Below are 57,147 nucleotides of genomic sequence, written 5' to 3'. Positions count from 1 at the left end.
ACTATTAAGAAATAAAAAATATTAAATGACGTCAGAAATCTGGTACAGATGTTAATCTCTGTGGAGTTTCTGCATCGGGATGCTTGGAATGATTGTGATTAAAATGATCTGTCGTCACCACTGATCAATAAAGTGCGTTAAGCTCTGGAGGACCTTTAGTCTGACTGTAACTGAAGCTCTGCTTTACGGTAAATCACTCAGTCAGATTTCCCTCCTCGTTTCAATCCAGCAATAAATCAGGTCCAAAGATCACCTCGACCCGACTGCAGACAAAAACCTGAGAGAGGAGAGAGATCAGTCATTCAGTCACACACACCTGCTCACACACACACTCTCACACACACCTGCTCGCGCTGGGTAAGTCCTGCTGGGGTTTATTTCACTTCACAGCATCTTTATTTATTGTGAAATTAAATATTCACTGTATTTTTCATAACTTACTATTTAAATTATACAAAAACATTTTGAGTTAAATAAAATACATTAATTTTCACACAGTTAAAGAAGGATGGGCTATTGGTTGCTTTTTTTTAAATAAATTTTTATTTGATTGTTGAGATTGATTAATGTGCTATTCCTGATTACTTTAAAAGCAATCAAACAAAACATTAAATAACAAAAAGTAAAAATAAATCATAATAAAAATAAATGATAAATGATAATGAATTGAGACATTAGTTAAAACATGTTAAAAATATATATATATATATTTTTAATTAATTAGTTTAAATACAGTTACTTAACTGATTTTTAAAAAAAAAGGGTTTTAGCTTATATTATATTATATTTTAAATTTACACTGATTTATTAAAGTCATTCAGTTTCACTCATCACTTTAACACACACATCTGCTCACGCTGGGTATATTTCACTGTACAGCATCTGTATTGATTGTGAAATTAAATATGTACTGTATTTATTGTAACTTACTTTAAATTGTAATTATTTTATTGTTCAATTCAGATAGAAAGTGTCTATTAACAAGTAAATCTTGCTGATTTAAGTCATTTTTGACATAACATTGGACAATATTAATTTAATTATACATTTATTTTCTATTGCTTGCACTATTAATTTACTTTATTTTATAAAAAAAAGTATTTGTGTATGAACAAATTCATTCATTGTAATTTTTCATGATTTGTTTAAAATTAGTAGGTCATCTGTTGTTGTAAATTAGTAAACTATACTTTAACACAGAGTTTAAACAAGTAAATCATTTACAAATAATGCTTTTTATTTTTATATGTATATATTTACCTGTCATCTCTGCATTATGCATTGCATTCATTTCTTATTCGCACAGTTAATGCATTAATTGATGTGAATTGATTGAATATGCTCAAGAATCCTATAATGCATTAATGCAACATGCATTTAATCTGTTTTACAGATGAACAGACAAATATGCACACAATGAAGAGCATTCTTAAACATAAAACGCTGAGTATGTCTTCTACTTTTACTTTTACTTAGTTGCTTTTACTTAAACTTAACGTTTGTGAATTTTGTGTATTTTGTATTTTGTATTTGTGTAATGCACGAATAACACTTTACAATAAGGGGCACAAAAACAGAACTTAAAACAGACGTAATAAGAATTCTTAAATGGTTCAGTAATGTCTTAAATACGTATTTATTAAACTAGTTAAGACATTATTAAAAAATACTTAATTTTCATTATAAGGAATGTTGTAAATACTTATTAATTTAAATATTTTTAAATAGATTTAAATATTCTACTGCCTTGTTCCACATTTCATAGTTTAATTTATATTTTGGGATTTTCCATTAAATAGTTTTTCTCTCCACATTTAAAGAAGGTGGCTGTGGCTGTTTTCATAAAAGTAAAATTGTTATCTTGGCTATTGATTGCGTTTTTTATTTATTTTTTGTTTGTTTGTTGAGATTGATTAATGTGCTATTTTTCTGTAAATTGCGATTACTTTAAAACCTATAAAACATTAAATAACAAAAAAATAATGTGAATAATAAAAAAACTGAGACATTAGTTAAAACGTGTTGAAACGATTAATTATGTATTAACTAGTTTTGATTAATAATTAATGAAGACATTCTGTTGTTAATACTGTTAATGAGTGTTCCCTTATTGTAAAGTAAAATCAATGCATTTTAAATTGGATTCAGAAATTTAATTTAAGAAAGAAAAATTATACTGAAAATATGTAAAGAGCACAGTGGAAAGGGCTATATTGTTTTAAATGAAGAAATTAACATGGCTTTATTACTATTTAAATTATTTTATTGTTAAATTCAATAGTGAATGTGAATGTTGCTGATTTATGCTATGTTTGACATAACATTAGACAATAATAATTGAATTATTAATTTATTTTCTACTGCTTACTCTATTAATTTACTTTATTTTATGTAAAGTATCTGTGTATGTACAAATTCATTTACTGTCATTTTTTGGTTTGTTTAAAATTTGTAGGTCATCTATTTTTATACATTAGTGAATTATACTTTTTTACAGAGTTTAAACAAGACAACAAACTTACTAAATCATTTACAAATAATACTTTTGATTTTTTTTTATTATTTGTTATATTTACCAATTTTAACTTTCTGTTTTGTAATATTAACTTAAACAGTTGTCTAGAGTTTTAGCTTATTATATATATGAATTATATTCATTTAAATTAATTCAATATTTGCTCATGATTTAATCATAATATTTATTGCTCTATATTTTTTTGCACTATTAATTGTAGTTTACATTATTATGATAATTATAATTATTTGTTAATATTTTACTGTAGTTTCTGAGGAATTAGACAATCACATTCTGTTTTTTACCTTTTTTACCATCTGTAGCCATAAACCCAAATAGTATGTGTGTAATATAAAAAAAAACATATGATGGAGTGGCTAACATATTTAATCAGATTAAGTTTAATTAAGTATATAAGTAATTAAAAATATATATAAATAAGTAAAATTGATTTTAACTTTATTTATTATTACCCACAGATTGAGAGGTGGGTTAAACTGAGTTCAGTCTGTGTGCATAACCTTTAATTTATAAAAATAACAACAACAATAATACTAGATGATCTAATGATGATTTCATCATCTGCTGTTATCTCTTATAGAGCATCTCTTGTGGAGCAGTAGACTGACTAGACAAAAAAATAACATAAACTTAACTATGTGCAATAATATAAAACAAAGTGTAATAATAACGTGCAATAGCTCTACTGCAGGACTTTTTGTATATTGTATTTTTTAATTTATATTATTTTTCTCTGTTACTTTGTGTGTATATTCCTTTTGTACTGATATAGTGTGTAATGATGCTCCTAAAACATGAATTTTCCTGAGGAAATCTTCCCAAATTAATCAATAAAGATGTATTTATCTCTCTACCTACAGAGAAAAACCCTCTGGTCGGTGTGGAGACTCAGAGTAGCACTATAGGAATAGTGCGCTGGACTCTTCCAGAGGAATCAGTGCAGAGTCACAACACAGCCCCCTCACCATCCCGCAAAACCAGCGCCGTCTCCTCCACACGCTCACAGGTAACACCAGCATCACACACACCTGGAGTCACCTAGAATTCAGGCTTTCAGTTAACAGCTGTGCTGAACTCATCAAGAGTTAATTACTTGAATTTCTTGTCTCTTAATAAAGTGTTTGAGAGCATCAGTTAAAGTAAAGTAGTGAAGAGGTAGAGTTACAGGTATACAGTGAATAGTGAATATTTGAGTAATGTTCTAATCTATAATCTATAATCCAGATTATGAGAAGCAAGAACTAATCAACTAAGTAAAGAAAAATATTACTTTACAAAATGGTCAGTTAAAGTACTTTTAAAAACTTGGAAAATATGCTGTAGTCACTGCAAAGAACATCAAAAACATTTTAATGATGAAACTGGCACTCATCAGGACCACAGCAGAAAACAAGGATAAGTTGTAAAGTAGTGAAGAGGTAGAGTTACAGGTATACAGTGAATAGTGAATTTTTGAGTAATGTCCTAATCCAGATTATGAGAAGCAAGAACTACTTAAATAAGTAAAGATAAAAATGACTTTAAGAATAAAATAAAGATCAGTCAACTTTTTAAAAAGTATCCTTAAGTGCAGTCGGAAAAAAGACCATTAAAAATGTTATGATGGTGAAACTGGCACTCATCAGGACCTCCGCAGAAAAAAAGAAAGAGCAAGAGATTTCTCTGTTGTACAGGATAAGTTCATCACTTGAACTTTTATAACACTTTTATAAAACAAACATTGAAAGAGAAGGTGTGTGTCAAAACTTTTGACTGGTTCTTTAAAATGTAATTTATAGCCGTCTGTAACAGACTTTAAAAACTGTGTTTTTGATATATATGTGTGTGTGTGTGTGTGTGTGTGTGTTCTTCCCCCACAGCCAAAACAGAGGCAGCAGAGTCTGAAGGATCTCCGCAGCCTTCAGGAGTGTATTCAGTTCCTCAACTGCTGGAAGCTACAGGTGGCAGAAGTGTGTAAGGTAAGAAATAAAGAATCATTTATAGTGGGAATAATTTATATAATATTTTTGTCTTTTTCTGTAGTCATAACCGTGGGCTGTGCAGTTATGGAGAGATGTTAAATCAATGATAAACTGTCAGTATTAACTTTATTAAATTAATGTTTCAATTGGGTGTAGAATCACTATCAATTTTGTACCCTAAAATAATATTAAACAACACTAAATTTGAAGGGCCATCCATTGCGAAAAATAAGTCGAATTAAGAGCATTAAAAGCATGTTTAAATTAGGTAAAGAATACTAAAAGTACATTTTTTAAATTTAATATACTTTGTAACATGACATATACTTTCTCTGTATTTCCATATTTTTTTTTTTAAGCAATATGCATTATACTAATTATACTAATACTAATAATAATTTACATTATACATTGTGTTGATAGAAAATATACATAGTACAGTGGCATTAAATACAGCTGAAAGTGCATTTTAGTGTAGTTTGCAAAGTAGTACATTTACAATATACTTCAAGTGAATTAAAAGTTATGTTGAAAAACACAAACTTTGCAAAAGTTATACAAAAAAAGCTCTCAAAAGCACAATCTAATGCTTTTATGTTGTATTTAAATATAGTTTAATAACAATTGAAATATACTTAAGTTTCCTTAAGTAGTACATTTAGTATGTATTTAAGTATGTAATCATTTTAATGCTAAAAGTATATACTGTTCCATGTTAAGTTTACTTTTAAAAAATATACTTAAATGCACTTACATCTTACACCCCAACAACAGTCTATTTTCACACCTTCTGTGTTTAAATAAATTTCTTGTGTATGGCTATCTTGTCACAAGAGCTCCACTGACTGAACACAACCTAAACTATAGTCAACAGTCAGACGTTTATTGCTATCTTGGCAGTGAATTGTCAACACAAGTGCATCCTCAATATGCGTACATCCTGTTCAACACTTTGAACACTGTATCGTTAAAATAGCAATCCACCAAAGTCAGAGCTCACCTGGCTCTTAAAGGAAATGGCAAGTGACACACCAATCGATTTATTTCACGTTACTCCCAAAACACACCTATGATTAATTAATAGAATTTTCCGTGTTTTGAGCCACACAAGGTGTACTTCTCCCGTTGTTACGATAACAAAGACACACTGTCACGCCCTAAATCAAGCTGCATGGTGTGTGATTCACTGGCCCTTTACTTCTCTTTATGGCTCATGATTTTTAAACCCTGACACATCTCCTGACTGACTGTAACCAGGTGCATGCGAGTACGGCTCTATATGGGGGTCCACCATCCACAAGTGGCAAAAAATGATACCGCAAAAATAGCAGAAATTGTTTTAAAATAAACTTTTATTTTGAAAGCGCGTCCAAATCTGCACCCCAGCCATGAAAAGCACCACCTCTCGGAAGCGCGTTTGTAATTAAAGTAAGCTAAAAAGCAATTGTCTCCGCTTTTATCAAGAAGACGGTACACTTCTCCCGTTGTTACGATAACAAAGACACACTGTCACGCCCTAAATCAAGCTGCATGGTGTGTGATTCACTGGCCCACTTAATTCTTATCAGTCGGGAATGAGGAACTGTTCTGAAATTGCAGGTAGAAATGCACACCTGAGTCACGCTCTGTCTTTTAGACTCTGAGACGCCTAAAGTCACTGATCACCAATTGATTAAACAGTTTCCTTTATTTTTCTCAGTTTAATCCAGGAAAAATCACTTAATTAACCTAAGAGTTTAAGTCGTTAAGCTTTCCGTTAACAAAATATGTTAAGCACACAAGTTTTAATGTGAATGTACAGTGTATGATAGAACACCTTAAAAACAAGGTTAGAATAACATAGGATCTGAATGTTGAATTTTTTAAATAAATATAAAATTAAAATATAAAATTTACAAACAAATAAATTTGAAATTATGTTTTAAATTAACTTAATTAACTGTAAATACTAAACCAGTACATGTAAAAAAAATGTATTATGTATTTAAAATGCTGAAAAACAGTTAAATTAACTTTAATTTTTTTGTTTTGTTTTACTTTAACATAATAAAATATGGACACAATTTTATTTGAATAAAAATCTTGGTACGATTCCAGTTGATCATGGAACAGACTTTGTATTTGTAATGAATACTAACATTATGGAAACGTTTTAGAAATGACTTTATACTCTTTTCCGGACTGATAGATGATCAATAACTTTTCTGGTTTCTCATCTGTAGTTCTTCAGATTGGGGTTTAATAATAATGTGCTGCTTTTTAAATTAGATCTTTTATCTGCTTCATTTTATCAGAAAGGTTCTATTATAAAAGTGATTTCTTGATTCTACTTGCTTCTAACAGTAATCAGGCCTGGTTGTGGTTAGTAGTGAAATTGAACTCAGCTTTACAGAAAGTGATTAATCACAGTTTATTTATATTTGGGGCATACACTTTTTCGCATAGAGCTAGATTAGTTTGGATAGTTTACATATTTCCGCTTAATAAATGAAATTATTATTTAAAAAGTGCTTTTTTTGGTTACTCAGGTTATGTTTTTCTGATATTAATGTGTATTTGATAATCTGAAAAATGTAAATATGACAAGAATGCACAAAAAAAGAAATCTGTAAGGGGGCAAATACTTTTTTACACCACTGTATTATATCAGCTGAATGTGAACATGGCAGTTTCCCCGTTGCGTGCAAACATAATGAGTAAATGACTTTATTAGATCTGCTGCAGTCTGATAAGCGTTGTCAGTGGAGACGTGTATCTTCCTCCAGCTTATCTCTCTGCAGCTTTATTAGCCTGGGATAACAGAATATGAAGAGTTATCTCTTTATGGCTCATGATTTTTAAACCCTGACACATCTCCTGACTGACTGTAAATAGGTGCATGCGAGTACGGCTCTATATGGGGGTCCACCATCCACAAGTGGCAAAAAATGATACCGCAAAAATAGCAGAAATTGTTTTAAAATAAACTTTTATTTTGAAAGCGCGTCCAAATCTGCACCCCAGCCATGAAAAGCACCACCTCTCGGAAGCGCGTTTGTAATTAAAGTAAGCTAAAAAGCAATTGTCTCCGCTTTTATCAAGAAGACGGTACATGTACACGCTGCTGAGAGGGGGTGCTTTTTATGGCGGGGGTGCAGATTTAAGCACTACTATAGTGCTGAATTCAGCACCCCCGCCAGAAAAAGCACCGCCTCTCGGGAGAGGCTGCAGGTGACATGATTATTTTTTATTATGTCTTACAAGTCAGCATAGCTTAGAACAGGGGTGTCCAACCATTTTTTGTTGGGGGCCAGAAGGAGAAATATATTTGAAGTCACGGGTCACACTCTGTAATAAAACAAATAATGAAATATACCACTTTAAATAATACATTTTTCCTGATTATTTCATTTATACACCATTTTACTTGACTTACTCTCTCTATCTTTGACAGTGTTGTGTAAACTAAGATTTTTTAAATTGATGTTTAATTCCATGATGTCTCTTAATATTAAACTCCTTAATAACGGCAACTTTTAGACACTTTGGCCCGTTTTACTGGGCTAGAAATGCGCACTCTCTCCGCTTTTAGACTCTTTGCCCCGTTTTTCTGCGCTAGAAATGCACACTCTCTCCACTTTTAGATTCTTTGGCCCGTTTTTCTGCGCTAGAAATGCGCACTCTCTTCGCTTTTAGACTCTTTTGCCCCGTTTTTCTGAGCTAGAAATGCGCACCCTCTCCGCTTTTAGACTCTTTGGCCCGTTTTTCTGAGCTAGAAATGCGCACCCTCTCCGCTTTTAGACTCTTTGGCCCGTTTTTCTGAGCTAGAAATGCGCACCCTCTCCGCTTTTAGACTCTTTGGCCCGTTTCTGACACCTAGCGTTCAAGCTTTGAATCTCACATTATAAAAACCTGCTTAACAGCGGGCCAACTTTCATTCTATTTCTAAAATACATCGCGGGCCTCTCCATAAAAGGAAACGGGCCCCAAATGGCCCGCGGGCCGTAGTTTGTACACCCCTGGCTTAGAACATAGCTTTGAGTATTTCCATTTTGCAGATTGCAGTGCAGGTTTTACCACAACACCGGCTTTACACGCGAGCTGGTCAGAGATGAAAGCAATTAATCTCTATAAAACGTAAAGTTACATTATTTTAATGAAAGGACACCATCATAAGAAGTGCTTTCAGTAGAATTTTTTATTTTTAAATAGTGGAGAAAATGTAAATATACAACAGAACTGACATGCCAATACATAATAATAATCAAATCTGTTGTTATTTTAAATATTAGGTGATAACTGATCAGTTTTTTGTTGTATGTATATAATTCAGACATTGCACGCAAGAAAAAACACAAGAAGTACAGAAAAAATAATATATATATATATATATTTTTTTTTATATATTGTTTTTTTTTGTGTGATTAACTGTAATTCCGCAAATGTTGTTCTAAGTCACTTTAGGGTGGGCTTTCATTCATTTTAGCAAATGTGTCCCCCCCCCCCCTCCCCAATATCAAACCCACTTTTACACCTTTAGGTGGGGGGTGTTATTAGCAAACCACTGATAATCTGAATAAACTCAGCGTATAGTTGACGTGCTGATCTCCTGTGTGTGTGTTTGTTGGGGTTACAGAAGGATAACAGTGCTGGGGAAGGATGCAGTACGTGGGTCGGTGGTGCAGCAGAGAGATGGGAAGACCCCCGGACCGAGCGCAGTCTGGAGGAGAGCCGTAAACTCATCCTGCAGTGGGCTGATGAACTCAACAGCGTCGACAGGGTGAGATAGCGAGGATCTGGCTAGCTGAAACTGACAATTTATTCTCTAAAAAAATCACTTTTTGCGTTTTGCGTGTTCAGATCAAACTAGATCAGTTGAAGAAACATCAGTTTAGTTAAAAATCTTAGACAGTACACAGCAGGATTAGCCAGCAGACCTCGTCTGAGGGAGGGATCTATACCCACTGTCTTTTGCAAGTGAAGCATGAATTAGCTTGTTCGGGTTTTTGCCGTTTAGCACAAGCTAACACTAACGTGTGGTAAACAAATTTACGCACAGCGTAAACATGGGGCGTGGCCAGCAACAGCTTATGTGCATAAAAGTGACAGAGCCCTTAAACAGCTCATTCTAAAAGGGGCTGAAACTGGTAAGAGTAGAATAGAGCTGATGAGATCTTTTTATCTTTATGTGAGAGTGATTTTTTTAAACATATATTTACAGATATTTATCTAGACAAAAATCAAGTCCTTCTAATTAATAACCAACTTTTTGCAATATAGATGTTCTGGAAGTGCAATGTATTATTGTAATGCATATATATATATATATATATATATATATATATATATATATATATATATATATATATATATATATATATAGTGTGCACACAGTAATTCTAGCCACGACCTTCTAAAGCGCTGCCATTGTGATTGGGAGATCGCTGGTTCAAATCCCGGTTATGCAGCTTTCCATCAGCTGCCAGAGCTACAAGAGAGCACAATAAGTCTTGCTCTCTCTCTCTGGGTGGGTACAGTAGATGGCGCTCTTTCCCCTCATCACTCCTAGGAAGATGTGGATCAGCACAAGGCTGCGTCTGTGAGCTGATGTATTAGAACCGAGTCGCTGCGCTTTCCTCCGAGCGTTAGTGCTGTGATGCTACTTTGAAAAGAGGCGGAGTCTGACATCACATGTGTCTGAGTAGGCGTGTGCTAGAAATGAACAAAAAAAGACTAAACCAGTTACTTTGTATGTTTGCAGTTGTGTAAAGACAGTAGATGGATGAAGCAGAGGTTTGAGCACAGTGAGGAAGATGAGCAGCAGAAGAAGGAGGATGATGATGGTGAAGTGCTGGAGGAGAGGCTGATGGAATGGGCCAGAGAGCTGCAGAGTGTATCAGAGGTGAGTCACCTACAGCCTACAGTATATAATTTATTATCATCATCAATTTATCATCATCATCAGCTCAAAGTTCTCACAAACACAGCAATTATTTACTGTCTTGAGCATTAGAGACCTCACAAACAGTTATAATCCACTGGTGTGAATCATAGGGCATCTCACAATACAATATTATAATCACAATATCACGATACCATGATTCTGTGATGCTCAATATATTGCAAGATAATTGTCTATGATACTATACAGCATCTGTGAAACTGAACAAGGCAAGGCACGTTTATGTATATAGCACCTTTCATACACAACGGTCATTCAAAGTGCTTTAAAAAGTAGAAAATATAAAGAGAAAGTCAAATTAAAAAACATGTAAAAGAATAACAATAAAAATTTAAATAAAACCTAAAATAGGAAAAAAGCATAAATGATTCAAACATGATTAAAACAAAGAGAAGTAAAATAAAAACATGTTAAAGAACAACAAAGACTTGGAAATAAACATAAAATAATAATAAAGCATGAATAAAACATGATACATTCGTGCCGTTACAGATTAAACAAATACCTGGAATTATCGGTTTATTGGTGTCAGATTCACACAGTTTAACAACTAATATTCTTCACCACATGTTTATGCTACTAATCTAATCCACCATGTGGAGTAATGAAGCAATTAACTTTTCTACATTAATAAACTGCGGTAACATATATTGATATTTGTCAACAGGTATCAATAATAAATTGCAACATAAATCATACGATATATCGCAATATCAATATTTTGGCCCACCTCTAATTTTAACAGTGCATTTCCACACTTTTGGCCCTTTTATATGCAAAGTGAGTCATATTTAAACTTTAACTCAATTTTCAGTGTTTTGTAAAAAAAAAAAACCCAAAAAAACCATCATGGACAAGTTGCTCAACTTTGACACTGACATGCCAAAAGTGATGGGACAGGAACTAGTACTGCATCACATGACTTTTTAATGGTCAGTAGAAGCTAAAGAATGTTGCATTTTGTGTCAACTTTGAAAGTGGATGTAATGTTTGCCAAAGTTGCTTGACATTCTGCATGGACTATTCTAGCCAGACGCCACCGGTCACCATCATTACTGTCCACTGCATTGCACTGTCCACTGCAGATGATAATATTAGCCTTCTATGATGTATTCTTGGTACACTCATGACACTGTTTTTTTTAAAGAAAATCATTACTCTATTTTCTAAAATAAAAAAAATAGTATTTAATAGTATTTTATAGTATTTTAGTACATTTCTTTGTTTTTAGCTCACTTCTCCCCTCATTTGTAGAGTGAGCTAGCTCCCCCTAGATATTAATTAATTAACGGTAATTTACTGATATAACAGGGAAACAGAAAGTGGTCAGACTCCATAAACAGCTCTGACCATGTAGAAGATGTGTTTCGGACCCATGTTTTTCTCTTTCTGTGATCCCATTGGTTGTATGTAGTCGCTGTTCCTGACTCCTAGTCACCAACTGGGTCAGATATCTAGCATGCTAAATAGTTGTTAGGTATCTGCAACTGCACAACAAAGGGTTTGTTCAGTCTAGAGGATGTGTGGCTAAAACTGAAAACAGTAGATGGATGAAATAGATGCAAGTTTAAGAATGAGTGTGTTTTTTTTACTTTGTGGTACTGTGAGGGCACCTATAAGGACAGCTCATTGCATTTAATCTACTGGTTTATTATAAATGTCCTCACAATGTCACAAAGTTTTAAAAAAACTCACTCAATCTTAAACTTGCATTTATTTCATCTGTTGTTTTCAGACTGAACAAGCCTACAGTTCTGATTGAATAAAAAACTGTTCTTTTTTGTTAATTTGATTATTTCTCATTTTCTGCAAATAAATGCTCTAAATTACAATAGTTTTATTTGGAATTTGGGAGAAATGTCAGTAACACTTTACTTGGGTGGTCCATTTGATGATGCTGAACTTAAGTTCAACTAACATTGAACTGCATGTCTATTAAATGCAATTGAACTAACAGGTGAAAGTAAATGATTCTCTGTTGAATGTAACCAAACTCTAACCCAAACTCTAACATTTCCTTCAGTGTGTCTCATCCTTTACTTTCTGCGTTTTCCTCCTCAGAGCTGTGGGGTGCTGGGAGAGGAGCTGGGCAAGACTCTTCGTCTGCTCGGCCTGAGGAAGAAGAGGCTGATGACTTTAATGCCCCTGCTGGAGTTCATCACCTGGTCTTTACTGAAAGACGACAAAAAGGTCAGAAACCTGTTCTGCTGCATTATGAACACAGCTGAACCTTCAGGTCACGTCTTCAGGAGTTAGCTCTATAGTTACAGACGGTAATTACTGAAAATATTATAAGAATGTTTAACATTATTTTGAGAAGTTTCCATGAACAATTAATGCTCTAAAAAATGAGTGACTAATAATAATAGTTTATCACAACATTATTAGAACGTTTCTCACAAAACATTCCCAGTTAGATGAATACTAACATTACAGAAACGTTAAAAGCAACATTGCAAAAACATTCTTTAAATTTTTTAAACTTTGACACAATTCACGTTGCAGTGACGTTACTACATTTAACATTTAAAACGTTAAATAAAAACATCCTGAGGATGTTAACTGTAACGTTCAGAAAACGTTTGTTAGCTGGGTGGGTGGGAGTGTGTAAAAGAATGGTGGACAATAAGTGTTCAAGAACTCCAGCAGCACTGCCGCATCTGATCCACTTGTATACAGAGAAACAGATACAGGAATACAGTTTGCAGTTATATAACTAAAAGGTGGAATATTTGATCGGGGAAGCTGATAAAAATACATCTTATTAAGAGAAAATGAAGAGAGCACTTCAGTTTCTGAATCAGTTTCTCTGATTTTGCTATTTATAGGTTTATATTTGAGTAAAATGAACATTGTTGTTTTATTCTATAAACTACAGACAACATTTCTCCCAAATTCCAAATAAAAATATTCTCATTTAGAGCATTTATTTGCAGAAAATGAGAAATGGCTTTTAGGAGTTTTCAGACCTCAAATAGTGCAAAGAAAACAAGTTCATATTCATAAAGTTTTAAGAGTTCAGAAATAATCAATATTTGGTGGAATAACCCTGGTGGTTTTTAATCACATTTTTTTTCATGCATCTTGGCATCATGTTCTCCTCCACCAGTCTTACACACTGCTTTTGGATAACTTTATGCTGCTTTACTCCTGGTGCAGAAATTCAAGCAGTTCAGTTTGGTGGTTTGATGGCTTGTGATCATCCATCTTCCTCTTGATTATATTCCAGAGGTTTTTAATTTGGTCAAATCAAAGAAACTCATCATTTTTTTCCAGAGCTGTATATGAATTTGATCACAATAAGAAGCGTATGATACTGCATTATTCAGGCTTACATAATGCTAATAAGCATTTCTGCACGCTGTAGGGCAATAGTCCCTCAATAAAAAACACATCTGTGTTTATGAGGCCTGCAAGTGTGTCACTCAGCTCAGGTTATATAAGATAAGAGAAGGTGGATGAACCTGATAGATGATTCCAATAAAGCGCTGGTCAAGGTTGAGTTCAGGGTTTCTGTAGGTTAGTTTCAGTTACTGTGGCATCAATAATAAGATTCAGCATATTTTAGATATTTTATATTTTATGTATATGTTATATTCCATGCACTGTAAATAATATTTTTAGAACTTTGCTGTAGAAAATCATTAATTTGTAATTTTCTCCATTTTTTTTTGTTTCACTCTGCATGAATGAGAACATATAATGTTGTATTTTAGACGTGTATTGAACTTTGTATTAAAACAGTATACAGTAGTGCATTTTCTATATTTTTCTATATTTCTAAAAATTCTATACGGCTCTGGAAAAAAATGAAGAGAGCACTTCAGTTCCTGAATCAGTTTGTCTGATTTTGCTATTTATAAGTATATGTTTGAGTAAAATGAACATTGTTGTTTTATTCTATTAATTTTCCCAAATTACATATAAAAATATCGTCATTTAGAGCATTTATTTATTTGCAGAAAATGAGAAATGACTGAAATAACAAAAAAAAGATGCAGAGCTTTCAGACCTCAAATAATGCAAAGAAAAAACAAGTTCATATTCATAAAGTAGTTTTAAGAGATCAGAAATCAATATTTGGTGGAATAACCCTGCTGTTTTTTAATCACAGTTTTTTCATGCATCTTGGCATCATGTTCTCCTCCACCACCAGTCTTACACACTGCTTTTGGATAACTTTATGCTGCTTTACTCCTGGTGCAAAAATTCAAGCAGTTCAGTTTGGTGGTTTGATGGTTTGATCATCCATCTTCCTCTTGATTATATTCCAGAGGTTTTCAATTTGGTAAAAGCAAGGAAAAACATCATTTTTACATTAATATTAGCCAATGTGAGAGAGGCCTTCAGTTGCTTAGAAGTTACCCGGGGGTTCTTAGTGACCTTGCCGATTATTATATGTCTTGCTCTTGAAGTGATGGCTCTTTGTTGGTTGAATACTCCTGAAGGAGGGTAACAATGGTCTTGTATCTCCTTCATTTGTACACTGTAATCTGTCTGACTGTTAATTGGTGGAGTCCAGACAGGCTCCGCCCACTCATACCTGATTGTGTGTTATGCCATTGACTGAAAACGTCTGATTCTAATCCCCTTCACCTTTAAACTAACTGCTAATCCTAGAGTTTCATATACTTTTACCACTCACAAACATGTAATATTGGATCATTTTTCTCAATAAATAAATTAACAAGTATATTTTATATTTTTTGTCTTTTATTTAACTGGATTATCTTTATCTGCTTTTTTAAAACTTTTAGGAAAATCTGATAATCTTTTCGCTCATTTTTATGCAGAAATATAGAAAATTAAAAGAAAAGTGTTCACAAACTTCCAAGCACCACTGTATATAGAACAGAATAGATAATAGATAAGATAATAATACAGAATATAAAGCCCTTTATACCCCTGTTTACATAAGATCCATCATATCTCACATATAGATTAGATTACATCAGCATGTGTGTGATATAGGATATGGAGGCGTGTAATTTAGATTATACAGCTTATTTTAAAGCTTAGCTTTCGCAACTAAACACACACTGATATAGATCTCTGCTAAAAACACGCTAAAACTGCAATAAGATCCTGGAGAATGACTAGTCTAGTGTAGGAGAGATGTTTGGCCACTATAATGCAAAAACACTGTATTTTCAAAATGGCAAAAACATCTTTTAATGGAGGTCAATGAGTCAAAAATGGAACACTCAACAATATGGGTACTTTATTCAACAGTACTTACCACAGAAAATCTCAACTAATTATTAATTAAAATTAGCTAAGACATTAATAATCATTAATAATAACAAATAATTTTAACTAATGTCTAATTCATCATTATTAACAACAATCTTAAGCATTAAAATTTAGTAGTGATTAATATTGTGTTACTAGTGTCATCTATCAATTAGTTGAGACATTACTTTTAACCATTTAATAATGTTTAAAAATACTGTTATTTGTAACCTTTATTCTAAAATTTTACCTTAAATTGCTTTATTCCAAGTAGTTTTGGAGCATTTCTATTGGCCCATTCATCAGAATATTTGGTAGATAATTTATAAGCTATAGATGGATGAATTAATGGATGGATACAAGGTTTTTTTCCAACATTAATAATTTAATTGATGATATATAAACTGTTTTTGTGTTTTTTTATTAATACAGGATGTGATTTCTCAGCTGTGGCTTTCGGCTAAGCAGCGCTCCTGGCAAGCAGGTGAGAAATATGAAGCAAGCTTATTTCATTTACAACTATATAAAATGCTTTTATACAGAAAATATTTTTTTTCTAAAAATATATATTGCAATGTGTGTATATACTGTATATCGTTGCTGTCCTATAAAAAAACACTTTTTATGTTTTTGTATCTCGATTTTTAGTTTACTACATAATTTGAAAAGACAAACTGTCCCTCACACTGTGCCAAAATTTCTTGGTGAACGGACCAATAGAAACTCTTCAAAATGACCTGAAATGAACTCTTTTTACATTGACTTACATTGAAAGTTTACAAGGTTTTTTCTCTCTCCTGTAAAGTTGCTGTTTTGGAGATAAGTGTTTTTCACTGGACAGCGATGATATACTGGTGAATCTCAAAAAAATCATTAAAAAATTACTTTATTTCAGTAATTCAGTTGAAAATGTGAAACTCTCTATATATTATATAGTTGTATTAAACACAGAGTGATCTATTTTAAATGTTTATTTATTTTATTGTTGATGATTATGATGATTATGGATTACAGCCAATGAAAACCCAAAAATCGGTGTCTCAGAAAATTAGAATATTATATAAGACCAATTGGTACTTTTGGCAGTACTGTGGGCAGTGTGCCAAATCCTGCTGGAAAATGAAATCTGCATCTCCATAAAAGTTGTCAGTAGCAGAGGGAAGCTGTAAGATATGAAGTGCTGTAAGATTTTGTGGGAAAACAAAACTGCACTGACTTTAGACTTGATAATAAAACACAGTGGATCAACACCAGCAGATGACAGACATGTCTCTCCAAACCATCACTGATCATCAGTACATTTTACATTTCATTTAAAGGAAATGTGAAGTTTCCACAATCAGTGATGATTTGACGAAATATTAATATAAAACTCTGAATGAAGCACAGTTTAGTTTTCATTTTAGTTTTGCAATGTAAAATTATTGTCCAAATAAAAACGAACAAATGATTAATACTGTATATTTAATTGTTTGAATGGTTTAAATGACTTATTCTGTATTACAGTTTTGCACCACCATCCCTTATTTCTAATTATTTTATCATCTTTATCCTTTGTTTCTATAACAGGCACGCCACAATACATCCCAAACTCAGGTAACTTAAATCATATCACACATCACCACATTTTATTGTTCATGCATCAGTTAAATGGTTGTATGTTTAGTTGGCCAGATTCATAAAAAACGCACCCCCCCAAAAAAAACAAAAAAACATATATATAATTTATATATATATAAAATACAATAAACATATTTATAATTTGCATGTTATTTGTCCTGGGTATTATTGTCTGTATTTGCAAAAAAATCAGTAGCAAATCTTAACAAGCATTTCTGTTTTTTATTTTTTTTTTACTGGTATCTGGTAGATAAGATAGATAAGATAGTGTTTTTTATTAGTCCCAGTTTAAGACATATGATTGCACATCTCCACTTCTGCAATGAACACTAGCCACTTTATTAAATACCTATATATATATATATATATATATATATATATATATATATATATATATATATATCTCAACATGCATCTTGGCATGTTCTCCTCCACCAGTCTTACACACTGCTTTTGGATAACTTTATGCTGCTTTACTCCTGGTGCAAAAATTCAAGCAGTTCAGTTTGGTGGTTTGATGGTTTGTGATCATCCATCTTCCTCTTGATTATATTCCAGAGGTTTTCAAGAGGGTTACTGAAACATTAAAAGTAACCCTAAAACAAAAAAAATAAATCCTAACACAAGTTGCGTTGCACCAGCGTTATCAGAATGGTTAAAAGCATTTAATAAAAAACATTCCTGGAACGTAAAGAAAATTTGAACATTCTAATAATGTTAATCATAACGTCATGGAAAACATCAAAACTGCAAATGCAGTAAAGATAAACTTGGGTACATTAGTATATTAAAACATTATCTTTTTTTTTACAAACCCCTAAAGTAATTTCGGGCCATTACATTAGATTAAAGATTAGAGAGAGATATAGTTTTGCTGCTCATTCATAATATAAAATAATAAAAGTCATAAACTTATCTGGATGCGTCTGCTTTCACTTTCTCCTTTTACCACTGATTCATTTAGACAAATTTAATGTTACGTTTTTTAATATGTAGTTTTTTATTTGATGCTCTATTTTTTGTCAGTCATTTTTTTGTTGTTACCACAATTTTTTATAAATCTGGCCCGATATATTTTAGCTCTGAAACTTTAAAGCTGTTAAAATGTGGATTATTTGAGCTGTAATTAATAGTTTCTTCTTTTTTCTTTTGCAGTTTGGAGCTGGATCACTAGTGCAGCAGGTACGTTTATACGACAATTCTAATTCATAATGAGAGCTTTTATTTTGTATGATTAGCAAAACACAATAACAACAACAATGATCATTAGAAAAGTGTATTTCCTAAAGAAAACAAAGAATGACTGCGAAGCTAAAATTGCTCTTACCGTTCGCTATGTTTTTTTTTTATGGTATTGCTAAGTGGTTGCCAGGTGGTTGCTAAGGTGATTGCTAAGGTGTTGCTATGGTGTCCGTGGTGGTTGCCATGGTGTTGCTATGGTGATAAAAAAGTGTATTCCCTAATACGTTATTCCAACATGCTAAGGTATGCTAAGGTGTTGCTAAGCGGTTGCCAGTTGTTTGCGAAGATGTTGCTATGGTAACAACGTGTTGGTTGCTTAGTAGTTTCTAAGTGGTTGCTAAGGTGTTGCAATGCTGTATGTATATATATCCACCTCTGCCATTTAGAGCAACATTTTCTGCAAATAAATGCTGTAAATGACAATATTTTTATTTGGAATTTAAGAAAAATACTGTCCATAGTTTTTAGAATAAAACAACAATGTTAATTTTAATCAAACATAAACATATAAATAGCAAAATCAGAGAAAAGACGCAGAGCTTTCAGACCTTAAATAATGCAAGGAAAACAAGCTCATATTCATAAATAGTTTTAATAGGTCAGAAATCAGTATTTGGTGGAAAAAAATCTGGTTTTAAATCACAGTTTTTATGGATCTTGGCATCATGTTCTCCTCCACCAGTCTTACACACTGCTCAATTTGGTAAAATCAAAGAAACTCATCATTTTTAAGTGGTTTCTTTTTTTTTCAGAGCTGTATATATATAAAACTAAATACTAGCTAAAACTAAAGACTAACCAACACCCCACTCTTCTTTATAACACAGTTGACGTGAACCTCGACCCCATGACCAACCACCCGTGGCTACTGCTGTCTGACGACTATAAGAAGGTGCAGGAGGCCCTGCAGGAGTCCTACGTGCCGCCCAGCTCCCAGCGCTTTGATACCTGGCCCTGTGTGCTGGGCTGGGAGGGGTACATGCAGGGACGCAGCTACTGGGAGGTGGAACTGGCCAATAACGGCTACTGGAGAGTGGGGGTCACCACCGCCTCCTCCAAGAGGCTCGGCCGCTGCCCCATGAAGCCCTCCAAGGGTTACTGGACCCTGTGGCGCAGCACCAGGCAGTTCTACGCCTGCACCGACCCGGCCACGCCCCTGCCCCTCGCCCTGGTGCCCAAGAAGATGGGCATTTACATCGACTACGAGGAGGGCCAGATCTCCTTCTACAACGCCGAGAACAAATCCCACATCTTCACCTTCACCGGCCACTTCAGAGAGAAGCTGTACCCGCTCTTCGCCCCTCTGGACGGCAGGACTCTGATGACCATATCATCTCCAGCCAATAGCAGTGCCTTATGAAGAAATACAAAATAATCATCTTAAATCCTTATAAATGAGCTCCTCTGAAAGAAAGACATGAGGAGTGGAATTGTATTGGGCTGTGCCTATTACTTATTACTTATTAATATTATTTAATTTATATATATTCAAAAATAACTTTTTTGTCTTGTTGTATGTTGGTTGTAAAGGCTCATGCATATTTTACAATTTAGAATGATTCAAATTTTTTGTAAACTCATAATTGTTTAAAAGTTGCTAATTAAAAGTTAAAAGTTGTCTTTAACGTTATGAATGTGTTAAAATATCTGATTAATCATTTCACCACATTTTACCACAGCTGAGGAATTAGCGGGTTTATTTAACCCTGTAAACCGTGAGTGTGAAGAAGGTAGATTACTTTGTATACTTTGTAAGTAGAAAGATGGATAAAATCTCATAACTAACTCTCACTCTCCTACTCTGATTCTCTCTCTCTCTCTCTCTCTCTCTTTCTCTCTCTCTCACAGCTCTGGAAAAAATTAAGAGAGCACTTCAGTTTCTAGGTAACTTCAGTTATAGGTTTATGTTTGAGTAAAATGAACATTGTTGTTTTATTCTATAAACTACAGACAACATTTCTCCCAAAGTCCAAATAAAAATATTCTCATTTAGAGCATTTATTTACAGAAAATGGGAAATGGCTGAAATAACAAAAAAGATGCAGAACTTTCAGACCTCAAATAATGCAAAGAAAACAAGTTCATATTCATAAAGAGTTAAGAAATTAATATTTGGTTGAATAATTCTGGTGGTTTTTAATCACAGTTTTCTTCATGCATCTTGGCATCATGTTCTCCTCCACCAGTCTTACACACTGCTTTTGGATAACTTTATGCCTTTACTCCTGACGCTTTTGATGGCTGATTATCTGGTGGTTAGCTGGTTGAGGTGAAAGCTGCCTGTGGTAGTTGTGGTTCTTTAAAGCTCCATTAAAGGTTTTGTGTTTGAGTTTCATCATGTTCAATTTTAACGTTTTCCGTGAAACCTGTACTCAGGAGATTAACCATTACTAATTTAGAAAGTGCCAAATTACACTAAAATATTATGGTAAAAAATAAATAAATAAGTAAATAGCATATGAATGATTTAAGTGTTGGTGTGGTGCAGTGGATAACACCACTACCTGCCAGTGAACTACCATATTATGTGGGAGACTGCGGTTCAATTCCTAATCTGGGTGACTGAATTCCGCTCTACACCAATAAGAGTCCTTGGGCTAGACTCCAAACACTACATTAGCTCAACTCTACTATTGTAATAGGAATAACATTGTACATCACCATTGATAAGAGCATCAGCTAAATACCACAAGCTTTAAATTTCTATTATTATCATTAGCTGATAATTAAATGAGTATAACTAAAAAAGTCCGTCTATTTCTGCACCTTCCATTCTGATATAAATAAATACAGTATATTCTCTTCATATTTGTATGTGTTAAGATACAGAATTCCATTCCATTTAACTATATTTATGTTATCATATACAGTATCATTCAGAGTATTGCATTGTCTATCTATCACTTTGCTGCTGTCCTGTTTTTACTGTGTGATTGTTACTAAACTGCACTTTATTTTAAGACTCTTACACATCTATACATCTATATATACCAGATTTTTACCGTTTGTACAATAGTGTGTTCCTGTGTGTGTTGTTCTTATAAGCATAAGAAATCAAACAGTTCATTTTATTTCATGTAAGGTATTAAAGTATATATTTACTTTAATATATGAGCACATCAAAAAGCACTTAGAGTAAGAGAAGGAGCATCACTACCTCTTGTTTACTGATGATTAGTAGAAAGAACTCTACAGTGATCTTTATATGTATTTGAATTGCTTATATTTGTACCGTAAATGTATATATTTTTAGTGCATGCAGCTGATTATTATACTATCTCAATAAAAAGTGTAAATATGTATTCATTTGTCTCTGCCTGTCCATTTATTATGTATCTCTATGTGGATCATTTTGACGATTGTTTAATTATTTTGATTATTTATCATGTTTATGAGACTTTAAACTACAAAGAAATCATATTTTTTAGCTTAATCACTCTTTATTTGCACTTATTGTTATTTCCTGTCATGTGCTAAAATGGAACAACTTTTTTGCACTTATTCTACTTTAATTGTATGAAGATAGTACAAAAGTCTTATTTAAATTGTGCTGAGTGCACTTAACTGTACTAAAATGGAACTATTTTAAATATATTTAAGTAACATTTAAACATTTAAACTACTTCATGTATGTAACCCTATATTTTAAATATGCTTACAGTCAAATTATAATATATTTAATACAGAGTATTACAACTGTATCACTATTTATTATACACCAGGTATATTATACATGTACTAAGAATTGATGTTAAATATATGTAATCTATATTTACATTAGAGTACAAATATGCTTCTTGTTCCTGTCTTTTGTTAGTAGCACACTTCTAGTATACTTCGTATATACACTTCTAGTACTACAATAATTTTTAACGTGTTAGAAAAAAATGTTAAATTAGTAGTAGTAATTTAATTTACTTTCTATAAAGTTACATGATACATTGTATTTTAAGTGAACTACTGTAACAGCTGTTTTTAACACACTTTGCTAAAAATTTAGAAAAGTATATGTGGAAATAAGTATTTTAGACGTATATTAAATTACATTAAACTAAAAGTGTACTTCATAGTAGTCTATTCTTTTTTAAAATATACAATATTGTACTTTTTAAAAAGTATGATCTCAACATTTGATGAAAGCATAATATTAATGTACTTTCAATGTATTTTAAGTAAGTACATGAATCTATTAGTATATTTACAGCATACTTAGACATTTCTCAATATGTTTTAAGTACAATTAATTATATATATATATGTCCTATCATTAACTATTAGCTTAAAAAAACTATAGTTGGGGTTAAAAAGAGTAAAAGAGGCTTAGAGTAAAAAAAAGACTTAAAACTGGAGTTAAATTCCTTTTTAAAAGGGGCTGAATGGGGAAAAATGACCGAGAAGTAAAGATAAAAAGAAAAAGCTGAAAAAAATTCAAAGACAAAGACAAAACTTGGAAAAAATTGCTTAAAAAAGGAAAAGAAAAAGAGTTAGGGAAACTAAAAAATAGGGAAATGAGCTTAAAAGAAAGAGCTGAAAAGTGATAAAAGGTGATTAAAGACTGAAAATATAGTGCTGAAAAGAAAGAATTTTTAAAAAATCAGAAAACAGTTCTCATAATTAGCTAAAAAGAAAAAAGGTTAAAAGAAAGGAAAAGAGCTAAACATGCTTTTAAAAAGAACAAAAAAAATGGGGCTGAAAATACATAGAACTATTAGTATATTTACAGCATACTTAGACATTTTTCTATGTTTTAAGTACAATTAAGTATATATATTTTTTTCACCAGGGTAGGTGCATTTTTCTCGTTTTTGGTATTGAGAAACCCCCCTGTGATGTGGTTTAGCTCGGTTTATCTCAATGCTGAATCAGTTGTTTATAGAGACTCTCAGGATTGGAGTCGGGGGCGAGTTCTGCACAGGTTTTAGTCCCGAGAGAGCGCGAGGTTTCGCTTCCAGTGTGAGAAGCTGCTCGTTACCCAGCAGCCCCGGAGTTCTGACTGTAAATGCAGGGTGTGTCTCTGCAGTGAGGACTGTAGATCTGCTTTATTCAGGGATGCTGATGCTGGTGGGTGATGGTATCTCGTCAGGGTCCACGGGTTTCTCACACAGCCAGGGGCCGTACACCTTACAGTCACCCGCAAACACACTTCCGTCCCCCCGCAGATCTGCACAGTCCCACTGCCCTGAGTCCCACTGCATATTTATACTGAAAACACACATAAACACACCATAGATTACACACAAAACCAGTTTACATAACCATATCACAGCTACAGACACTAAAACACCTGTCGTCATTTTAGTGTGGGATTTTAGGTTTCATGGCTAAATTGGAGCAGCCTGGTGGCCAATCTTCATTAATTGCACATTATTGCACCAGTAAGAGCAGTAACAGTGTGAAGGTTCAATTAGCAGGGTAAGAGCACAGTTCTGCTCTAAATATTGCAATGCACACAACATTATGGGAGACATACCAGAGTTCAAAAGAGGACAAATTGTTGGTGCACGTCTTGCTGGAGCATCTGTGACCAAGACAGCAAGTCTTTGTGATGCACCAAGAGCCACGGTATCCAGGGTAATGTCAGCATACCACCAAGAAGGACCAACCACATCCAACAGGATTAACTGTGGATGCGGTAAGAGGAAGCTGTCTGAAAGTCAGTGCATGGAGCAGAGTTGCTAAACTCCCTTAGCTGCTGACTTGTCATGGACAGTAGGTACAGATCCTTGCTTCAGACGAAGTCTGCTGGCTAATTCTGCTGTGTTCTGTCTGAGGTAAAGCTCTCAACCAGCAGACATGGTGTTTCTTCAACTGATCTAGTGAGTGGGGCTCTGGTGAGGGTTGATTAGAGAGGGGTGGAGCCAGGATGTTGTTATGTTTATGTATATTTATATTTTGGATGACTTTAGTATTAATCTACAATGCAGAATATATTTTAAAATCCAAACTATTGACTGGTCCCGTATTTGTCTTACTAATTGATGTAGTCCAATCATTAACAATGATTATCAATGTATAAAAAGTAAGAAGCAACTGCTTTAGGCATGTGAAATCTGCTCAAATTAAAAATAAAATCTATCCGAAAAAATAATATTGGCAGATACTTACAATGTGTAATTGTGTAAAGGTGTTCCGTCCTGCCAAATCCACATGTCCTCTTCCTGAGAGTATGTTAGACCGAGCCAGAGAAACGGCATCTCCTGATAGGTCCTCATATGTTCAACAATAAACTCCTGTAACAAGGAATATTCAAATTATTTTGTGTGAATATTTTCTTAATACAATTAGCTGTGATGGGCAGTGCTGCACCACTGGCCACCAGCAGGGGAGCTGGGTGATGGAGGGGAAGGATCAGTGAAGTTGGGTCCTGAAACTCCAATTCCCAGAATCCCATGCAGTGATCAGTGCCAACCAGCCACACCTGTGCAGCATGCTATTTAATACACAGCCCAATCCCTCACACTCTGTCGCACCTTTGTAGAGAGGTGACTGGTAACAGATAGTAAAGTCAAGAAGTCAAAACAAGACAAGACAAAATCCAAGAGGGTTGTTCTGTTGACACAGTTTAATCTTAAACCTAATCTACATTGAATTTCTACTGGTGTAACAGCATTGGCACAGCTATCACAAATGCAGGAACCTTCTAGTGGTCCACAGGCCCATCCTCATGGGAAGGCAGTTTGTTTTATTTTACTTAAAAAAATAATTTTACTTATTTTATATAAAAAATATATTTTACTTAAAATGTCAATAAAATAAAACGTTTAAGTATTTTATTTTTACTTAAAATAATGTAAAAAAATGAGTGTTTAAACTATAAATGTTCTATAAACAAACAGTATATAACGGAATTGTAGAAATAACTTTCCATCTATGGCTCTAAATGTAATAATCACAATCTAATCATCATTATTACAATTTTTTTATTATTATTTTAGTTATTTGAGTAAAACAAAACAGAATATGTTTCATATTTTACATTCTTCAATGTATTGGCTTTATTTTCTTAGTCAGCTTTATGAGGTAGAATCACCTGGAATTCAGACTTTCAGTTAACAGCTGTGCTGAACTCATCAAGAGTTAATTACTTGAATTTCTTGTCTCTTAATAAAGTGTTTGAGAGCATCAGTTAAAGTAAAGTAGTGAAGAGGTAGAGTTACAGGTATACAGTGAATAGTGAATATTTGAAAGCATACTCAAGCTCAGTCATAAAAAAGACCATCAAAAATGTTATGATGATGGAACTGGCACTCATTAGGACCACCCCAGGAAAGGATGGAAGAGCAAGAGTTTCCTCAGTTGTACAGGATAAGGTCATCAGAGTTACCAGCCTTAGAAACCGCAATTTTGGATGGTTTAACACTTTTAAGTTACTACATTATTCTTTAAGTGTTCCTTCATAGTCTGGATCACTTCTGTATTAATTTATAATGTAGAAACAGTTGTATTAATAGGTGAATTAACAGGTGGACTCTAAGGTGTGAAAGGTTAAGGACCCATGGTCTAATTTAACAGAAAAATAATCCTCAATCTTTACTCTTACTTTTCTAATCTCTAATTTAATCTGCTTTATTCTCACTTCCTCTCTTTCTGAATGCATCACTGACTGAATACTCATCAGCTCATTCATCCATCAGTCTATTCGTACCATCTCAGTGACGTCCTGAATGATGGCCAGGCTGGCGTTGTGCTCTCGGCAGAACTCCTCGCTCTCCGCCCACCGCCGGTTTTTCTCCAGGCCTGCAGAGAAGAAGTAGCAGTGCCCCCAGAACCAGAGCCATCGCTCCGGGCAAAGCTGACATCTGGAGTCTACCAGAGATAGAAAAACGACATTATTATAGAGATATACAGCTTTTTTACTTCTACTACTTACATTTTAATAAAAACAGCCTTGTTACTCCTATTTCGTTTTAGCCTATTTTCATTCCTGCTTTCCATCATTCAATAAAACCCCTATCCAGACCTACTCCAGTCTAAATAAGCTTATTATATATATTTACCACTTAAAAATTAAGATTTTCTTTGATTATAACAAATTGGAAACCTCTGGAATATAATCAAGAGGAAGATGGATGATCACAAGCCATCAAACCACCAAACTGAACTGCTTGAATTGATTTTTGCACCGGGAGTAAAGCAGCATAAAGTTATCCAAAAGCAGTGTGTAAGACTGGTGGAGGAGGAGAACATGATGCCAAGATGCATGAAAAAAAAACTGTGATTAAAAACCATCAGGGTTATTCCACCAAATATTGATTTCTGAACTCTTAAAACAAGATTATTTATGAATATAATCATGTTTTCTTTGCATTATTTGAGGTCTTAAAGCTCTGCGTCTTTTTTGTTATTTCAGTAGCTTCTAATTTTCTTGCAAATAAATGCTCTAAATGACAATATTTTTTTTTGGAATTTGGGACAAATGTTGTCTGTAGTTTATAGAATAAAACAACAATGTTCATTTTACTCAAACATAAACCTATAAATAGCAAAATCAGTTATAGTCATTATAGTCTTTTAGAAAAATGTGTTTTGGGGGGGGGGGGGGGGGTAGTGCACTATAGGATTCAGTGGTTCAGCCTAAGCTTTTGTTCTTAATGGCTTTATTTTTCCCTCGCGTTACTTTTACTTTTATACTTTAAGTAGTTTTGAAACCAGTACTTTTAAACTTTTACTTAAGAGTAAAAAGGTTGTGTTGATACTTCATCAACTTTTACAGAAGTATTTTAAAACCTAGTATCTATACTTCTACCTACAGAGTAATGAATGGAGACACTTTTCTTTTTAAGGAATTGTGCAGACTTCGACCAATTCAAACGATTTCGTGCCACATACTGTACCTTTAGTGACACTGTGAAGCAGTGCTGTGAGCTTCTTCACACGGAGCAGTAATATCTCTCTCTCAGTCTTCTCACAGGTTCTGTTACTCTGCAGGCAGTCAGGCAGATCCAAACTTAATACTAAAAACAAAAATTAAACAAACACATGCTTTTACCAATTAAGTCTTTATCTGTAGTAAATCAATGGTGGAACAGATGGTGTTACTGCTGTTACTCTCTACAGCACAATCACACTTTCATCATCATAATAACTAGAAAAAGACACAGATAAAACACAGAGAACTCTGTATCTATTAAAAGTAGAAGTTCTTTTCTTTAGATTAGAAATTACAGATGAAGTCAGAGAGCGGTGAGTACTGTTTCCTACACCTTCAAATAAAGACTCTTAGAAACTGGAGAAAAAAACTGCTACAGGAAGACGTCTGGCTGACCCACATGGAAACAGCAGCTTTAGCCTTTAGCTCTTTAGATTAGAGTTAATCTGACAGGTAAAGAACTGCAGTCAGTAATAAGATGAAGATAAAATAAAAAAGCAGCACTTCTACTGGACTGCTAAACAATAGAGGTGTTCTGATTTTTTTTCCCCTTATTTGTCGCATTTTTGCGTTAAAAAGACTTACGGAAGGTTGCACATGTGATCAAAAGTCCCTTGGCCAGTAAAACGATGCAAAAGAGAAGAGCCAGGCGTATCCAAACTCCACCAGGGACTTTACCCGCTTTAGTTTGTCTTCCTGAGAAAACAAACATCCGGAAAAAAACCTGCTAAATTACATTGTAAAGTCTTATTCTTATTTACTAGGATGAAACATATTTTATTGTTTTAACTAAAACAAGTGATCCAGTCATCATATATTGCAATGCTGCAAAATATCAAACAATATATGTTTACATGGCACTGGAACTAAAACAGCAACATTTATTTATACTAACTATAAATTGACTTAAAAACACAATGGTGCTTGAAATCCTTTAGAATTTTCTATATTTCTGAAAAAAAATATGAGCTAAAACATCATCAGATTTTTACTAAAAGCAAATAAAGAGAACTTGCTTATTTATTTTTTGAGAAAAAAAATGATTCAATGTTACATTACCATAAAAAGGTTTATCTTTTTTCAGTAATCAGTTCCAAATGTAAAACCCATATATTATATAGTTGTATTAAACACAGAGTGATCTATTTTAAGCGTTTATTTCTTTTATTGTTGATTAATGATTATGGCTTACAGCCAATGAAAACTCCAAAAATCAGTGTCTCAGAAAATTTGAATATTATATAAAACCAATTGGTACTTTTGGCAGTGTAGGCAGTGTGCCAAGTCCTGCTGGAAAATGAAATCTGCATCTCCATAAAAGTTGCCAGCAGAGAAAAGCATGATATTTTTTAGAATCTCCTGATAGACACTTCATATTGGTCTAAAGTCAGTGCAGTTTTGTTTTCCCATAAAATCTTACAGCACTTCATGCTTCCCTCTGCTACTGACAACTTTTATGGAGATGGGGATTTCATTTTCCAGCAGGACTTGGCACACTGCCCACACTGCGTACCAAAAGTACCAATTGGTCTTATATAATATTCAAATTTTTTTTGAGACACTTATTTTTGGGTTTTCATTGACTGTAAGACATAATAATCAACAATAAAATAAATAAAGGCTTAAAATAGATCACTCTTTGTTTAATACATCTGTATAATATATAAGTTTCACATTTTGAACTGAATTACTGAAATATCTGATGCACAAGTACAGTATGGGTGGTTAAAATGATATATTATTATTATATACATTATAATTAAAGGTCCATACCTGCTTTATTTCCGGTGATGTTGATATTCTCCAAGCCGATCTGAGACGACTCCATGTCTGAGCTCTGCTGAAACCAACTGCAGCTGCATTTTCTCTGGTTTAGGATCAGCAATAGAAACTCTCTACCCAGAATTCTCCTTCGTCTAACAGTTTCAACAGTAACACCCCTTTTTTTCAGGAAGGGTGAAAAGGTGACACGTTCTGCTGCAGCTGTAAAAAACAAGAACTGGAGAAAAACTGTTAAATTTATAAACACAACTTAAAAAACTCCATAAACCTTTAAAATTTAACTTTTGCTTTTAGAGAAAAGTGTTTATTAACTGTATCGGAAATCACATTCAGCCCAAGCTGCTTTTGCTATTTTAGTTTTAGGTTTTACTTTTACTCTTACATAAAACACGCCACAAAAACCACAGCCGTTTCTGCCTCTTCCTTCCGTTTCTCTGAAGAGCCGCGTGCAACATGTGAGCTCTGCAGGAGACCACCGGCCTTATCTTCACCCACCATCACAGCACTCTGCAGGAGGTGTGAGATAACAATAACCCATCACAGACAACCTGAAAACTTAACATTTAGCTACAGGGAGTTTCATGAAACAGCAGAATTTCCCAGAATTAAATCAAACTGTGGAAAAGCTGTGTAATGTATGAATAATAAACAATAATAATAATATACAGTGGCAAGAAATAGTATGTAAATTTAGGATTATACTTGGATTTCTGCATAAATTGGTCATTAAATGTGTTGTGATCTTCATCTAAGTCCCAACAATAAACAAACACAGTCTGCTTACACTAATACCACACAAAAAATAATACGTTTGCATGGTTTTATTGAAGACAGCATGTTAACATTCACAGTGAGGGTTGAAAAAAGTATGTGAACCCCTAGGCTAATGACTTTTCTTAGAGCTAATTGGAGCTAAAGCTGCCCTGACCTATAAAAAAACACATCAGTTTTGAGTTTGCTGTTCTTAAGAAGCATTGCTTGATGTGAAGTGGAGTTGGCTCCCGAAACTGCAATTCCCAGAATCCCGAGTGGTGATCAGTGGCAACCAGCGACACCTGTGCAGCACTCTATATAAACCCCCAGTCAAACCACTCATTCTCCTCGCACCTTTAAAAAGGGGTGAGAAGTAACAGAGGGTGTAAGAAAAGAAAAAAGAAAAGAAAAGAAAAGAAAAAGAAAGAAAAGAAAAGAAAAGAGAGAAAAGAAAAGAAGCAAAGAGATCTGAAAAAAGGCCATAAAAACATAAAAGATCTTCAAAGAAAGCAAAAAGTAGAGTTTTTGAGTTTGATTGTGTTTTATTTTGATTTTGATTTATTTTCGTTGGTAATGCCATCTTTTGGCATTTCCTTTGTTCTGTTTCCCGCCTTTTTTTGTGTACCGCTTCAGGGTTTTGTTTTCCACCTATTTTCCAGTCTCCTCTGTGGAGAACCAACCCAAGTTCCACTAGCACACCCTTTTTAAAACAAGAACTATTAAAATATATTTATAAATTACTCAAATAATCAAATAAACAAATGACAGTACATATACCTGTTTGTTTTTACTCTACTACTTTAATTTAATTTAATTTAATTTAATTTAGATTTAAATAGTGATCAGTGTTGGAGTTTATTGGCAGAGTTGAATATTTCAGTGTTAACCCAAATTAACTCAATAAATACCATCTGACTCCACTGAGATTTCGATAAACTCTGCCTAATTCAACTCAGTATTTGCTTAATGGGTTCGACTCCACACTAACGCCTATAGGTTTAGAATGGGTTGGCATTAAAGCTTTGAGCTTTCACAGTTTTCATGCATGTTAGCATTTTCAATGAATGAATCAATCAATCAACCTTTATTTTCACTCGGTAAATACATTTTCAATGTAGCCGAGCTTACATAAAATTAAAGGTATTGAAACTTAAGTTTATATTTTAAAAACAAGCAAAGAATGTAAGATTTAATTAAGAAAAAATTTAATAATTCAAAATAAAAGGATATGCAAACAGGCTAAAATGTAGAGCAATAAAACAGAGAGATAAATACGTAGAATAATAACATAGAAACACAGTTAAAAAAATTAGGGACTAAAATAACCACAATTATAAAAATGTTAATGATGAAACTAAAATAAATAAATAATATTATTATTATTATTATTAATAATAATAATAATAATAATAATAATAATAATAAGTAGAAAATATATAAAAAATAAAAGAAAGAAATTAAATGAAATAGAAATGTAAAAGGCCAAAAGTAAAGGCAGTAAAAAACAAATAAAATGATGAAATGAATGAAATAAATGAAATAAAAGGGCTAAAATGTAAAATTAGATATTTTCTCCTCCACCAGTCTTTTGGATCTCCTCCACTGCTTTTGGATAACTGTATGCCTTTACTCCTGATGCAGAAATTCAAGCAGATCAGCTTTGATGGGTTTGATGGCTTGTGATCATCCATCTTATCCATTGTAAAATCAGAGAAACTCATCATTTTAAGTGATCTTTTATTTTTTTCAAGAGCTGTAGGGAGAAAAAATGGGAGAGAATTAGAAATCTTAAAAATAAAAATGCTGTTAAAGCTGCAAAGGGGAACCGACTCCACACTAATGCCTATGGGTTTAAAAAGGGATTTGAGAAAAAAATAAGTAAATAAGTGTAATGTGTAATTGTTTAAAATACTTTTGTCTCAATGTTTCCTTCAATGTTTATCATAGCTGCTGACTGACCTCTCACTACTGACTTCAATTTGTTCCTCATTCTTTTGCAGCTAGAGTTGTGAAACTGACCAGCCAGACAGAAAACTTGCAAAAACAGTTAAAAAAAGAAAACAAGAAACCGTTGGACGAAACTGTTGCTGTTGTTTGTTCTGGGTCTATTTATAGTGTGCTATTTAAAACTTAAAATAAAAAATTAAGGAGCACAAGTACATGACATACAGCTCTGAAAAAATAAAAGAGCACTTAAAACCAATGAGTTTCTTTGATTTTACCAAATTAAAAACCTCTGGAATATAATCAAGAGGAAGATAGATGATCACAAACCATCAAACCACCAAACTGAACTGCTTGAATTTTTTGTTTTGCACCAGTAGTGGCAGCATAAAGTTATCCAAAAGCAGTGTGTAAGACTGGTGGTGGAGGAGAACATGATGCCAAGATGCATGAAAACTGTGATTAAAAACCAGGGTTATTCCACCAAACATTGATTTTGGAATCTTAAAACTTTATGAATATGAACTTGTTTTTTTTTTTTTTTTGCATTATTTGAGGACTGAAAGTTCTGCATCTTTTTTTTGTTATTTCAGCCATTTCTCATTTTCTGTAAATAAATGCTCTAAATTACAATATTTTTATTTGGAATTTGGGAGAAATGTTGTCTGTAGTTTATAGAATAAAACATAAATGTTCATTTTACTCAAACATAAACCTATAAATAGCAAAATCAGAGAAACTGATTCAGAAATTGAAGTGCACTCTTAAAGATGTTTTTTGCTTTGTCAACAAACATTGAATTAAATTTCTTCAAAAAATTACAACTTTATTCACTACTTTTTAAACTTTTTTGTGTTTTTTGGAATTACTAATAATTGCTGTATTAGTTGCTATAACTAATCAACTAATAAAATTATTAAATTATTTATTTAAAATAAAAAAGAAGATCCACCTGACCAAAAAAAAATCAGAGTAGAATTGTTGTGCAAAACAAGTCAAATAGCAAAAAAAAAAAAGATCAATTAAATAAACATACAATTTTAACATAACTATAATGATAATAATAATGAGGCTACAAATTGCCTTAAATTATTTAAGTACCAAATCAGATTTTTTTCAATTGCAATTAAAATTGTAATTGTATGTAATTGATATGCATGCATTCAATATTTGGCACTGTAGATTTGTAGTTTGGTAAATTACTGTTTACAACATAGACAAATGCTTACAGCATTTTTTTTCATTTGCACTGAATGTTTGAAACTGTTATATTTATATTAAATTAAATTTTATTTTATGTACATGTATTTTGTTGCAGTTTGTTGCAGTTTGTTTCATCCTTGAAATGAAAAAATAAATTTAAATGTTTTGTCCTATGACCGAAAATATCATTATGACAAAAACACCCTGACATACTGAGATATTATTTTAGGCTCATATTGCCCACCTCTAGAACTGACACAAATATTACAGCTAAATCTGAAAGCGTGAGCTGCTGCTCTGAGCTATATTAGTAAAATGAAGCCACTCGGTTACATAAATGAAGAGCAGCTTCCTGTAGGTTGAGAACAGGATGAGAACATGATACAAACACGTTTAACCCTGAAAAAGATAACAGAGCTGATCTGGCCCAACACACAATCATTTAGATTTGTGTATTGCACAGCTGCATTTACGGCGTGTCTGTGTGTGTTTGGTATCGTGGAACAGCAATGTTATTTTATTTAAGATTCTGTTTTTGTTCGCATTCTTGTGTGTAAGGAGCGGGGGTGTACAGGTGCCGAGCACCTGCCTGGCCCCTCTGCGTAGCTACAGGCTTTGGAAAGTTGACTATTGTCAGGGTTTTAATCAGTCAGTGGCGCACCTACCTGTATTTTCCGCTGCCAAGATAGAAACACACCAGAAATGAACCTGAACACACCTCACTTCCAGACCACCACGTCTATCAGTGTAGATTTATTTCTAAACTCTGATGCTATTTTAACAGTGCAGGGGCAAGACGTGAAAATAGACTGTTGACGGGGTGTGAGATAGCAGTGAGCATTGTGACGTGCCTTGGGCAGGTTGTAAGGCCTATGAACTGTACAGTAATGCAGTGGTAATTCCTGTTACTTAACCCTGTTACAGCAAGCAAGACGACAAAATGGGAAATTTTAGGAAACTGTCCTTATTTTGTCTTATAAATACATTCCTAAATTTCCTTCGGGGTAAATAAAGTATGTATCTATTTATCTATTTATATTTTCAAAAATTATAACAATGATATTTACCGTGACAGAGTGGTCTTAAGATTAACTGTTACCTCTTAAAGCTCAATTTAGAGACAATATGAGAAATTTTAAGTGAAATTATTAATATATTATTAATAGCTGAACATTAAGTCCATTGAAAACAGAACAGTGTAAAGTTGTGATGTCACTGATGATCAAAGTTTAAAGTTTGAAGGGGCGGAGTTATCCCCTTTAATATGACAAGGTGGACAGGAAATTCTTGGACACGTTTAAATAACTTTATTTTTTTAGGAAAATACAGGAGTTAAATGAACACATAAAATGCCTTAATTATGAAAAAGACATTGTTAAAACTTCAACAAACAATTTGTGTTATGCAATGTTTTGTGCAGGTAAAATGACACTTTCTTTTCCGTTTAAACTGCTGTTTTTATAATAATTCATCTTACTAATAAAAAAACAATATTATATAATAATAATAATAATAATAATAATACATTTTATTTTTATAGCGCTTTTCAGGATACTCAAAGACGCTTTACATTGCATAAAAAAAAAAAACACAATATGAAAATACATAGGAAATAATCAACATCATCATCATCATCAACATCATCAATACCATACAATAGAAATCAAATAGAGCAAAACAATCAATGCATAAAAGATAGAAAATTAAAAATGTAATTTAATGAGTTAAAAACAGATAGAAACAGAAAGAAAAAGGGAGGAGAGGAAAAAAGAAGAGGCACACAGAAATGTTGCATCATGCGTTGAAAGCAGATCTGAAAAGGTGAGTTTTGAGGAGAGATTTAAAAGTGGGAAGATCAGAGCAGGCGCGGATGTGTTTTGGGAGAGAGTTCCACAGGGAGGGGGCAGCTATGGAAAACGCTCTGTCGCCCCAGGTCCGGTGCTTAGTTCTACCAATGGAGAGTAGATTGGCGTCAGATGATCGAAGTGAACGGGTCCAAATATGTCCAAGTCTTGGTCTTGACTTGGACTCTATGACTTGAACTCATCTTGACTCTAACTCAACTACCAAAAGACTTGTTTTGGACTCAATATGTCCAGGTCTTGACTCTGGCTCAACTAACAAAATATTGGTATTGACTCAGACTCAACAATTGAAAATCTTGGTCTTGACTCAGATTTAACTACCAAAAGTCTTGATTTTGACATGGACTTGATCACCAAAAGTCCTGGTCTTGATTCAGACTCAATGCCCAACAGTCTTGGACTCAACAACCAAAAGTCTTGGTCTTGACTTGGATTCAACAACCAAAAGTCTTGGTCTTGACTTGGACTCAACAACTAGAAGTCTTGGTCTTGGACTCAGATTTAACTACCAAAACTTTTGGTCTTGACTTGGACTCAAATACCTACAAGTCTTGGTCTTGAATCAGGTCTAGTGGTCTTGACAACAACACTAACAGCAATATACGTTGCAGAGCCAAAAATTATTTTTCCAGTATCTTGTAGCCCTATTGGCTAGTGACCTGCAGTTAGCGCAGCCCCATTGGCTGATACAGTAGGCAGGCCAGGTAGCAGCACACCTCCCAGGCCTGGTCCAGCAGAGCCTCTGACCCGTGTGCATGAACCGTCCTCAGATAATGATATTTCATCACTTTGTCCGTCAGACTCTTAATACTCAGCACTTCCCTTACTGGCATACCAGCGAGAGGCTCCGCCCCCTCCCCATTCATTACAAACGCAGGTAAGGTTAAAGGCTTTGGGTTATCCTGATTGGCTGTCCACTCCTGCCACTCATCCAGGCGGGCGGAGCTGCAGAAGCCCAGGTAGCCCTCCGGCGAGGCCACGGCGCAGACACGGACCGGGCAGGGAAATCGATACGGCAGAGCTGATAGGTGCTGCCCGTCTGAGGAGGGGCGTAGCCTTCTGGCCGCCTGCTGCCGGTCCCGTTTTGAGGAGCTACAGAAGAGGTCCACGCAGTGCAGGATGGTCAGCTGACGACCCGAAACACAGGACAGAGTGTGTTTAGGCTGAAATACGGAGACGTAATGAGGACTGCAGCGCACCGGGATCTGGAAAAAAAAAAAAAAAAAATCTAAATTATTATTACTATTAAGATAATAATTAAATATTAATATACAGGGGTTGGACAATGAAACTGAAACACCTGGTCTCAACAGGCCAACTGAGACAACAGGTCTCAATTGGTGTTATGGGCAACATTACACAAGAAAATTACATGATGTCCATTGTATTATCTTATCAGATAGGAGCTAACAGCGCTAGGAACAGCATGCAGTTAATTCCTGTGTTATTTGTGCGAAAAACACATCAGTGTTTATATACTTTACCCAGAGATAAGGAACAAATGGTTAGAATTTGTCTATATAGGGACGCCACCAGCCAAGTACAATTGAAATAGGTAGGTGTATGTTTAGAACAGTTCTGTTTACACTAGTTAAAAGTAAAAATCCACCCTGGGGTTTTGTTCCAACTACCTGGGCTGCTCTGCTGAGGCTCAGCCAACAAAACCCTGAAGTGGATTTTTACTTTCTGGACCTGGACTACCCACCTCTGTGTGTAACTATAGGTTTAAATAGGATCTCCAGTGGATTTGGTGTTTTACAGAGACTCTAAGACTAGATCAGCGGCTGAACTGCACTTAGCAGGGCATTATTACACATGTTGTAAAGTAACACATGACATTGCAAAGACTGTTATTAGTGTAAAAATGTCTTTATTTTAAAACGTTTCTAACTGTTGTTCGTCTCGCTGCCTCCTGGTGTTGCAGTGCTGTTAGCCAACCAGAGGTGATATGTTTACATGTATGAATATTCATGAGGAATAGCTGAAATCCTATCGTTCTCCCTGCCCACTCCGCTACGGGACTAAAGCAGTGTTATACCGGATCAGGGGAGCACTTTTTGTCCACAAAAAAGAGCTCAAATGGCATTCATTCACACTAGAGACACAACTAGACATTTTAAAATTAATAGAAAAACGATGAGAGACAAAAAAGGAATGAGAGACATTTAAGCTGGAAAATTCTATTTATGTTTAGTCTGAAGTTATAGAAATACGATAAATTGTACAATTAATATGATAAAGTACAATTAAGATAGGTTGGTGTATGTTTATAACAGTTCTGTTTACACTCGTTAAAAGTAAAAATCCACAGAAGCTTGTAAAATGATTGGAAAAAATTAAATATATATTTTTCTCACTAAATATACCATATGTACCTGCTGCAGCTTCTTCCGCAGGAGCTCCACCCACTGCACCCACATGCGGGAGACGGTGGCCTCTGCTATTTGGAAGCGGAAGGACAGGTCTGAGGTGAGGAGGCCCAGGCGGAGGCGGGTCAGCACCAGCAGCAGCTGGTCCTCCGGGCTGAGGGCGTAGCGTCTGCTCTCCTCACCCCGCTGAGAACCAATCAGCCTCAGCCTCACCGTCTCCGCTGTCTCCTCCCACCTCCAGCCTCCAGAATCAGGTCCTGCTGCTGCTGTAGCATCATCCTCTGATACCTGAAGCCTCGACTCCTAAACATGAGAAGAATTTAAAATACAAATTTAACACATTTATACTAAAAGATTTATAACAAAGCACATTAAATTAACTTTTATATACAAGTAAAAATCATTGCAAGGGAGCGTGAAAATAATCTACAGTAAATTAAAAATTGTGAATAAGCGACCTGATTTATTGTAAAATGAACAAAAAAAAAACTACTGCTCTAAAGCACTGCCCATATATACAGAGAATTAGGTTGCTAAGTGCGACACCTAGTGGCTAAAAGGTGACACACATAAAGTTATCCAAAAGCAGTGTGTAAGACTGGTGGAGGAGAACATGATGCCAAGATGCATGAAAACTGTGATTAACTCTTAAAACTTTATGAAAATGAACTCGTTTTCTTTGCATTATTTGAGGTCTGAAAGCTCCTTTTTGTTATTTCAGCCATTTCTCATTTTCTGCAAATAATAGTAATAAATAAATGACAATATTTTTATGTGGAATTTGGGAGAAATGTTGTCTGTAGTTTATAGAATAAAACAACATAAACCTATAAATAGCAAAATCAGAGAAACTGATTCAGAAACTAAAGTGATCTGAATTATTTCCAGAGCTGTATACATAATATAAACTTACTAAATACTAAACATGAATGTAGTTGAAGAATATCAGCAATATCCATACCTGTATCTGCAATAAAACAGGCTTCATTTACTATATAAACAGAAATTATAAATGTTTAAAGAAAAGGAGAGAGTGAGTAAATTTGTGAAATAAATAGACACATAAACTTGCTTCCGTTGAAGTTTGGTCTGAACTTGGATTCTTCTCCATCTTCTCACTCATCCCTTCATCCTCCCTGCTCTTTTCCTCCTCCTCCTCCCGATCATTCCAGTGCAGGACGGATCCATCGGAGCCCTGCAGGAAGGCCAGCAGAGCCCGGAAACGAGCGTACGATTTAAAACCAGTGTAGAAACGGAGCCACTTCACCGAACCACGGCACAGAGCCTTCACAGTGAACATGCTCGCACGAGAGGATGGAGTGACCTGAGAGAGAGAGAGATAAAGAAAAACTGTTAAGATCATTAAAAATATAAAGGAGCCAAAGGAAAACCATTACAAAAAGGGAGGTGTCAAGAATTAGGGCTGCACAAATCTTTATTAAGACAATAGATGAACCCAGAATAGATGCATTCCACACATTTTTATTAAGGGATAGGTCTGGATGTGCAGCTGAACATGGTATAGTATCTTTATTATCTTCAAGGAAAGCTCTTAAAGGGGGCAGCAGTTTGTGAGCATTTTCCTGCTGAAACAGTGAATTCGAGTCAGTGTTAAAGGGGTCATATTATGCAAAACTCACTTTTTATATGCCTTTGTATTTCCATTTGGGTCTCGACTGATACTATAAACCAAAAATAAAAACATAAAAAATAAAAAAATAAAAATCCATCCATCCGTTTTCTGTGAAGCAGCTGGAAGAGTTTTCAAGGTGTCAGATATTTGACTTCACAATTGTAAGTCCCTTTGGACTAAAATGTCTGCTAAATGTAATGTAATGTAATATAATGTATAACTTGCTTCTATGAGCTATTTAGATGCTCCTCCCTTATTGTGACGCCACAATAAAACAAAGAAATCCTGCATAAAACCACCCTGGCTCCACCCCTCACTCGTCAACTTTGGCCAGTACACAGCAGAATTAGCCAGCAGACTTCTTTTGAGGGAGGGATCTGTACCTGCTGTCCGTGGCAAGTCAGCAAATAAGGGAGATGTAAGAACTTTCAAATAAAAAATAACTTTTGTGCTTCTATCGCAGTTAAGCATGAACTAGCTAGTTTGTGTTTTGCCATTTAGCACAAAAAATGCTCAGTAACAGATTATTTGCATAAAAGTGACAGAGCTCTTAAACGGCTCATTCTGAAGGGGAGTGAAACTAGTAAAAATAGAGCTGGAGAGACCTTTATCTTTATGTGAGAGTGATTTTGTGCAAAAAGTGTAATATGTGCTCTTTAACAGCGCTGCACTTTTGTGCGTCTCACCAGAGGATACTGAGCTGCTCGTTCATGCTGTGAAGATACACCAGCAGCTCATTTAAGGGAACAGTAATGTTATTTTATTCTTTATTCTGGTTATTGTTGAGTTAAAAGTGTTTGGGCTCTGCAGTGCTTCTGGGTGTGTGTTTAACAAGCTATGGGCGCACAGTGTGTATGGCTAAGATAGGATTGGGCAGCTAACTGTTGTCTGTTGTCAGGGTTTTAATCAGTCAGTGGAGCACCTGTATATCCTGATGCCAAGATACACAAGAAACACGGCAGAAATGTACCAGTGTAGATTTATTCCTAAACTCTGGAGCTATTTTAATGCAGCAGGCGCAAGGTATGAAATTAGACTGTTGACTGGGTGTAAGATAGCAACGAGCATCACAACATGTATTGGGGCCCCTTGGTGGAGGTGAACAATGAAATGATAACACTGATATTTTAATATCAAAGTATATATATCACAAAAAATACAGGTATTGCAATGTCCTTTTTATCCAATATCCTGCATCCCTATAAAGAAAGAGATGAGAAAGAGAAGTTCACCTGTCTGACAGCAGCCAGGCAGTGCAGGGCCTCTGTACGTTCCTTCAGCTGCTTCCTGGTTTGGGACAGTTCCTCCTGTACTTTCAGCGTCTCCAGGCGCTGCTTACATAACATGTTCTCCAGAGAGCAGATTTTATACTTATCAGCATCTCTCTGACTCTCCACCATCCTCTCCAACTGCAGCTGAAAGCGAGAGAGTTTCAAACAGGAGGTAGAAAAGAAAAGAGTGAAGAAGTATATAAATGAATCCCATATTAATACTTAGTGCAAAGCTAGTATATCTCTACCAGCTTTACACATCGAGAGTCTGAGATTTTTGCTCCATTCTTCTTTATAAAACAGCTGAAGATCAGTCAGGGTGGATGGAGAGCGTCTGTGAACAGCAGTTTTCATGTCTCTCCAAAGAAGATCAATAAATCATTATAGCTCCACTGTAGCTTTGGCTGTATGTATGTTTAGGGTCATCGTCTTGCTGGAAGGTCTCAAGGCTTTTGCAGACTCCAACAGCTTTTCTTTCAGGATTGTCCTGTATTTATTTATCTCCATCCATCTTCAGTCCTTCAACTCTGACCAGCTTCCTAAATCTGTCGCTGCTGAAGAAAGAAAAGCATCCCCACAGCATGATGCTGCCACCACCATGTTTCACAGTGAGGATGTAACTCTTTGCAATTTGGCCCAAACAATGTTTTTCTTCTAGCCAATCTTTCATAAAGGTCAGATTTGTGGAGTGCATAATTTATAATTGTCCTGTGCACAGATTCTCCTGATCCGCCAGAGCTGTGGATCTCTGCAGCTCCTCCAGAGTGACCATGGGCATCTTGGTTGTTTCTCTGACCATTGCTCTCCTTGCTCAATCTGTCAGTCTCCTTGGACCATGGCCATAAACAGTTGTAGAATACTTTTTCTGTGTTTCTATGATGGATTGAACAGTGCTCCTAGGGATGCTCAAAGCTTAGGATATGTTTTTTTTTTATAACCTAACCATGCTTTAAACTAATCTTTAACAAACCACTGAGACCTTCACAGAACAGGTAAAGTATTTATACTGAGACTAAATTACACACAGCTAGACTTTATTTTTATTAACTAATTAAGTGACTTCTGTAAGTCATTTATTGCACTGGATGTTATTTAGAGTTTTCAGTGGGCTGGATACTTTTTTTTATTTAAAATTGTCACAATTATGTGCTACTTTGTGTTGGTGTATCACTTAAAATCTCTATAAAATACATTTAAGTTTGTGGTTGTAAAGTGACAAAATATAAAAAAGTTCAAGGGGTATAAATACTTTTGCAACCCACTGTAAATAAAAATATTTTTTTTCACATACTTGAGATTCTACACCCACAGAGCATACCCACCTTCTTCTCCTGCAGCTGAGCGTCCTTGGTTTTGAGCTCTTTGCGGAGCGAGAGCAGCGTCTCCCCCTGCCAGTGTCTCTCTTTCGCCAGGTTTCGCACCAGAACGCTCAGTCTCGCCGGGTCGGACGGGAGGGGAAGGCCACCGTGGTCGTTCTGGAATCCTTTCTGAATCTCCTGCTGGCTCTCCTCCATCAGCTCAGCCGCCAGAGCCAACTCTCCCAGACCTGAGGCTGGAGACAGTGACAGAAACATGAAGAAACCATTTATATTTAAAGCTGGAAAAATGGCAAATTGTGTCCACATTGTGTATATCGATAAAGAGTACATTGTTTTCCAATGAGCTCTGACAGTTGAGCAGCCTTTCTCTTCCTATACTGATACATAGCCGACTGATCTTTCAATCTCTAGAATACTACTTGTCATCTTTATCTACAGCTGAATTTTAATAAATGTGCCTGTATAAAAGTTGTAGTTTTATCTACCTACCTACCTACCTACCGCCATTCAGCTAAAAACGTATTGAGATATTATTTTTGGTCCATAATGCCCATATTGCCATAATTTAACTGTATTAAAGTCCCTAAGCATTTTCAACATTAAAAAACATTCAGAAACTACAAAATCAAAACCAGATTTTTAATGCCTCCATGGTTAGTTTCGGCATTTTTAAATTTGTACTTTTGTTTCTTTGTTTACTTATCATTAAAACTATGGTCAGAAAGCCTGGGGTCAGAGTGTGGGGTAACTTTAATGGCCCAAAGTTACATTAATGAGATCCTGCTACCAGTGGCCCTACCTTTATCAAAAGCTGCACACTGTGGTGCTCTATTCCAGCAGGACAATGCTCATCCACATGCTGCTGCTGCTTTAAGAGCTTGTTTTATCTGGATGGGATTAGTTTCTCAGGGGGACGTCTGTGAAAAATATTTCACACTTCTACTCAGTGATAAAATTCCTGCATTCGGACTGCAATTGAAAAAACAGGAGAACCAGTGAGTTTTTTAAGGCATTCTCGGTCACGTGACATCGAGTTCAGTAGCTCCTCCATTTCCACTCGCTGTTGTGTTTATGTGGATCTCCGTGGAAACCCTGGTGCACCAAAAGTGTAATTATGGTACACAGCAGTAGACAAATAGCTATTTTAGCTATAGACTCTTAGACGCTTTTCCCCGTTTTTCTGCGCTAGAAATGCGCACCCTCTCCGACTCTTTGGCCCGTTTCTGACACCTAGCGTTCAAACTTTGAATCTCACATTATAAAAACCTGTTTAACAGTGGACCAACTTTCATTCTATTTCTAAAATACCTCGCGGGCCGCTCCAAAAAAGGAAACGGGCCCCAAATGGCCCGCGGGCCGTAGTTTGGACACCCCTGACGTAGATGATCGTTCTGGATGGGAATAAAATCTCAGAGGATAAAACCCCCCATAAAAGAGAAAAATTAACCCAGCACCCCCTGAGAAACTAATCCAGTCTAGATAGGGCTTAATAGACAGTACAGTTACTACACTATGTCCAGCTACATTTCCAGATCAATCCCTGATTATAGAAAATGTGTGGGATGTGTTTCCATTGGAAGCTCTATCAACACTCCTATACCCTCTACCACACACTCTGCAGGAACTGTGTGAGAATATTGGAGCTCTATGGATCTGATGGATTATTACAAAAGGAACATCAGAAACCTCATACAACTCAATACATGCTGAGATTTCTGGCATGTTTTAGTGTTACACATGCGTTACACACTACTTCTGTATGTGTAGATCAATAAATATCACCCATATCAGTCTAAAATTGTTTTGATAATAAGTGGAGTGTATAATCTGACTCACCTGTGCTTTGTATTCTCTCTTTATTGCTTCCTTCCCAATTCTTCTTTCTTCTTCTTCTCAGCAGATGTGCACTGTTTCTCCTTTTGTGTGGAATCATCTCTTTTGTAGCTTCATCTTTTACTTTCTGAGAAAAGTGGGCATCATTTTACTCAATACAAAATCCTCTACATCTCATTTAACATGAACAAACTGTCTGAACTATGCTTTAAAAATATACATTTTAGTAAGAAAGTGAGTGTAAAGAAGGGCTCTTTTTGTATAAATATATCATACGTGTGTGAGAAGGTTTAGGCACCCTTGTCGTTTTATTTCTCATATTAATGCTGTCAATGTATGCAATTAATCTAGATACGTTTTTTAAAATGCAAAAAAAATCATTTTTAAGGCACCAGTTTCCTAGTGATGTATTAGTGGTTTTATCTATCACAATACCCAGAATGCATGACACACTAACATCGATCCCATTCATAATCACATGACACTGCAAATGGCACTACCCGGAAGCCAATCACCAGAATATTGATTTCACCTGTTGCACACACTATATATACACGCTCACTGACGGATTTGTCCTCGTACAAAGTGTTTTCCATTGTTTGTGTTAGCTCTCTCGATTTGACATATCATATTGCCTTGTTGTGTAAGATCTGGTATGTTTACTCCCTCTTGCTGCTGTTTACAATGTTGACCCTGCTCGTTTTGACTACTCTCTGTGCCCATGTATATTGTACCTTAGTGATTTGTAAATTAAAGACAGAGGGTACGGCAGTGTCTCTCAGACGGACAGTCTGGCCAGTGCGGTCGAACATGTCCTCGGTGAAGTGTTTACTGCACAGCACGCTGTTACAGGACAGAGTGAACGGCTCCAGAGCTGCCGTCTGCATCTGCAATGCATTACACCACTCCAGCCTTCGCTCAGCATCCTTAGGAAATCTGTGCATTAACAATTTAACACCATTAAAAATCAGCATTAATTTTTACTTTATCACTAGATTACACCATGATTAATATAACATGTATTACTAGATTACACCATAAATCATAATTATTATATTACTAGATGTTAAAATAACATTTATTACTAGTTTACAACAGCAATAATATTTGCTTTATTGCTAGAATATCCCAGGAGTAATATCACCTTTATTACTTTATTATAACACTATTACTATTATCTTTACTACTATATTATATCAGCGTTAATATTACCTTTATTACTAGATTAGACCATAATTAATATATGCTTTATAGCTAGATTACACCAGCATTAATATTATCTGTATTCCTAGATTACACTGGCATTAATATTACCTTTATAGCTAGATTACACCAGCATTAATATTAAATTTATTACTAGATTAAACCAGCATAAATATTTGCTTACTTACTAGATTACACTAGCATTAATATTTACCATATTACTAAAATAAACCAGCAATAATATTACCTTTATTACTAGATTACACCAGCATTAATAATACATTTATTACTAGATTACACCAGCATTAATAATACATTTATTACTAGATTACACCAGCATTAATACTACATTTATTACTAGATTACACCAGCATTAATAATACATTTATTACTAGATTACACCAGCATTAGTTTTACATTTATTACTAGATTACACCAGCAATAATAATACCTTTATTACTAGATTACACCAGCAATAATATTAATTTAATTACTAGATTACACAAGCATTAATATTAACTCTCTTACTAGATTACACCAGCATTAATTTTACATTTATTACTAAATGACACCAGCAATAATAATACCTTTATTACTAGATTTCACCAGCAATAATATTAACTTTATTAATAGATTACACCAGCATTAATATTAACTTTATTACTAGATTACACCAGGATTGATAGGGTTCTACACTTTGCCATTGTCCAGTAGACAGTAAAATAAATGATAAGTAAACTAAAACTAAAGCTACCTGTGGAAGGAGAGAGTCTGGTCAGGGTTTCTGCAGGGCTTCTGGGAGGAGCAGTTAATGACGCAACAACTGGATGGCATGACGATATCTTCCTCCATATAGAAGCTCTACATAGTAGACAGGGCTCTGGTAGTACCTGTAGAAATCACAGAAGCAGGTTGTACATTTGAACATTTCTTGTAAATTCCAAATAAAAATATTCTCATTTAGAGCATTTATTTGCAGAAAATGAGAAATTACTGAAATAACAAAACAGATGCAGAGCTTTCAGACCTCAAATAATACAAAGAAAACAACAAGTTCATATTCATAAAGTTTTAAGAGTTCAGAAATCAATATTTGGTGGAAAAACCCTGGTTTTAATCACAGTTTGTGTGTATCTTGGCATCATGCTCTCCTCCACCAGTCTTACACACCGCTTTTTGGATAACTTTATGGCACTCCTGGTGCAAAAAATTCATTCAGACACACACGCACACTCACAGACAGACAGAGAGAGACACACACACACACACACACACACACACAGACTGACATACACACTTACACAGACACACACACTCTCCGGTTTTGATTACCCGCTGTTGCTCTGATATATCGCTATAAAACCTCGTATCTGCAGCTGCGCCGCTCCGGCTCCCGACCTCCCGCCAAAGATGGCGGACTGCTCCGGTGACGTCACCACCGCGCGCTTTGGAGAAAACGCTCCGATTAAAAACAGCGCGAGGGATTTTCTATAATATCTCTATTATATCTCGGTAATATCTCTATAATACATCTGTAATATATGTATAATACATCTATACTGTTTCTATAATACATTTGTAAATCTCTACAATATTTCTTTAATACATCTATAACATCTATATAATACGTCTATAATATCTCTACAATATCTCTATAATACCATTATAATATCTCTATATTATCTCTATCTCTATAATACCATTATAATGCATCTATAATATCTCTATAATGTCTCTATAATATATCTATAATATATCTATAATATCTCTACAATATCTCTTTAATACATCTATAATATCTATATAATACGTCTATAATATCTCTACAATATCTCTATAATACCATTATAATATCTCTATATTATCTCTATCTCTATAATACCATTATAATACATATGTAACATCTCTATAATACATCTGCAATATCTCTATAATACATCTGTAATATCTCTATAATACATCTATACTATTTATGAAATACATTTATAATATATCTACAATATCTCTTTAATACATCTATAATATCTATATAATACGTCTATAATATCTCTACAATATCTCTATAATACCATTATAATGCATCTATAATATCTCTATAATGTCTCTACAATATCTATATAATGCATCTATAATATCTCTATATTATCTCTATCTCTATAATTCCATTATAATGCATATATAATATCTCTATAATGTCTCTATAATATCTATATAATATATCTATAATATCTCTATATTATTTCTATCTCTATGATTCCATTATAATGCATCTATAATATATCTATAATATATCTATAATATCTCTATAATATATCTATATTATCTCTATCTCTATAATTCCATTATAATACATCTATAATATCTCTCTATTATCTCTATATCTATAATACTACTATTGTGAGAAAGTCCACTGGCGCCACCTGCAGGCGAAATTACATATAGCTTCAACCCCGGAGACTGCAGTTTCAGGACCCCGCAGTTTCAGGACCGCAATTCTAGGACCCTATTTTTTGCGACACTGCCACCTAACGAAATGAACGACTTACTACACCTTAAATAATATCACCACTTTAGCTAACAACTTACATATTTAAAGGCTTATTTCACCCAAATATTACCAATTTAGCTGACTACTTACACCTTTTAATGTTTATTTCACCCAAATATTAGATAGATACATGCAGCTTTTATATTGAAGATGGTAAAAACATAACCTAATTAGTTACATGCATCTTCAAAAGCAGACAGGATAATAAAATTACTTTTACAAATGACAACACATATTGTTCAAGAGTATAGATGATATCTAATTCAAAACATATGAATATTTTTATACAATAAATGTAGGCCATAACTTGATTCACATTCCGACTGCAATTTTCTTTTTATTATTATTATTATTATTATTATTATTATTATTATTATTATTATTATTATTATTATTATCATTATTAGTATTATTATTGTTATTAATAAATATTTACAATAGTTTTTCTGCAAACCATATTCACATTACAAAATATCCATATACATCCCTCCACATATAGAAACCTGTAGAGGTAGGCAGTGCATGCAGTACACAGTATTTTGCAATAAACAAACACAAAAACAAAAGAAAAATGAAGGAACAAAAACAATGTGTGCTTACATGAGAATTGCTTAATGAGACATAATATTGTATTTTTTGCATATGTCAATAGTTTTAATCAATTTCTTATTATACATTTTCAGATGTGATAGTGTTTCGAAATATAAAATTAGATCTGCCCAATTAAAAACTGCATATAATGGTATTTGTTTTTTAAATTTAATTTTATGCATGTAGAATTTGGCTAGGGTAATTAACAAATGAACAATATATTGCTCATTGCTGGTAAAAAAAAATAATTAAAAAAAAAAAAACAATAATACGTCATACTCTCTAAACACAACATCTTTACCAAAGTATGTTTTCAGATCTACCTGGAAGTCTTTCCAAAACAGAGTCACATGCACACATTGAACAAATATGTGTTCTACAATTTCTACCATGGAGTTACAAAAAGAACATTTGTCTGTAATACCACAGATATATATTTACAAATAACTGAATTTAATGGGTAATATCTGTGTATAATTTTAAACAACAGTTCTTTAATCTTGTTGGGCACTACATATTTATGTGGGAGAGTAAAAACAGAGTTCCATATATTGTCATACATTTTTTGAACTGTAGTCAAACACAAAAACATAGGATCCTAAAACTGCAGTGTCCAGGCTGCAGCTATACCCCTCTCCATTGGCGTAGGAACCGGGGGGGGATGGGTGGGACATTAATTTAGTATTACAGGACTTACTGTGAGCTATAATGAATGAAAATTAATTTAGCTAACTAGTTTGCTAGAAACCAGATGTAGAGGATAGCCAGAATTTAGTACAGTACTTTATGTTTGTAGTTTAAAGCAGTTTCTTTGTCACGAAGTGACCCAGGCAGGGAGACGAGGAGGCGGACGCAAGTGCAGGTAGGGTGAAATCAATAAACAATAATTTAATAAATAAATAACAAGTAAACAAATAGACGGGTAAACACAGAACAATGAAATGAATAAGAAAACCAACGTGATATAAAACTAACATAAACAAACAAGAGGTACTATAAAACTAGGCAGGGCAAGGGAATAAACTAGGGAAAACACAGGGAACTTAAAAATAACAAAGGATAAACAAAAGATATACAAAGATATACACTAAGGAAGGAACTAAGGAGCACGAGAATAAGCAAGATAAATATCAATACAAACAAAGAGGGAGGCTATACAAGGAAAACAAATGAATGAAACAAGACTATGAACTAAACAAAGCAGAGACAATAACCAGGAATAAACAAGATAAACAAGGAACTAAAACAAGACAGGATAAACACAGAGCAGGAAACCAAGGAGCGCAGGAATGAACACAAGAACCAGAGGTACGACAAACAACAGGGGTTAGTGCATAGACCGACGGAGACAAAGTGGTAGACGAGGGCTATTTAAAGAAACAGGAAACACTATAATTAGAAACACCTGGGGAAGGGGCGGAGCTACAAATGAGAAACACATGGTGGAAATCTACTGACAAGAGACACAGAGGAGTACAGGTCACGTGAGGAAAACACACAGAGACATGAGACAGGGCTAAGACATGACATTCTTAACCCTGATCTCTGCCCTAAAATTGTGTTTCCCACCTGATCCAGCTGATCAGCTAATAAACAGTCATTTACTGAGTTTACCTGTTAAAATCCTTTAGCCTCCTATAGAGCCTAAATTAATCATGTATATCCAGCAGCAGTGTATTAAACACATCATACCACCACTTACTTTATTAAATTACTTTAAAGCAGAGGAAGCTCTGATACGCAGAACAGTGTTAATATGCAGTAGAATATGTAAGAACAGGGTTAAGAAACACGTGATCTAACGTGACTTCTGTTCATTTGTAGTTCACAGTAAGACCACATGTTCTGACGTTTATAAAAATGTCTATGAAACGTAAAGTTACATTCTTTTACATAAAAGGACACCAATCTTCAGAAGAGCTCTCAGTAGAAAAAAAAAAAAGAGCAGGACCCAAAGTTTTTTTTTAAAGAGTGGAGAAAATGTAAATATACAACAGAATTTAAAATGCCAATACATAATAATAATAATAATAATAATAATAATAATAATAATAATAATAATAATAATAACCAAATCTGTTATATTATTTTAAATATTAGGTGATAACTAATAATTTTTGTCATATGTATATAATTCAGACATTTGTCACGTCTGGTGCTGTTAGCTCCTCTGTCCCTTCCACACCCAGCTCTAACGGAGGTTCTCAGGTCAACAACTACATTACCCAGAATGCACCACCCGCTGACATCACGCTCTCGCCTGATCACGTGACACCTCACCTGCTTCCTCCAGGAAGTCCTGAATACTGATTACTGGCACTATAAAAGAGCACTCCACACAAACACCCAGGCCGCGTATTGTAGGTTCTCCTCTTTACAAAGCGTTCTATATCTCTTGTCTTCAGTTTATCTTGTGTATGACCTTGCCTTTGTTTTCTCGATGCCGATTATTGCCTTTGCCTCTGATATTGGATTGCTTGTGTATTACCTGGACTGTGTTTTCACTACTGCCTCTTGGATTACCTCTGACATTGGATCTCTCGTGTATGAACTCTGTCTCTCGTTTATGGTATGGTTTTGTCTACATTGCTCTGGTTTCTGGTGATTAACTGTTTTCTGTATCAACCACGTATTACATCTGTTTATTTTTATAATAAATATATATTTTTATCAGTATCTGCACGTGTCTGCAATTCTGTGCTCATCATGACAGAATACGCGGCCGTACAAGATCAGATAGCAGATACTGAGGCTATTAGATCTGGTTTAGCCAACCAGGGGAGGCTACTCGGTCAGCACCAGCAAACGCTCGCTGGTGTGACCCAAGCTGTTTCTGAGCTAGCCAGCCAACAAGCTACACAGCAGCAACAACTTTCGGAGCTGCTAGCTCACCTCAGAGGCTTAACTGAGCCTAGCCCTAGCCCGTTAGCTGCCCCCCGTTTGCCCAACGCTATTTCATCTGTGCCTGGTTTTTCTGTCTCTAAACCTGAGATTTTTGATGGGGATCCGGAAAAATGCAGCGGTTTTCTTTTACAATGCTCCGTGTTTTTCAGTAATTCACCGCCCACAACCGATAATGCTAAAATCGGTTTTATTATCTCCCGGCTTTCTGGTAAGGCACTTGAGTGGGCAACAGCTATTTGGGAGGAAGTTTCAGGGGCTAGTTACACTGATTTTTTGACTATTTTTCGCTTGGTTTTTGATCATTCTCGCTATGGACAGTGTAATGGAGAACTTTTGCTGGCTCTCAAGCAAGGTCAGAAGCCGGTGGCTTCCTACGCTTTGGAGTTCCGCACTCTTGCATCTGGTAGTGGTTGGAATAACGCAGCTTTGCTTAACGTATTCAGATGCAGACTCAACCCTGACATACAGAGGGAGTTAGCCTGCAGAGATGATTCGCTAACTTTGGATCAACTCATCTCACTTTCGATTCGTTTGGATCAACTTCTCTCGCGCCGCCCCAAGACCAGCTTTCGCACTCTACACACTCCTGTGACTCTACCCCGCACCCCCACATCAGAGAAAGCTGCGCTGTCTGCCCCTGAGCCCATGGACATCCAGAAAACCCGGCTAACTCCAGAAGAGCGACAGCGCCGGATCCGGCTTCGTTTGTGCCTCTATTGTGGTGAGGGCGGTCATTTCAAGGCTGAGTGTGGTCTCCTGACCCGATCTGTGAAAGCTCCAGCCCTGGGACAGCGCGTGGAGTGCTGTCCCAGGAACACAATTTTTCATTCCAAATGTTTCTCGTTGCCCGTAAATGTTATGTTGCCTGATGGTATGCTCTCTGTCCCAGCGCTTATAGATTCCGGGTTGGAAGGGAACTTCATCAGTCTGGACCTGGTTAAGGAGCACGGCGTACCCACCCGAGAACTTCTGCGTCCGTTATCCATTCATGCTGTGGATGGGAAGACTGTGCGCTCCAAACCAGTCACGCTGCAGACGCTACCCATCACCCTACAAGCCAGCGCTCTTCATTTTGAGGAACTGCCACTTTTCGTGCTTCCCAGCACCGAGCACCCTGTGATCCTGGGCATGCCATGGCTCAAGACCCACGAACGCACTGTCTCCTAGCGCGATGGGGATATCACGGTTTGGTCTTCTAATTGTCACAAGAACTGTTTAGCTTTAGACAGCCTTATCATTCAGTCCACTTCTGTGGAGAGCCCTGAAGTTTCTGATTCCCCTGTTATTCCCCCTGAGTATTCTGATTTTTTGGAAGTGTTTAGCAAGGTTAATGCCACTAAGTTACCACCTCATCGCTCTTATGACTGTGCTATTGACCTAGTGGAGGGTGCCTCTCTACCCAAAGCTAGAATTTATCCCCTCACTCTTGATGAGGAGAAGGCTATGGAGGATTACGTTTCTGAAGCTCTAGCTCAGGGTTTCATTCGCCCGTCCAAGTCGCCAGTCGGATCGGGTTTTTTCTTTGTTAAGAAAAAGGACGGGGAACTGAGACCCTGTATTGATTACAGAGGCTTAAATGCCATTACTAAGAAGTTTGCGTACCCATTGCCCCTCATTCCTTGCGCTCTTGAACAACTGCGTAACGCCACATATTTTACCAAGCTCGATCTTCGTAGTGCGTACAATCTGATCCGTATTAGGGAGGGGGATGAGTGGAAGACAGCATTAACTACCACTAATGGCCACTTTGAATATTTAGTTATGAGTTATGGTCTCGCTAACGCCCCCGCAGTGTTTCACTCGTTTATGAACGACGTTTTCCGTGACATGATTGGCAAATTCGTCACCCTTTTTATAGACGACATCTTAATTTACTCTCCCGACCTTGAATCCCACGTGCAACATGTTCGCTCGGTTCTCCAAAGACTTCTGGAGAACAATCTTTATGCTAAAGCCGAGAAGTGCGACTTCCATCTTCAGAGAGTCGCATTTCTCGGCTATGTTATTAGCTCCCAGGGAGTCCTTATGGATGACTCCAAAGTAGATGCCATAACTAGCTGGCCCGTTCCTCAGTCCATCAAAGACCTACAATGTTTCTTAGGATTTGCAAATTTCTATAGACGTTTTATACGTAATTTCAGCAGTATAGCTGCCCCACTCACTGCGCTCACTAAGAACGCCACCAAGGTCCTAAAGTGGTCCCCTGAAGCTGACTTAGCGTTCCGCAAACTAAAAACTGCTTTCGTTTCTGCCCCCATTCTCATGCACCCCAAACCTGAACTACCATTTGTAGTCGAGGTCGACGCTTCAGATACTGGCGTGGGAGCAGTTCTCTCACAACGCAGCGGTTCACCACTTAAACTCCATCCCATAGCCTTCTTCTCACGAAAAATGTCACCAGCTGAGCATAACTATGGGATAGGGGATAGAGAGTTACTGGCTGTCAAACTTGCTCTAGAGGAGTGGCGTCACTGGCTGGAAGGTGCTGCACATCCATTCACCGTACTAACAGATCATAAAAACTTGGAATATCTCCGTACAGCTAAACGCCTAAACCCCCGTCAAGCTCGTTGGTCATTATTCTTCTCACGTTTCAATTTCTCTATCTCGTTTCGACCCGGTAACCGTAATACTAAGGCTGATGCTTTATCTCGTGTTTTTAGCTCCCCAGATGACACATGCCACGCTTCAGAACCTGAATACATTCTGCCACCCGCTGTAAAAGTGGCTGCCATTAGATGGGAGCTCGATGATCTCATTCATCAGAGCCAAGTTAACACACCACCTCCAGAGGGCTGTCCTCCTCACAAGATTTACGAACAATTTCGCGATCAACTCATTGGTTGGGCTCATGCTGCCCTTACTTCTGGTCATCCCGGCGTTACACGTACACTACAACTGATCTCAGCTCGTTATTGGTGGGAAACCATGCGAGCTGATATACAAGCGTTCGTAGTTTCATGTTCAGTCTGCGCACAATGCAAAACACCCAAAGCCCTTCCAGCTGGTAAACTATGTCCTCTGCCTGTTCCTGAATGACCTTGGTCGCACATTGCTGTAGATTTTGTTACGGATTTACCCGAATCAGAAGGTTACACTACCATCCTCACGGTCGTAGACAGATTTTCTAGGGGTGTTAAATTTATCCCTTTTCCTGCACTACCTAATGCTCTTCAGACAGCTCAAGCTATATACACACACATTTTCAGACATTTTGGGGTCCCGGAGGGCTCCGTGGACAGCGTCGTCCACTGAGATACCTGCTGTTGACGACTGGATGAAGTGGAGTGAGCAGGTGTGGGAGGAGACGCATCAGCAGATTTCGGAGGTGTTACGCAAGTATAAGGAGCAGTCCGACAGACACCGTGGTACCACCCCCCAATACCAACCCGGAGACAGGGTGTGGTTGTCGACCCGGGACTTGAGGTTTGAGGGGGCCTGTAGGAAACTGCTGCCTAAGTATATTGGCCCATTTAAGGTTTTGTCTCAGGTTAACGAGGTGACTTATAAGATTGAGTTACCTGCTCAGTACAGAGTGCATAACTCGTTTCATGTCTCTCTGCTCAAGCCTCTTGTCCCAGGTCCACTTGCCGAGGGTGTTCCTGATGACGTGCCGCCCGCGGCAGTGGAGGGGGAGGATTCGTCTACCTATGCGGTTCGAGAGGTGCTGGATTCACGCAGGCATGGCGGTGTGCTCCAGTACCTCATAGACTGGGAGGGTTACGGCCCTGAGGAGCGTTGCTGGGTTGCCGCCGGTGACGTGCTGGATCCTGCTCTACTGGCCGAATTTCATGCCCGTCACCCTGGAAAACCTGCTCCTAGACCCCGTGGGCGTCCCAAGCGCTCACTCTCTTCTTCGGCTCCGGTGCATCAGGGTCCCCAGTCTCGCAACCCCCGCCTGTCCGGCACCTCTGTGGCTACGCCTGGTCCTCCCGCCGGTACTCCCTGTCCGTCGGGTGGACGTCGTCGTGGTCGTCCCCGTTCCGGCTCCGTTCCGACTCCCTTGGGGGGAGGTACTGTCACGTCTGGTGCTGTTAGCTCCTCTGTCCCTTCCACACCCAGCTCTAACGGAGGTTCTCAGGTCAACAACTACATTACCCAGAATGCACCACCCGCTGACATCACGCACTCACCTGATCACGTGACACCTCACCTGCTTCCTCCAGGAAGTCCTGAATACTGATTACTGGCACTATAAAAGAGCACTCCACACAAACACCCACGCCGCGTATTGTAGGTTCTCCTCTTTACAAAGCGTTCTATATCTCTTGTCTTCAGTTTATCTTGTGTATGACCTTGCCTTTGTTTTCTCGATGCCGATTATTGCCTTTGCCTCTGATATTGGATTGCTTGTGTATTACCTGGACTGTGTTTTCACTACTGCCTCTTGGATTACCTCTGACATTGGATCTCTCGTGTATGAACTCTGGACTGTCTCTCGTTTATGGTATGGTTTTGTCTACATTGCTCTGGTTTCTGGTGATTAACTGTTTTCTGTATCAACCACGTATTACATCTGTTTATTTGTATAATAAACATATATTTTTATCAGTATCTGCACGTGTCTGCAATTCTGTGCTCATCATGACAACATTACATGCATACTTTTTTCTAACAACAGTAACTGCAACATGGAGTAACATGTTTAGGTTGTAAAATCACCTTTACTTGGATGTTAACTATTAATTATTTGTGATTAAAAGTAATTTAAACAAATGTTGTTCTACTAAACTATAGGGTGGGCTTTGCTTCATATTGGCAAATGTGTCCCCCCCCCCCCCCCCCTTCTCAATGTGTAGGTGTTTAATTGATTCCAGGTTCAGTGCATCTTTTGCAGATTTAGCCTTTTTGTACATTTTCCTGAGAATCGACAAGCTTGGATGGTGGGTTCAGCCGAGCCTATGTGCGTCCCTGATTATTAGTAAGTTGAATTCTTATTGCTGATGTACATTAGTATTGTAGTTTAACATGGTTAAAATAAATGTATTTCATTATTCTAGTTGTTTAATGGCTGGTTTGTGTTTGTTGCTGTTTGCCCTTTGTAGCAGCATGCTCCAATTCATATTTATCTTGCACTTTGGTTTATTATAGTTTGCTTTTACAGTAGCTAATATACCCAGTTGTTACATAGTCATACTAAATATGCTGTTATACTTCATTTAACAGATAATATAGATAATATAATTTAGATCATATATTTAGGCCATTGTTTTTGTGTTTACAGACCACATACACACACACATACATCCCCATATGTATACTTTAAACAACTGGAGTCGTCCATTAGGGGTGTGCCATATCATATCGTGCGCAATAATGTCGTAAAAACTTTCAATATCGTGTACGATATTGTACACTGAAATATCGTCCCGTATCACCCACCCTAATTATTATATAGGTACTATTATTTTATTTTTTTTTACTGTTTTTAGCAAAAGAAAAAAACACATTGTTCTCATTTCCCATTATATATCTACTAGAGACAGATTATATCTGTCCAGTATCATTTATTTTACCTTAATCCTGAAAATATAGAGATATGTAGAGCGCATTATTAGTACAATGACATTCTGGATCATTGACTTCAGTAACAAATTTGATTAATTTCTTGTATTTTTTAATATCTCAGTTAGGGGTGTGCCATATCATATCGTATGCAATAAGAAAAATTAATATTCATTTTGGTGCAGTAGTGTATTCCTGAAATCATTTTTTAAATTCAGTATTTCGTCATCTCGCCAAGAGTATCGTTATCACAAAAATACTATGAAATATCGTGATATTATTTTAGGGCCATATCGCCCACCCCTATCGTCCATATTTGCTACCACAGCCAGCAAACAAATTTGAGGAGTCAATACTTCCTTACAACTATAATACGTCTATAATATCTCTACAATACATCTATACTATTTCTATACTACATGTATAATGTATCTACAATATCTCTATAATATACTTATTATTACAGGATGGGAATAAAAGGGGACTGAGATAAAACAAAAAATGTAAAAAAAAAATACAAAAAAATCCTAAGAAATAATATCAAACTTTTCTCTGGAAAGATTCGAATATATATTTTATATTTATCATATATTTATATCATATCTCCCGCCAAAGTTAACTTTAGAGCGTATTTTATTGTTCGTCCTCAGAAAAGGGGGAGACGGTGCAGCAATATATAATTTTGCCCCATCCTTAATTCCTCTGTAATGGGGAGCTGAAATGAGCTTTTAATAGCTTTGATTTATTTATTACATTTTATTTTTATGTTGCACCTTAAATGCTGCAGCCTCTGCTGTCTTGTTGCACCATTTAAGGTGGAAAAGTTAGCTAGCTACACATTGAACTATGGTAATATAGTGGCTATCTTCATTTTTTAAATAAAGAAAATATTTGTGGGTTTGCCTCTGATAAATAACCTTAAAAATGCTACATTTCTAAAAATAATATGATTACATTTTCTTTAGTCATTATAACTAATGTGTTGTAAAGTCAAGCAAATGCTACATTTTGTGTAGTGTGTGT

The 57,147-nt window shown here is 35.6% G+C and overlaps 3 protein-coding genes across 3 annotated transcripts; 1 reads left to right on the top strand and 2 right to left on the bottom strand.

Annotated features, from left to right (window-relative positions):
• The first annotated feature begins 274 nt into the window (after window positions 1–274).
• Window positions 275–21,836, top strand: si:dkey-219e21.2 (E3 ubiquitin-protein ligase TRIM39). The gene is made up of 11 exons (XM_022670289.2): window positions 275–357; window positions 1,394–1,447; window positions 3,397–3,542; window positions 4,396–4,494; window positions 9,113–9,256; window positions 10,238–10,378; window positions 12,500–12,628; window positions 16,103–16,154; window positions 17,240–17,266; window positions 18,446–18,472; window positions 19,360–21,836. The coding sequence occupies exons 2-11, from the start codon at window positions 1,408–1,410 to the stop codon at window positions 19,890–19,892; spliced, it is 1,338 nt and encodes a 445-aa protein (XP_022526010.2). The 5' UTR covers window positions 275–357; window positions 1,394–1,407; the 3' UTR covers window positions 19,893–21,836.
• Window positions 21,837–22,579: 743 nt separating this feature from the next.
• Window positions 22,580–29,387, bottom strand: LOC111192725 (natural killer cells antigen CD94-like). Its single transcript, XM_022670951.2, has 6 exons — window positions 29,175–29,387; window positions 27,987–28,097; window positions 27,367–27,486; window positions 26,178–26,338; window positions 24,638–24,762; window positions 22,580–23,734 (listed from the first exon to the last, which is right to left on the bottom strand). Exons 1-6 carry the CDS (start codon window positions 29,227–29,229, stop codon window positions 23,572–23,574), a joined length of 735 nt encoding a protein of 244 aa, XP_022526672.2. The 5' UTR covers window positions 29,230–29,387; the 3' UTR covers window positions 22,580–23,571.
• Window positions 29,388–35,088: 5,701 nt separating this feature from the next.
• Window positions 35,089–46,431, bottom strand: LOC103032046 (uncharacterized). The gene is made up of 9 exons (XM_022670290.2): window positions 45,909–46,431; window positions 45,331–45,466; window positions 44,108–44,309; window positions 43,377–43,500; window positions 41,544–41,773; window positions 40,183–40,365; window positions 38,390–38,641; window positions 37,324–37,620; window positions 35,089–36,153 (listed from the first exon to the last, which is right to left on the bottom strand). The coding sequence occupies exons 2-9, from the start codon at window positions 45,426–45,428 to the stop codon at window positions 35,614–35,616; spliced, it is 1,926 nt and encodes a 641-aa protein (XP_022526011.2). The 5' UTR covers window positions 45,429–45,466; window positions 45,909–46,431; the 3' UTR covers window positions 35,089–35,613.
• Between the last annotated feature and the right edge of the window lie 10,716 nt (window positions 46,432–57,147).

The sequence above is a fragment of the Astyanax mexicanus genome, chromosome 15, assembly GCF_023375975.1.
Source record: "Astyanax mexicanus isolate ESR-SI-001 chromosome 15, AstMex3_surface, whole genome shotgun sequence".
Classification (NCBI taxonomy): Eukaryota; Metazoa; Chordata; class Actinopteri; order Characiformes; family Acestrorhamphidae; genus Astyanax; species Astyanax mexicanus.
This window is presented reverse-complemented; position numbering and strand designations above follow the sequence as displayed.

What these genes read in the sequence shown, in the direction of transcription:
- si:dkey-219e21.2 (XM_022670289.2), top strand. Translation starts at nt 1,408, where the DNA reads ATGCACACAATGAAGAGCATTCTTAAACATAAAACGCTGA. An exon ending in AGCTGCAGAGTGTATCAGAG is followed by an intron (nt 10,379 to 12,499) that starts GTGAGTCACCTA and finishes TTTCCTCCTCAG; the next exon opens with AGCTGTGGGGTGCTGGGAGA. An exon ending in ACAATACATCCCAAACTCAG is followed by an intron (nt 17,267 to 18,445) that starts GTAACTTAAATC and finishes TTTCTTTTGCAG; the next exon opens with TTTGGAGCTGGATCACTAGT.
- LOC111192725 (XM_022670951.2), bottom strand. Translation starts at nt 29,229, where the DNA reads ATGGAGTCGTCTCAGATCGGCTTGGAGAATATCAACATCACCGGAAAT. An exon ending in CATCACCGGAAATAAAGCAG is followed by an intron (nt 28,098 to 29,174) that starts GTATGGACCTTT and finishes TTGTTTTCTCAG; the next exon opens with GAAGACAAACTAAAGCGGGT. An exon ending in CCTTTACACAATTACACATT is followed by an intron (nt 23,735 to 24,637) that starts GTAAGTATCTGC and finishes GTGTGTTTTCAG; the next exon opens with TATAAATATGCAGTGGGACT.
- LOC103032046 (XM_022670290.2), bottom strand. Translation starts at nt 45,428, where the DNA reads ATGGAGGAAGATATCGTCATGCCATCCAGTTGTTGCGTCATTAACTGC. An exon ending in CAGACTCTCTCCTTCCACAG is followed by an intron (nt 44,310 to 45,330) that starts GTAGCTTTAGTT and finishes GTTAATGCACAG; the next exon opens with ATTTCCTAAGGATGCTGAGC. An exon ending in AGAGAGAATACAAAGCACAG is followed by an intron (nt 41,774 to 43,376) that starts GTGAGTCAGATT and finishes CACTGTCTCCAG; the next exon opens with CCTCAGGTCTGGGAGAGTTG.